This window comes from Gopherus evgoodei, chromosome 1 (genome assembly GCF_007399415.2).
Source record: "Gopherus evgoodei ecotype Sinaloan lineage chromosome 1, rGopEvg1_v1.p, whole genome shotgun sequence".
NCBI classification, from domain to species: Eukaryota; Metazoa; Chordata; order Testudines; family Testudinidae; genus Gopherus; species Gopherus evgoodei.
In genome coordinates, this window is record NC_044322.1 from 19,255,854 (window position 1) to 19,327,942 (window position 72,089).

The window sequence follows — 72,089 nt, forward strand, 5'->3', positions numbered from 1 at the left end:
CCTGAATGCTTGAGCAATATTTTTATACTCCTCTCTAGTCATCTGTCCACGTTTCCACTTCTTGTAAGCTTCCTTTCTGTGTTTAAGCTCACTGAAGATTTTTCTATGAAGCCAAGCTGGTCACCTGCCATATTTGCTATTCTTTCTGCACATAGGGATGGTTTGTTCCTGCACCCTCAATAAAGCTTCTTTAGAATACAGTCAGGTCTCCTGGACTCCTTTTTCCCTCATATTAGCCTCCCGGGGGATCCTGCCCATCAGTTCCCTTAGGGAGTCAAAATCTGCTTTACTGAAGTCCAGGGTCTGTATTCTGCTGCTCTCCTTTCTTCCTTGTGTCAGGATCCTGAACTCGACCATCTCATGGTCGCGGCTGCCAATGTTGCCATCACTTCTACTTCCCCTACCAATTTTTCCCTGTTTATGAGCAGCAGGTCAAGAGGAGCATGGCCCCTAGTTGGTTCCTCCTGCACTTGCACCAGGAAGTTGTCCCCAACACTCTCCAATAACTTCATGGATTGTCTGTGCACTGCTGTATTACTCTCCCAGGAGATGTCAGGGTGATTGAAGTCCTCCATGAGAACCAGGGCCTGTGATCTGGAAACTTCTGTTAGTTGTCCAAAGAAAGCCTCATCTACCTCATCCTCTAGGTGTGGTGGTCTGTAGCAGATGTCCACCACAACATTATCCTTGTTGCTCTCACCTCTAAACTTAACCCAAAGACTCTCAACAGGCTTTTCTCCAGTTTCATATTGTATATTCATACAGTTTCATAAATTAAGGGGTTAAATAGGGATGTAGCTTAGACAAATGCAGCTCTCATAAATAGATACAGTAGGTCTCTGTTGCCACAACACAACAAATTAATAGTCTCCTAGGGCAATTTTATAAGCTTCCATAATTGGTTCTGCATGAATCAGCCATATCAAGTCTTTACTAGATGTCAATATACCACATTCATCCTTTTGTTTAATGAGTCCAAAATATTTTCTCTCTGTCACTTTAATACATACAGTGGCTGCCTTTAAAAAGTCAACATTTATCAATAATTACACACAGCAGTATTTGAAAATGATCAGTTGTCACAGCTTGAGTAATGAGAAAGAGTTGAATTTTCTTCAGGGCTTATTTGGGTTTTTATCTGCCAGGATCATACTTATATACCAATGGTTTCTTTACAAGACCAGCAATATGCTTAGATAATTTTAGATAGATTTTTTGTCATGCACAACATTTAAACTGTTTAAATGGTAAGAAAGCAATCATTTCTCTAGCTTTTGTGCTTTGTAGATTGGCATGTCATATATTTATACAAGTTAGTGAAACACACACTGTGAATACATTCCTACCTAGAAAAGCAATTCACTGTATCTGGCCAAGGGCTTAGAAGTAGACTCAGTGGCAGGGACTGATAATAATTAAACATGACAGCTACCCAATAGGTAGGCTCAATGCAGAGTCTGCAAGTGTCAAGAGCATGATCCTCTAGCCTTGAGAACAGTGAGTGATGAATGCTAATCAAGCACGTTTAAAAAGTGTTTGCAATATTCATTTCTAAAAACTGACATGAGAAGAACCATCTCATTAAAAGAGCGGGACTTTTTAATTGTTTCTTGTATTTCGAATGTGATAAATAGCACATATCTTCCTACAGCACAGCAAAAGCACAGAGTGGTGATGCAAAAGTGATAAATGTCTTGGGCTCTGAGAAGCTGTCACACAGCTAGCTATGGAATAAGGACAAATCTAGCCAGATGAAGAACTTTTTGTATCAGCAGGTGTGGAGGGAATGTAGCACCTTATAAGAGGCACTGAGCACCTACTACATCTGATCCCACAGCCCCCAATTCAGCAAAGCCCTGACGCATGGGCTTATGTAACCCTTCTGCCAGGTGGAGTCAGAAGCAACAAGGACTGGGTTCAATACCTAGGGGTTCCTTTTAACAATACTAAACAGAACTGTCTCAAGCCCCCACCCAGTAACCTGGCAAAACTTAACCCCATCCCTGGGTGCCTCTTTGAGACAATACTTCCCCTCTCGCAAGTGCTGAGTCAGAGTAGAACAAAGGAGAACTTTTATTAGAAGGGAAAGAGAATTAAGCATTAATTTGGAAAAACATCACAACCATATTCTAAAGCATTCAACCATAAGCAAACCCAACCCCACAATGCACTGGGCCGTGTACTTTGCCTCAGTTTCCCATCTTGCAGTGGGAAAGTCAACAAACGAATATCCCTTTAACACAGCGGTTCTCAAACGGTTGTACTGGTGACCCCTTTCACATACCAAGCCCCTGTGTGAAACCCCCATTATAAATGAAAAACACTTTTTAATATATTTAACGCCATTATAAATGCTGGAGGCAAAGCGGGGTTTGGGTGAGGGCTGATAGCTTGTGATCCTCCTTGTAATAACCTCACAGCCCCCTCAGGGGTCCCAACCCCCAGTTTGAGAACCCCTGCTTTAATATGTCACTCTCCTTTGCAGTTGGCTGTCCTTGGTTAGAGCTCAGAGGTGTGTTTGCAGGAGGTCACCTCTCACCCCAGAAAGCAATGCCTCGATGGTTGCTGAATATCTCTGCAACTGACTGTTTGCCAACACTGTCTGCTGGTAAGTCCAAGAGTGTGCAGGGGCTGGTGGATTCTGAAGATGAGAGAGGATGTTGCATGAAGTTAATTTGTTTTATTTTGGGGTAAATCAAGTTGGGAATTTTGTTCTTTTTCAGTGAAAAATATCGATGAAAATGAATTTATTTTCTGTTACATTACCATTTTTATTGAAAATTAGAGCTGGTTGAAACATCTCTGTTGAAATGCATTTCTGGTGGCTAATGGCTTTTTTGTGAAAAAAAAAATGTTTTCACTGATTTTTTTCCCCACAGAATAAGCCTTTTCCCATCAAAAATACAGTTACATGGAAAAGTTTTGATTGCTCTAATTTTGAGTGACAAAGTGGTTGTCATCTGCAATGTCAGGCTTGGCCACGATTCAGGAAAAGCAGTGACGGTTCTGCACATGCATCAGTCCATGGGATGCATGCATGTGTTAAATGGGAAAACACACCCTTAAAGTTAAACCTGTACTTCAAATGCTTTCCTGAAACGGGGCCGTGGATGGTGAAGTAGAAAGGGAATTTCTGTTATTTACCTTTGTAGCCTTAGTCATGGACCAGGACTCCTTTGCACAAAAGATGGTCCCTACTTCAAAGACCTTACAATAGAAATCTGTTTTGAATATATATAGTCTTCAATCAGCGGGCCTGAACAGCCATCTTACTTGAAGAATACATAATGCAGATGGAATAGAAAGGTCATGTTTATAATGTTTACACATGCTGTTTTGTACTGCACACATGAGGTCAATATTCACTGATGTTCTACACCAGAAAAGATAATTGCGATAAATTCTATCAAAACATTGAATTGTAACAAAAGATAGTTTTGATGAGGATGTTGCTTATTTTGGTACAATGCTCAGGTGAGATGGTGCCTCAACTCATGCAGGAGAGGAATGCAGCCAAGAAAAATGTATTTTATTTTTTTAGAAGTCACCTTTCCTAGGAAAAATAAATAGATGGGATGAGTTATATGTGCACTTGATAAAAAATTTCCATATCATGTAACCTTTCTTCCTAACCTCTATTTTAATTTTTGTTCCAATATTTTTTATTGGGATAAGAAGTGACATATCCACCAAAATATGCAAAGAGGCAACAATTTTTATAGACAGGATTTAGAGTTCACTCTCCAAATGGAAAATGGTGCAACACCAAGCATAGTGAATTAAGTCACCTAAGTCAAAACTTTCAGATGTCTAAAGCTGGACACAATCCATATTTAGATTCCTGAATAAAAATGATTTCCAGAGGTGCTGAGCAATGTAACCTTTATGTTGCCCTTTCATAAGACACCGCATCCACTAGAGCTCACATCCATTCTTATTAGTGTGAGGGAGTTTTAAAAGTATAAGAATTGTGGAATTGCAACCCTGATTAATTAACAAGCAAAACAAATGCACCTCCACCATAGGAGGCATAAATTTTTCCAGTATGTGAGGATTGTTTTCTTACTCCCCGGAAATGTTCACTGGTTCATTAGACACACAGGGATAAATCCACAAAGAAACTTAGGGGAGGTGAGGTGTAGCATAACTTTTAACAGGTAACGGGCAGAATGAACTTTCCATCCTGTGTTGAGCCCCATCACAGAGGAAGTGGAAGGTTTCTTCCCACTAGACAGGTTGTGGAGTCTCCACACCAGCGCCTAGCCCTGCACTGCAACTCCGGCACCTAGCCCAGCTGGCATCCCCACACCTTTCCAGATGAGCTCCTCCCTTTTTAGACTCATAATTCACTCAGTGGTGACCCCTCCAAAGCCTGGACACAGTAGAGTTGGAGTAGTGGCTTCCTGGGCACAATGCTGATGTAGTCAGGTGGATCACTGCACTTGTGGTCAAAGCCCTGGTGCTGGCAGGCTCAGCTCGAAGTTGCAGCTATAATCTTACCCACACCAGGCAGGCAAGTGCTTCGCTGGTAGCCTGTTCCTTGGAGCCCAGGCTAGCAGCTGCCCAACCAGCCTTATCCCCCATCACCACCAACCTGCCACTTTAGGCAGCTGCCTGTCTGCCTACAGCTAGAGCAGCCTCTGCCTGCACTGTTTGTGCAAGAGGCTGGGTGTGGAGCATGACCTCCCTCACAACTTTAATGATCTATGAGGTGTGGCTGAGGTTAGTTTAAATAAGGATTCACACAGTACCACCTACTGGCTGAAGTGTAATACAGTTTAGCATTCCTCTACAAGCCCTGTGATTACAATACTTACCTGGATCATGGAAGATCTCCAGTTCAAGTCCCTCCTTCACTTGACAGGGAGACGTGATGTGAAGATGGATGAGGGCCCTAGCCATTGGCTATGGTATACACTCATGTGGGGCTCCCTCAACCTCTCCTGATGAATCTGATGACCCAGGAGGTTCCAACCTGTCCTCCTATGGTTTGATACATCAACATTCTTGGTCAACAAACAAGACTGTATCAAAGATCTACCTGTCTCAAAGATCTACCTGTCCATTTCTCCTCCCACAAAGCCCTGAGTATTGGTTAACTGGTCAGACTGAAAAGCGGTAACATTACTGCCAGTCTCACAATTCCTGAAATCATGAGTCAGGCTCCCAAAAAATCAGAGATTGGCTTAAAACTAGTAGCTTGTTTTAAATAATGAACTTTGAAATCTCTTTATTTGCCTTCCAGTTTCTGAGCCTTTTCGGATTCACTTGCTTCAGATTTTCAAGTTTGAAGGAGGGTTGCAGAGGCACAAGACACCCCCAATTCCCACTGACCCTGGGAGCCCTAGATCTGAGAAGCACAGCACCAAAATAGAACAGTGCCGGTGCGGCCAGAATGAACAAGCTATGTGCTGATCTCTCACAATCCTGATGGAGTGTCCATAGGCTGGGCTGCCATTGAGATTCCTGGGCAGTCTAAGCTTTCCACAATGGGACAATCCTTTGAGATGATGTAGAGCTGCTTAGAGTCTGAAACTAGAACATTACCGGCTTTGTAATCTCTCTAGGAACTTGCTTCCAGGGAGTGGAGAGTGGATTTGTTCCCATAGTTTCCTTGGAATGAGGGATAATTTGTGTAAAGGCAAATTCTTTCCGTATCCTCATTGCTCAGCCTTCCCCCACAACTAAATTCAATTAAGAGGTCCTTCGGTGCTATTGTCTAGTCCTCCAGGCTAGAAGCAAATACCTTTTGTCACGGGAAAGTATGCACAGTAAAAGATCCTTTGTGTAGATACACTGTGTTGTCCAGCCTGCCCCTGCCATCCTCATTCCAAAATTGCAACACTGGAGCAAATCAAAGTGGTTAAACTCTATTTCATCGTGGCCTGTTTTCAGGCCCGTGTCTGCTTTTCAGCATCCCTTGCAGTTGCTCCAAAATGAGCTGAACAGATACAGCAAGAAGAGAGGATGAGGGAGGAAAACAGGGATGGGAGGAGGTGAGAGTTGTCAGCGGTGATTGTCACACAGAAGCATGTTTACAACATCCCACTGATTAGCCATACCATGTCTATGAATTATTCAGGCCTAATTTTCCACCAGCTTGATGGTTTGAAAAGAGGCATGCAGGTAAATAAACTTTGATATATAAAATTGCATGGCTGCCCAGGAACCTTTGGAAAGTTAGGCCTATGAGATTTGTCCCATGAGTCAGTGGCAGGACCAGGAATAGAACCCAGGAGTTCTATTTCTCTCAGTCTCTATTCAAGTTAATGGGGAGTTTGCCCATTGACTTCAATAGGTACAAGATTTCATCCTCAGTCATCTGCTATAACCATGAGAAAATGCACTTGATGCTTAAACCTCTCTCAATTATACCAAACATTGTCTAAATCCAACAAAGGAAACCTATTCTTACTGCTTAGAACTCGAAACAACCTGTTTATAGAGAATGAGAGAACACCTCCATTCACAGTTTAATGTGGACAGAGAGGAAAACTTGTTAGAGTAATTTGATGGATACTCTAATGAGAAGGTTTGTAAAGACTCCCGTTACATTTCCTGCCAGGAAGACACTGTGGGATTTAAACCATCATGATTCTAATGTAACTTTTAACTGTCAATATTTCTTTGTATGCACTTAGCACCAAACCACTTCTGCTAACATGAGTTTCATCTTATTGAGTGAAGAATCTACCAAATTTTACAACAGTAGGTTAGATTGTAGGCTTACTCAAGTGTAGAAATGTTGCCATTCAGATGTTTCCTAATTCTTCTTGGTTCATCATACACAAGACACGCACAGAGCAATTTTATTAGTAAAAAATACACTTGAACTAACATTTCAATGCCATTTTTAAGATTTCCTAGGAAGAATAGAGCAGCTGAATAATTTGTCTAGGGAGTTATCCACAGTAACTTCAAAAGCATCCTCTCCCTGAAGGAAGAATCAAAAACTCTTTTCAGGTAACGGATATTGAATAATTTGCCTGTTCTCTCAGATCCCGCCTTAAGAATTACTGCTTCCATGATACCCGTAAGAAACAAAGCAACAATAATAATTATTTTAAAGAAGCTTTCTTAGAAGTGAGACATGCAGGTAATTCACATGCCTATGATAAGAAACCATGTGATCCTAATGCTGCAACATTTGTCCTTCCCCAGACTCTGTTACTCTCATTCATAATGCCACATCTATAATTAGATTGTAAGCTCCTGGAGGCAGGGCCCATAACTGTTCATTCATTTTGAAGTTACTTTCATTGCATGTATTTAGCATAAGAACATAGAATTTACCATACAGGAACAGACCATTGGTCCACCTAGTACAGCACTGTGCCTCTGACAAAAGGCCATACCTAATGGATTGGCTAATGCTGTGTCATCAGTGCTAGAACTACTGACTTCTCACCATGCTTGAGCAGTGATTCATTTAAATCTTTCTCCAGCCAGATCCTTTAAAACATTTACTGTTAAATAACCCATCACTTTGTCTATCTGCTTCCTGTCTCAGTCAGAATACTTGATGCTTACACGGTGTCTTCTATCCAAAGTACCATGTGGCTTATACACAGAAAGCTCCATTGAAAGGCAGGCATCTCTGAGGTCAAGTGCAAAAAAACAACAACAATCCATGTTCAATAGTCCAGGAAGGAAGAAGAGTTTTGATAATGGATACCTACCTAAACACCAACTTTTACCAAACATGTTATGGCAAAATTAGGGACTGATTTGTTTCTAATTTGTGCATTTAGAGGCAGATTCATTCATATGCAACTAGACAGAATAAGACTTATGAGCCAATTAAGCACTTAAGGGGTGCAGAGACCGGCCCTCTGGGAGGTGATGAGTTTCACCCCTGTTTTGCATATACAGTTACCACAATCATCTATGCCAGCAGTTCTCAAACTGGGGTCCGGGGACTCCAGGGGGTCTGCGAGTCATGTCTGGGGCTGCCAGCCCCACTGATCAACTCCTCCCACTCCCTCCCAGTGCCTCCTGCAGAAGGTGCTGGGAGGGAGGGGAGGAGCAGGGACAGGGGGTGCTTGGGAGAGGGTGTGGAAAAAAGCAGGGAAGAGGAGGGGCAGGGGTGAAGTGGGTTGGGAAGAGGTGGGGCAGGAGTGGGCCTTGGGGGAAGAGGTCGAGTGAGGGTGGGGTCTAGAGCTGAGCAGGACTGAGCACCCCCAGGAAAATTAGAAGCCGGCGTTGGGTGTCCTTGGAAATTTTTAAATAAAAATTGGAGTCCTCGGGTTGCTACAGTTTGAGAACCACTGATCTATGCAAATCTAGTATTTGCACACACATTTGTGCATCTAACTGGTCATCTATCTGCACAAATGCACAATATATATACAGAACTGCAGTAACTCTACCTGCAAATTAGGTGTAAGTGTTTACAAAGTGAGACCTTTGAAATTCCTTGTAAAAGGCACTAGAAACAATAAACCAGGTAACCTGACCTGCTTTGTCCTCACTCAGGCTATTGGTATTACATCTAAAACACATGAGCTTATGAGAGGGAAAGATTTCCTGGAGAAGATGAAGAGTGAGCACCTTTGTTTCATCTTGATGATTATCAGTATTGCAGTTCATTATTGGAGAAGATTAAGGATGAGAATGCTCTTTGAACTTGAATGCTGTAGGTAAATTCATTAGCTTCTGAAAGCTTACATTTCACATTCATTAAGGATACGATGCCTATCCTATCCCCCCGCCTTAAATGAGTGTTGTTTGGATATGAATTAGGTGTATAATTTGGCTTTCACTTGAGGAAGAAAAAAGGTTATGTCATTTTAAATTAGGAAGCTGATTTATAAGAAAATGCATTGATTTTAGTGCCTGAGGCTTTAAATGAACTGATTATTCAAAGGAGATTAACATGTGGACATAATTTGCTAGAGGATTTCCCTGAGGGCTAATATGAGAAAATGAGTCAGATGGGTTACGTTGATTAATTCAGCTGTTGGGTCATCATAATTCAGGATATCAATTAAATCAATGTAAATGGGTCAATAGTAACTGTCCAAACTGTACAGAATATAAAGGGAAAAGTAAGACAGGAAGGAATAAATAAAATGCATTCACAGGAGGAACACATGCAAAGGTTGTGTCACTGATTGGACCAGTAGCTTCTATTTTTATTTTAGACTGACTAGCCGAACAACCACTGATATATTATCACAGACTTAACACACGTAAGGTTGTTCAGAAGTGCTTATACTTCAAAATGTGTGTCCTGGCCTGCAGAGGAATATTCATTGCAGTGTGTGATTATTGGCTATAACCTTTCTTCTTAGACTGAAAAAAGAAAGAAAGAAAGAAAGAAAGAAAGAAAGAAAGAAAGAAAGAAAGAAAGAAAGAAAGAAAAAGAAAGGTTCTTAGCCATCAGCCATGATTGATTTTATACAAGATGAAAGACATTATGGTAAATGACATATAATCACCTATTACACACGCACACACACACACACACACATTCTAAAGGCAACAACTTGATGGCTGTCTTCAGTTTGTAAAAGGGCCTCAAACCAGATACAATGGCAGAGTAAATTAAGAACAAACCAACATGGAAATGGAAAACAGCACTAATTTATTTGGGGGGGGGGAAATGTAGTTCTCAGAGATTAAAGATAAGTTTTCAAGATAAAAAATCATATTGAAAAACACCCTTAAAACAGTTACTATTAACTTTTTAGATTATTAAAACTGAAAAGATCTCCCATATCGAATCTACTTTTCTACATTTACACAAGGATATTTGGTATTTTACTCACTGTGGACTATGGAACTAGACTGGGGAGTTTCAGCTTGATTTGTAGAGAGTGTCTCTTCACATCAGCCGGGCACACCAGGTCAGACACTTAGGTGTCCTCATCCTTCCCATCTCCTTGGCATTTCATTCCTGGCTAGTTTAGGTGGCTTCCCAATGAACTTCCTGGCTTCTGAGGATCCCTTTTCTAGGCACCTAACTCTCTCCATGCATTGTATGGGAAGCCTGGATGCCTAACTTGAAGCTGAGTATTCTAGTAGTTGGCAGATGGCCTGGTAGGCAGGTGTCACAGTAGCAAGGGGAACAACGATAAGTACATGTGAGGATCTGGGCCCAAGTGTCTAAGTCACTTTTGAAAATTAGCTGTCCAAATCCTTTAGGCCTTGCAATACAGAGCCAGAGCTACATCAAAGTGCTTCTAAAAATCTGGCCAAGGTGCCTCAAGTTTGGCACCCAAAATTTGTGTCTCTTAAAATCAGTAGCCACTATGAAAATGTCAGGCCTAAATTGCAATTTAAAACTTGTGATTTTTAGATTAATAGATTTTAAGGTCAGAAGGGACCACCATGATCGCTAGTCTGACCTCCTACACAACACAGGCATTGGAATTCCTCCAAGGGATTCCTGCATCTCAATTTGTGGTTGAACTAAAGTCTCTCTCTCTCAATGGGTGAGTCACTTCTCTGCATAATGTTTTTCTAGCTAAAGGGAAGTGTGTGCTTATAATTTGTGGCCAAATTTTCAATCCTAAATGCTTAATGTGAGGGATCAAAATCCCTGTTACACCTATGTGGAAGGCTGGATTTTCAGAAGGGCAGAGCTCCCATTGAGTTCAGTGGATGTCCTGCACTTTTGAAAATCAGTCTATTTTCATTTAAGTACCTAAATATGGATTTAGATCATTAACTCTAAGAAATGCTGGCCTATGTCTCTTCAAACAACCTGCACCAAGCATAGTGGTCTTAGGCCTGATCCAAAGCACAGTTATTTCAACTGAGTTTGGATCAGGCCTCTAGTTTCTCCTCTCACAAATACCACAAGTCTATATTAATCTACTTTTATTTTAGTACTGTTGATACGACTTTACTCATTGCCTTGGGGGAGGGATAGCTCTGTGATTTGAGCATTGGCCTGTGACTTCAATCCTTAAAGGGGCCACTTAGGGATCTGGGGCAAAAATCAATACTTGGTCCTGCTAGTGAAGCCCTGGGACTGGACTTGATGACTTTTCAAGGTCCCTTCCAGTTCTAGGAGATAGGTGTATCTCCAATTATATTAAAAAAAAAAAAAAAAAGCTCCAGTAACTTCTCTTTGTTTCCTTTATAATTATGCAGAGTGGTCTTTTTCCTATTTAAATAGAAATAATTTTTATCATGTCATTTTTCACTTTCCTCAAGGCTCTAGGCTTTTCTTTACTCATTGTGACACATAGCTCAACTATGCTCCTGCTGACAACCACATCTGTTTGACATATGCACATATTCACACTTGAAATTGTTTTCTTAATAAGATTAGCCATGTATGAATCTCCATTCTAAGATAAACTCTTATATGTTCCTTAACATCTGAGAGACATTTTGCAATGAATTTGTCCTCATTTGCCTTTTCTAATTTCCATTTTTTCAATCTTTTCCACCTCATTTGCCTTATTAGGTGCCAAATCATATCCCAAATAGATTTATTGTGAACAGAGCAGGAGGCCAGTATGTGGTATAGCCATGATAGACTTCACTGGTTTTGTGGTTGCAAAAATTGAGCAAAATTACACACCTGCAGTTACATGTGTGAGTGCAATTAGGGCTATTTACACACCAAGTATCTGATCTGAAGGTACAGTATGGTACCCAGGTGTCTGTAACTTAAGTGCAAATAATTGTGAGCAAAATTGCATCCATACATTGAATGCACACATAAATGTATAGCAAACATTAGTGCACTACCATATGTGTAAGTGTAAGTGTGTAAATATAGATCAAACATTAGTGCAATGTTGTGTGTATATGTGTATTTATATATAGCAAACATTATTAGATTAATGTAATATTAAATAAAACCTCAAAACACTCCTTGGCTTTCTCCTGTTATTTTAGTTTCTTCACTCCAATCTTTTACTGCACTTTTTTCCTGTGTCTTTTTTTCAACCTGATTTCCTCTCTCTCTCTCTCTCTCTCTTGCCATTCCTTCATTCTTTCTCTGTATGGGTTGTCTTTTTCCTTCTTCTATATTTTTGTGTTCCTCCTTCCTCTCCATCTGGATCCTATTTATATCACTCCTCAACAGGGCCGGTGCAAGGATACTTTGCGCCCTAGGCGAAACTTCCACCTTGCGCCCCCCACCCCTCAGAGCATCGATTATAAACTTTCAAAAATGAATGCTACATAATATGGCATTGTTCATTAGAATTAATACACGTGCGGCTTGAAAATTTATTAATTTCATTATTCAGTCTACATATTTAATGAAAATAAATGAATAACCTGACAGGGTGTGGGGCTGGCTGGCTTTGGGAAGGGGGGTGCGGCACGGGTTGGCTGGAGACAAGGGGGTGCGGGGCTGGCTGGAGGCAGGGGAGGGGTGTGGCAGGGGTTGGCTGGAGACAGGGGGTGCGGAGCTGGCTGCGGACAGGAGGTGTGGGGCTGGCTGTGGGCAGGGGGGTGTGGGGCTGGCTGCGGGCTGGAGGGTGCGGCAGGGGTTGGCTGGAGACAGGGGGTGTGGGGCTGGCTGCAGGCAGGGCGGGGCTGGCTGCAGGCAGGGCAGGGCAGGGCAGGGCAGGGGGGTGCAGCAGGGGTTGGCTGGAGACAGGGTGTGGGGCTGGCTGCGGGCACGGCAGGGGGTGTGGGGTTGGCTGGAGACAGGGCAGGGGGTGCAGCAGGGGTTGGCTGGAGACGGGGTGTGGGGCTGGCTGCGGGCAGGGCAGGGGGTGTGGGGTTGGCTGGAGACAGGGCAGGGGGTGTGGCAGGGGTTGGCTAGAGACAGGGTGTGGGGCTGGCTGTGGGCAGGGCAGGGGGTGTGGGGTTGGCTGGAGACAGGGCAGGGGGTGCAGCAGGAGTTGGCTGGAGACAGGGGGTGTGAGGCTGGCTGCGGGCAGAGTAGGGGGTGTGAGGTTGGCTGGAGACAGGGCAGGGGGTGTGGACGGGGTTGGCTGGAGACAGGGCAGAGGGTGCGGCAGGGGTTGGCTGGAGACGGGGGGTGGGGCTGGCTGCGGGCAGGGCAGGGGGGGTGGGGCTGGCTGGAGATGGCAGGGGGTGTGGACGGGGTTGGCTGGAGACAGGGAGTGTGGGACTGGCTGCGGGCAGGACAGGGGGATGCGACAGGAGTTGGCTGGAGACAGAGGGTGTGAGGCTGGCTGCGGGCAGGGCAGGGGGTGTGGGGTTGGCTGGAGACAGGGCAGGGGGTGCAGCAGGAGTTGGCTGGAGACAGGGGGTGTGAGGCTGGCTGCGGGCAGAGCAGGGGGTGTGAGGTTGGCTGGAGACAGGGCAGGGGGTGCGGCAGGGGTTGGCTGGAGACAGGGTGTGGGGCTGGCTGCGGGCAGGGCAGGGGGTGTGGGGTTGGCTGGAGACAGGGCAGGGGGTGCAGCAGGAGTTGGCTGGAGACAGGGGGTGTGAGGCTGGCTGCGGGCAGAGTAGGGGGTGTGAGGTTGGCTGGAGACAGGGCAGGGGGTGCGGCAGGGGTTGGCTGGAGACGAGGGGGTGTGGGGCTGGCTGCAGGCAGGGTGGGGGATACCAGGGCCATCTCTAGATATTCTGGGGCCCTATGCAGCCCCCCGTGGGGGGAGGGTCCTCGGATGGGGTGGGGGCGCCCCAGGCTTCAGGAGGTGCAGGCCCTGGGGGGGCAGGGCTGGCTTGGGGGGCAGGGGAACCCACCCCCCAGCACTCCCCGGCGGCGCAGCTGGGGCCGGGTCTCTGCCCTTCCCCCCACCGGTGAGTGCAGGCCCCATCCTGTTGCAAGGCTCAGGGGAGTGGGGGTGGGGCGGGGCTGAGCAGGGGTGGGGGGGCCCCGGGGCAGAGCCAGAGCAGCAGGGAGCAGCGCCGGAGCTGATCAAAGCCGCAGCGCCCCCTCGCACAGCTGCAGAAAGAGGGTTACACGTTTAGATGGCGCCGGGTGAGCATCCCAGAAATTTTGAGCACCACTTTTTGGTGCCCTCAAATCTTGGCGCCCTAGTCGGCTGCCTAGTTTGCCTAAGGTTGCACCGGCCCTGCTCCTCAATCTCTTCCTCCAGTATCTTTCAATACCCTTCTCTGAATCATCCCAGATCCCCAATTGTCTCTCTCCCCCACTCCTCCTAGTCACCCAACTCTCACATACCACATCAGAGTTGAGGAACCTTCCTCTCTCCCTAGGATAGGACTGGGCTGCCAGAAGAAACTTGATTTCTCTTCTCCCCAAAACTTCTAAATCAGCACAGTGTCCCCTAACACCAAGCTGTTCAGAGGAAAGTGTACCAGCTACTTTTTGCCCAATAGCACTATTCTGCAGCACCCTGGGCTTTTGTCTCCCATCCAAGTACTGTGCGGACCCAACAATACTTAGCGTATAGAATTGATGAGATCACATCACCAGGTGGCATGGCAACAGGCTACTTGATTGACTTATTTGTTTTTCACCTGTGAAACAAAGAGAAATGCATGCTACCTCCTCCTAGGGCATGGCACAGGGTTTGTACTCCCCAGGAGCTTCAGAAAGCCTCTTGGAGTGGCAATGCTTCATGGAACTCACCTTGAGATGATGCCCTTCTCCACTGCTCCAATTAAGCAGTGTGCCAATTAAGCCCTACTCAGGGCTTAATTGGCACAATCTGATCCCAAATGAACAACAAACCTCACAGTAATGTCAGCCTCCTAGGTCTGACAGGCAATGACTGGCTTCTGTGCCCTGTGTGCACATCAATTTTCTAACTGGATAAGCAGTGCCTGTAAATCAACCAACCTAACAAAACAATTTCATTTGATCTGTTAATTTCTCTCTTCCTCTTGGCATTCACTTCAATGTTTTATTTATTTGTATTCCCCCTTCATTCCGAACACAACGGATTCTGTTTACCTTTTATGTCTAAGTAGCTGCCCTCCAAAGGCACTTTGAGAAGTTGCATCATTTCAGATAGTCACTTAGGCCTAAATTTTTGTCTGCTTTGCCTCAGAATGACCTTAGCAAAGATCCTACTGAGAACCAAATGTCATGCTTTGTGCTATAATTTCTGAACTGTCCAAGTCTTAGGTCGATGGTCAATTACTATGATATAGTCATAGATTTTTCAGCTAGGAAAAGAAAAAACAGAACCATAGACATTCTTTAGAGTATATACATTTCCCCATACCCACTGGCAGTGTCCTGTGTTTTCATCCAATGCATCCCTCCCAGCCTACCCTATCCTGGTAGGCAATGGACACAATATTTCTAGCAAGACCTTAAATCCCATAATAAGAATACCATGTTCGCCAGTCTGAGGGATGTCTTACATCCCCCTTATCTTAATGTAACCAAGAGGCTACAGTAAGCAGTTGCCTTTGGGAAACATGTCTTTAGCTTCTTCTAGTTGTCCTGCTTTCTTAGTGTATTTTTATGGTAGGGCATTTCTTAGGGTTTGTCTACACTACCACGTGGGGTCGATCTAAGATACGCAACTTCAGCTACATAAATAGCGTAGCTGAAGTTGATGTGCTTAGATCTACTTGCCACGGTGTCTTCACTGTGGTAAGTCGACAGCTGACACTCTCCCATCGACTCCGCTAGCATTCTTCATTTTGGTGGAGTACAAGAGTCCACGAGAAAGTGCATTTATCATGCATTTAGTGTGTCTATACTAGATGCAATAAATCACACCCCGCCAGATTGATCACTGCCCACCGATCCAGTGGGTAGTGAGACAAGCCCTAATATTATGTTAGATTGGGCTTTGACATCAGCAGCCTTTTCTTGCAGACTGGTTGATGGACTGTCAAAATGAGGTTTTCCTATGTGCTTTGTAAATCCAGTGTGACAATGATGTTGATTGTCTTTGTAGAGCAGAAGGGCTAATGCAGAAGAGTAAGGTGAACTTGAAAGCAGAGGCCATAAACATACTGGATTAAAACACCCAATGCTAACAGGGATGATAAAACTTCTTCACTGAATGGATGAGAGACGGAGATGAAAAAGTAAGGCTGATAGAAGGCTAAAATATGTATTCATTGGAACTGCAAGCTGTTCTGAGAAATCCTGAATAAAATAGCAGGTTTATTCAAGGTAGCCAACAGTGAACAAAGTCCCTATGGAAATGGGATAAAATGTAGTTCTTTATGCCCTGGATGAATCATATATTATAAAGCCAGGATGATTGTTATTGTTTAGTCTGACCCACTACACAACATAGGTCAGAGGATTTCATCCAGTGATTCTTGCATCTTGTGTTTGAGCTACAGCATCTTTTTAAGGCTACATCTACACTACTAGCTAGAGCTCATGTTCACATACTCATGCTAGCTTGACAAGAACCAGTGGTAATATAAATAGTAGTGTAGCCTGGGCAGTGTTACAACGGGCTAGCCGTGCCAATTACACACCTGCCAGAAACTGGTGAGTACATACTCAGCGCGGCTAAGTCATGCGTTGACTGTTGCTGCTTATGTTACTGCAGCTATATTGCTATTTATCTTCGCACTAGAGCAATGAGAGCTAGAGCAAGTCTGGGTACACAATTTCAGACTCGCACCTGAAACTGGTCGTGTAGATGTAGCATTGGAAGTCATTTAAACCCAGCACTACTTTATTGCCCTTCTACTGTATTTTTAAGGCACCCTGTCATTGCAGATTATGTTTCCAGAGGTTTCGATGTCTTCCGTTGTTTCCTGAGTTGGCATTTGAGGTTGCCACAATGCTGCTTAACAGCAAGCCATAGTTCATAGATACTGTATACAGAGCTAGTTTCTCAGCCCAGTGAATCACCTGAGAGCACTTTGGAGCAGCCTCCTAGTAAGAGAAAACTCCATGGGAAAAAACATTTTAAGATTACAACTGATAGCTCTTTTCCCTCCTCAGGTATTGCTCCTCACATTGGTCTTCTTGGAACTCCTGCAGACTTCTTCCCATCCTGACAGTACTTCTATACTACTAGTGATACTTCCTCCCCAATCTGTAGGTTTATCTGCTATTTGAGGATTTTTGTAATTCTAACTTCTCTTTTGTACACACTCGCTGGACCTATTATCTGTCTTCTTTGTGCGCAATCCATGGCTTAGGCCTCATTCCCAAAGAAATGCCTCCCGGTGGTCATTAACATTTGTGATGCCAGTGCAAGCCCAAAGAATAGATGCACAAGTTAATAGGAAGATGTTTCTTTTAAATGCAGATGTGAGATATCCTGGCCTGAAAGATTTAGATCCTCCAGCTTTCTGCAGATGAGGTAGAGTACAGGCGGGGCACAGTGCAAGCTCCACCATAGCCAGGGCCAGCTTTACACCAATACCCCCGATTCCCCAGAATCAGGCCCCGCACCCACACCTAAGGGGGCCCCGCTCTGGGGGTCTTCAGCGGCATTTTGGCTGCAGGGGCTCTGCTCCGGGGGTCTGTGGTGGCATTTCAGCAGTGAGGGGGTCCTCTCTGGGGGTCTTCAGTGGCATTTCAGTGGCGGGGGGTCCTTCAGTGCTGCAGAAGACCCAGAGTGGACCCTCCACTGCCAAAGTGCCACTAAAGCCCCGGACTGCTGCTAAGTATTCCAGTTGGGCCTTGAGGGTTATAAAGCCGGCCTCGCCCACAGCAACCTTCCTGTGAGCCTATAATTGAGGTTCCATTTCTAGGGGAAGTGTAGCTCATACTCTATGTCAGGGGTTCTCAAACTGAATTTCAGGACCCTTCAGGGGGTTGTGAGGTTATTACATTGGGGGGAATCACAAGCTGTCAACCTCCAACCCAAACCCCGCTTTGCCTCCAGCATTTATAATGGTGTTAAATATATAAAAAAAGTTTTTAATTTATAAGGGTGGGGTCACACTCAGAGGCTTGCTATGTGAAAGAGGTCACCAGTACAAAAGTTTGAGAGCCACAGTTCAATGTCCATTTAATCCTTGGCCAACCAGAGTGATCACAATATTTTTTGTTGGTGTGAAAACCAGCCCTCTGAGAATTGGACTGAGATATATCCCTCTTCCCTCACTCCCCCATTTCCGCCCCCAGCTCATCTCTGTAGGGAAACACACAACTGTTGGCAAATAACTTTGTCACTGTTGAACTGCAGACAAGTCTACAGGGCATGTTCATCAGATTATCTTTGACTCTGGGTAGTAGGTTGCTGTAGTTCTGCTAGGATTAGCTCCTTTTTGTAAACTGATATTCCTAAATTCAAATAATAAAAAAAGAATATGGACTTCAGTCCAGTAGTTAGGTGCTTTATGTGCTGCAGTTGCAAATCAATTGATTGTTGCTTTCATCAGATTAATATTCCCAAATTATTTGATGGGGCTAAGGCCTGATTTTGAGACTCACTTGGTTTTTATCATAAGTCTCACAATATTTACTGTTTTACTTAAAGCCCCAGCTTCTGGAGTCTCAGTTTTCATTTTTTTTTTAATAAAATCTCTAGCCCTCATGGCTGCAAAAAGCTTGAAAATACAAACCCTAAAGGATTCAAAACCCAAGGGCACCCTACCTTAAATGTATTATTTTTGTTTAAAAAACTCACGATTTTTTAGCCAATCTCATATTTGGAGAGAGTCAACACATTGGCTGACTCAGTTTTATATGGTTGGGATGGGCAATAGTGCTGCAAGTCAGAGTTATTGATGTGTCCAGTTAAGAGGTACCTGATTTGTAAGCACAGGCAGTGTTTTACCCAGCTGAGTTCCATGACTGCATGCTCCATTCAGACAGGCTCATGAAACTGCAGGTGCATTTATTTGTGGATGCAAAAATATGCCTGTAGAATCAGAAGCTGAATTGAGGCCATTTCAGAAATCGGGGACTTAAACTGCCTCTTTAAAATGGAAAAGATTAAATGGGGCAGGAGGGAGAGGGAAAGGGAAGGAAAAGCTTCTTTCTCCAGTATATAATACTTTTATTAATGCCAAACATTTATCTTAAAAGATTAAGGGACAGGTTATATATAGCGCGTTAAAACAAGTGAACAGTCAAAAGGAAACAATTCTAAAAAGAAAATCATGAAGCAGAGAGTAGTTGAATTTGCATATAGTTAAACAAGGATTCATATACATTAGTTTGTTTGATTAATTTTATAGAACATACATACTCTGTGTTCTGCCAGAAATAGTTTTTATTATTATTATTACCATAAGAACCTTCTGTCATATGCTTAAATGCAGGTGCACTACATGTATTTGCATTAACTGTTTCCCAGCAATTGACATAAATTGCATTTCCCTGCATTAAAATATATTTGCTATTTCCATTTAATTCAGATGGACAAGTTTCTTTATAGACCTGTGGGCAACCAAGCTACAGCAAAAAAAAAGAGGTCTAATTATCTGTAGATTTAAACCAAAACCGATGGGCTCCAGAAACAAAATATCAGCTGTTTAGTCAATTGAGGATATGTACATGAAGGCCAAACCATGTATTGCTGAGGATAAGCTGATTTCTGATTGGCCAAAGTTAAGGCCAACTTTGTTCTATGGAATCATGATGTATAAAAAGAATGAAGCTTGATTTTAAAAGGGGCCAAACACCTGATGCTCTTATGAGAGTTTACCCCACCAAATTCACTGGGGTCATACAGGTGTAAGAGAGCCAAACTTACCCCTCTGTGTGTAAATTTCCCCCTATGAAATGTGGTGTTAATGATACTTATGTGCTTCTCCAAGAGTGTGTAGGAATCAGTTAGATCCTGATTGTATGGAACTCTAAAGATATAAAGCAACGTAAAAATGCAAAATAACATTACCATGTTTGGCAGGGAGAAACTTGCAAAGTCTGGCACTAAAACATCAAAATGTTCCCAAAAGTCTGAATAAAGAAACATGTGTCCTTATCAGGAGATTTCAAGCCTGATTCTCCACTGCCTAGCAGCTTGTATGCTCATTTGTACCTGTGCTAAAATACTGTAAAAAGCTAACAGTGTGTGCGAGTGGTGTATTCTAATCTGTTATCATTTTAACCCCACTTTGCACAGATGCCAATAACTACACAATGTGCAAGGCAGTGGAGAATCATGCCCACCCTTCATTTCTTATAGCAGGGCAAGGGCATTCCAGAAGTCCAGAGCAAAAGCCTTTTTGCCTCACAATGCCCATGGAATTCAAAAGCTCATTCCCCAACGCTAGAAAGGACAAGATAATACAAAATGTATTAGTAACATGCAAGGAAATCCCATCCAGTCAGGGATCTAAACAATAAACTAAATTTCATACTCAGTCCTGAAAGGATCTAGGCACAACGTGATCACATTCATGCATTCTCTCTGGAGTGCTTACATCCTCTCAGCATGAGGCATCTCCATTTACCCTGGTGGTGGTTGTGTATTTCTTGTTTTATTGCAAGTGTCCTAGCAGTTACTCATCATCTAAGTAAAATAAAAACAGTGCACAGCCGTCAGGAAAAAAATCTGGAGTGATGTTTCCTTTACACACCTTAAAGGGGCCTGATTCTTCACTGCACTGCAGTGTTTTATTCAGCATAACAAAGAGAAACTACTTATGACCACAGCACTGATGTACGTGTCCTGTAATCCATAAAGAGTCAGGGCAGAATTCGATCCTGATAGATGAGGTAATGGATCTGTATCTGTCCTAAATGGAAAGTTGGGCCCCAATCTTTGACTGATCAGAAAGCACACAGCAAACTAAGGATGGGAGGTGTGGAACTTACTAGACATTAAGATAGTACATTAAGGGAAAGAAACTAGTTTTATTTTTGTTTCTTTTTAACAAGAAAATATGTCTAACTCTTTGGTCAGGCAAAGCTCTTCCACAGGCACGTCTGGGAGGAGGTTACATTTCTGTTTCAGGAACACTGATTGGAATCTGCTGTGGACAAGTAAAGATGAGGACAGCTAGAGCACATTGATACTTGGAGACCAAGTTACAACACAGTTTAGCTCCACAATCTCATACATATTAGTTTCTGGAAAAGCAAGACATCAGACGTCTCTGGTCCCATTGAGACATCTAGTTCCTTACCTAAAGCACTGAGGATCAAAAAGTATTTAGGCACCCTAGTCCCAGGGAGTCTGGATCTCACTGCACTAACTCAAGGTATAACTCGAGTGATGATGACCTAACTCCTGTCCACATACAGAAACCTCTAGCTGGAGTTTAGCAGTGCTTTAAATTCAAGCTAGCTGGCCTAGTAGAGATGTGGGTTGAAGCTTGAGTGCTGCTGATGCTCAAGCTAGTAATGCAGTGGGGGATGTAGCCACAGGCCAAAGCCAGAGGTAGCACAACTCATCAGCTGCTAATCCAATCAGTGTGTAGCTTGTTATTTTGCAGTGTGGCCTTTGTCACTCAAGCTAGACTAGCTGGAGCGGAGTAACTCGAGCCAGCTGTTGCAGTGAAAACAAAGCCTAGTTTTATTTACAGACATCAGAGAGCCATGTAGTCATGCAATAGCAAAGCAGCCATCATGCTTCACACTAATAATGCTTAGCCCTTATACAGCTGTTTTAATCATCAAAGCACTATGCAGATGATAACATGCACAAAAGCCCAGTGAGGTAGGCAAATTCTATTAACTCTGTTCTACAGATGGGGAAGCTGTGGCAGAAAGATTAAGTGATTGGACCGAGGTCACAGCAGGAGCCTATGTCGGAGGTTGGATTTGAAATCAGCAATTCCCTATGCATGACACCTGTCCCTAAATACAGACAGCACAGTCTGTTCTGCACTGGCATTTTTTTTTTTTGCTTTAAAAAGCTGTGACTCTAAAATACTTGACAGAAATATATTTACAATTTGAGTTTTTAAACCAAATACTAGCAAGCTGTGGTTGGTCACAGCTCCGTCCCTGGATCTACTCTGTAATGCATATATAATAATAAGAGATGGTTCAATCACAGACCAAAATTTAAGACCTGTTGACTCAATATTCTTTCATAATTTAAGGAAACTTTGTTTTGCTCCATACAAGACCTAAGCACTGGCCTCTATGTGTCCCCACCCATTTACCTCCACCTTGGCATTCAGTTAAATTATTCTTATTTATATTACAGTAGTGTCTAACTGCCTCTGGTGAGATTGGGACCCCATTGTGCAAGATACTGTGCAAACACAGTGGAAGAGACAGTCCTTGCCCCAAAGAGCTGAGTACCCCAAAAGATAAGATAGGCAAAGAGTTGGATGGGAAACAGACATGACTTCCCCAAAGATGCACAGAAGGTCAGTGGCAGGGCTGGAATAGAATTCAGGTGCTATGTACCGGACCACGCTGCCACAATTCAGTTTTCATGTGTTATTGTGGTGTTCATAATAGGTACCTGTGGCAGGGCAGGGGTAAAACCCCTTGAATGCCCTGCTAAAAATACTGGCTACGCCCTGCTTTCGGGCAGAGAGGCCAAGGGTCGAGGCTCAAAGCAGCCAGCAGGGAGCCCAGCTGCAGGCCCTAACGAGGGCTGGCTCACTGCAATAGACTGAGCTAAGCAGTGATAGCTGGGCTGAAGGCTGGGAGGGCTATAAAAGCCCTGAACCAAACTCAGTCAAGAGGCTAGCCTGGGAGGGGACAGGAGGCTTCAGCTTTGTCTCCTCACACTAGAAAGGGCTCCTCAAGGGCCAAGAGACCCTGGAATGCGTTAGAAAGGGGATAAGGGGACAACACGGTGGCACTGTACAATAAAGCATAAGGGTGAAACACCAGAAGGCGGCGTGAGAACTCTTATTTTACCAGACTGGGTGGGCACAGGGAGAGAAGGAGGAAGCCTGTGCGGACCCTGTGACAGTACCCAAGAGAGCTAGGTAAATACTGAAAAAAACATCCTATGAATATTCATTCCAGCCCCATTTGTTTTTATTTTCTGTCAACATTCATGCATTTAAGTTTTACTAGAAAAATATGGTTAGAAAGCAAATTTTCAAGTTGTATGAGTAAGTACCTGCAATAACCAAGTAGTGATTAAAAAGACTAGGACTGTTCAGCTTAGAAAAAAGACAACTATGGGGGGATATGATGGAGGTCTATAAAATCATGAATGGTGTGGAGAAAGTGAACAGGGAAGTGTGATTTATCCCCTCACATAGCACAAGAACTAGGGTCACCCAATAAAACTAATAGGCAGCAGATTTTAAACAAAGAAGTACTTCTTCACACAGTGCACAGTCAACCCGTGGAACTCATTTCCAGGGAAATTTGTGATGGCCAAAATTATAACTGGGTTCAGTAAAGAATTAGGTAAGTTCATGGAGTGTAAGTCCATTAGTGGCTGTTAGTAAAGATGGTCAAGGATGCAACCCCCTGGGTATCCATCAGCCTCTGACTGCCAGAAGCTGGGAGTAGATGACAGGGGATTGATCACTTGCAATTTCCCTGTTCTGTTGATTTTCTTTGAAGCATCTGGCACTGCCCATGGTCAGAAGACAGGATACTAGGCTAGATGGACCATTGGTCTCACCCAGTATAGCCATTTTTATGTCCTAACCAAATTTTAAGATCACTTGCCTGAGCATTTCTTGCTCACTCATTTAATCAGGGAGTAGGAACACATCATGTGACTTATCTGACCAATCACAACTAACCAAAACTATTTGAATAGTTACTATTAAAGTGAACAGTTCACAATCAATCCAAAGAGTCAAAAAATCGTTGAATATTTTAAATAAGACATACATTTGAGAAAATTGCACTCTGCTCATGGATATTCTGTGAGCAGAAAAACAGGTTGTGTGTTTTGGATAAATTATTCATTGTTAACTATTTGCTCAGCTCTAGTATCCAAGAATAGTCTGGGAGGACCTTAGGATTTAAAGCAAGCTGAACAACTGACAATATTAGAAGAATTCAGGTGTGGTTTTATAATATCCGGTTCAATGGGCTGCATTAGATCACTTTCACTAGCAATTATGTGTTTCACAAGGCATCTGGAAGCTTCGTCTATATTTATGTTTTCCTGCAGGTGAAAGAGAGAGAGAAATTAATTAGCCAAACAGTAGACACACCATGTCGGATATCTTCTATTTTCTAAGGCCAATTCTGGGCAACATCTAATGTTTACTTTCCCATAAAAGCAGACTTCAAAAATTGACAGCATGTAATAATGTTTTGTACAGATTACATTAATTAGGCATTATATACATCATCATTCAAATATCTATTAAATAACACACAGCAATACCATTTAGCCTATGGAAACCACTGGTCATCTGTATTGCTTTATAAAAGATAACACACCAGTAGAGAGTTTCAAAAATGGTTACACCTGAATAAATAGCTTTATATTTGCACCAGCATAAGTAGCCTGATTTTCAAAAGTCTTGAGTACTCAGCAGTCATTACTGTCTTCTATCGCATTTGTGTTTTAAAATCTTGTCCGTTTTTTCAGTTGATTTTTCTGCCCAGTGCACAAAACAATACGTGATGAACAAGATCTCTGAATACACAGATACAGAATTGAGTTTCTCCTAATACAAGCAAGCTCTAATGCAATATTTGGTTCATTGTTTTGTCTGTTATAGATACAGAGTTAGCACCTATTTAATTCTCAGAAAGCAATATCACTCTTAGTCTAGCTTCAGAGATAGAGATCCTGAGGAGTGAGGCTCAGAAGCCAAGCATATCTTTATACATTTGCCTTCCCGTCTTTAGTTCTCCTGCTTCCCTTGTAGCCAACAGCAACACTCCATAGATGCAATGGAACTGGGTCTCATCCCTTTATACTATAATAAAGAGCTGAAATCTAGGGAGCTGATCAGTCTTTTAATTGGTTCCCAGGTTTTAAAGGATTTCTCTCTCTCTCTCTCACACACACACACACACACACACACACGCACACACACACACACACGACTGTGCTTAAATACTTAAACTTTGAGCTCTAAATAATATCCCTCGATTGTAAACAAACAAATCATAACACAAGGCATTTATAAATCTAACAGCTAGTGTAGAACTGGGAATCAATATACACCACCTGCAACCTCAGAACTACAGTGTATCACATGATTTTTCTGAGACCAGAGTCCCAAATTCCTCAGCCATGCAACAAGTCATTTTCAGGGCACTGTGAAATTTAATTAGAAGACATAGCTAACAGGAAAATGATCTCGAAGCACTGGTTTAGAAAAAAGAAGATGAAATAGAATGTCTCTCTCACACACACACACTTCTGCCACATTGTATTTGATGTCCTTAATAATGTGACAAACATTCCATCTACCCCCAGGGTGCCTCCCTTCTGGAGAGGCAGGATGGAGTTCTAAGGAATACTTCATCGACTATCTGAAAATTACCTAAACTCTAGTAATATTTAAAAAACAGCAAACAAAATGCCTCGTTGTTAGCGGCTTGAAATAAACTTCCTAAGGGGATGATAGAAGGGAAGGAAGGGAATGCTGGAAATGAACAAGAGGGAGGAGTGAACTGCAATTTAAAGCTTAGAACTATATGAGCCAGGCCTTGCCTTCATTTAAACATTTTGCCAGCATAGCTCCATCAGTTAGGAGTGTGTGTGTCTGTGGGGGGAAATCGTACCCCAGCAGACAAATCTTGGCAAAAATCCTGGTACAGATGCAATTAGACTGGTAGAAAAGGCCTTTTGCCTTTACCTTGTTTATTTTCTGGGAATATGGCATAAGCTATACCAGAAAAAGAACTCCATTGCTGGCATAAGATGCATCTCCACTATGAGTAGACAAGGTCAACAAAATCTGCCTGTGGTCTCAACCTTTCATGGATTCCTTCTGTGGCCTTAGGCAAATTATTTAAAGGGAGTAACCTCCTTACCTCAGTTTCCTGTTCTGTAAAAACAGCTGAAGATGTGTTTTTTGCTACCACAGGCATGAAATGAGGGTGCAATAAGCAGGGAGAGGGATAGCTCAGGGGTTTGAGCATTGGCTTGCTAAATCTAGGGTTATGAGCTCAATGCTTGAGGGGGACTATTTAAGGATTGGTTCTACTCTGAGCAGGGGGTTAGACGAGATGACCTTCCAACCCTGATATTCTACGATATTTGTCTGCTCTTTGAGGATGAGCCTATTCCTGTGCTGCCTCCTGGACTCAAATGCTTAGTGAGTATGTTTCTGGATGAATGAGGGATTGATTGCACCATCACTGGCTTTACAGAGGTGATATATAGGTTTGTCTACTGTCCCTGCCTGCAGGTATATGGGATCTTGGGAGCAATTACCACACAGGTGGGGTGCCAATTAATTTCTTTATAAAAGGAAGTGGTGGGAATTTAACAATGAAATGTGATGGGATGGGGTGTATAAGGTGTTTACAATATACAATGATAAGAGGAGGGGGTTCTTATTGAACAGTGTAGGGAGTTTTAACAGTGGGGTACAGTAAGTGGGGTTCAGCACAATGGGATACAGTACAGTCAATAAGCAACTCAACTTTATATAGGAACAACTCTAGATACAGTGTGGAATGAAAAATAAAATGGTAGCTTCTATATAAAAATGGTATACAAAGTATATTAGAAAAATGGAGGCAACTAATGGGGTGTTATAACCACAAGTAAAATGTGAGTCACAGTGCAATAATACAATATGGGTGATAAGTAAAATTATGCAATGTAGAAAATTACTGACTTAATTTGTGAGGCTGTGATACCAAAAGTGTACCTAAAAGCTGGGTCAAGAAGCTGGAGGGGGGAGGGGAGTGAGAGATTAGTGGTAACTAACGAGAGAAGAGTGCAGCTGCAAGCAGCCAGAGACTCTGAAGCCCTGTGGGGTGAAGCTCAGAGCAGCAGTCTTCAGGAGCCTGCGGGCTGGAGGTACGGGAGACAAGAGCAGCTGGAGCGCACTTAAAGGGAGTCTGGGAGCAGCAAGAGGGGAGGGCGCTGAACTTGTAAGCGATAGGAAGGCACGTGGAGAATGGGGGAGACGGCTGAGGGAAGAAGCAGGTTGCAGCAGCGGAGAGCACTTCAGGGAAGTTGCGGAGCAGCGGGGTAAAGACAAACGGAGCAGTGTGATGGTGATCTTCGGTAGGGGAGGGGCAGCAGAGGAGCGGGGGCACGAACACAGGGGATACAGGGAGAGGCAGCAGAGAGGTGTAAAGAAGGGCTAGAGGGACACCCCCAAAAAAGGGAAAGAAGCGGCAAAGGGTTTGGGAAGTTACACTGGGGGGGAGCAGCAAGGGGTTACCACAGGGAGACACGGAGAAGTACACAGAGGGGGAGATTGGAGCGGTGGAAAAACAGACATGGGAAAGTTCAGGGAGAGATTGGGACAGCGGAAAGACGAATTCAAGCAGTAAAAACCTTATCTATCCTTTAACTTAATTAAACTTATATAAATTACAAGCAGCTTATGCAAAGTAATAAAACAGATACAGAATACAACCAGGCAATGGCTTTTTTAAATCTATCTTAATCAACGACTAGGCAAAACAACAAATATCACAATTCTAAGCAAACTATAACAAGCAACTATACAGAGCAACAAAACAGCAAACTATAACAAGGCAGGTGAAACTTACAAGCTCTACAATCTTAGCAAACTATGACTTATTAAACTAAAAAGCAAAACCTACGGTGCACCTTATGCTATGGGGAAGTCACAGAGGGCAGAGTGGTATGTGCCCAGGATACAGCTCCCAAAGCAGGCCCCAAGGAAGCCAAGGGATGGTGGCTGCAGCAGTGGATACAGCTGAAAGCAGGGAGCAGAGCTTAGCAGCGGCACAAGCTTATTTTTAGCAGCAAAGCGCCGTGGAGTTTAAGAGAGGTTTTAAGACACAGACCAAGGTTTAGCTTGAGTCTGTGTGCTGGGGAAACAGAGCCAGCAGCTAAAGTAATAAAATAAAAGTATGGAAAGTTTTACAGAGGGATTCTTACCAGTCCCCAAGGCAGCAGCAAAGGCAGAAGCAGCAGTAACATCAGAAGAAGCCAGGAGGGCTCGGTTTGGTCTTGATAATCAGGAGATCTCTCAGGCAGCAATTCGTTCTTCGTGGGGGGTGGGTTTAAAAACCGGGGGTATGCTCAAAAATAAAACGAGAGCGGAGAAAGGACCCCCCAAAACCCCTGGCTGATCAGACCGGGCAGCAATGCAGGAACCTTTCTGATGTTTGTTTCAAAAATGTCTGTTTTTAAAGGCAAACTTAGGCAGTTTCCTGCCAGTGATCCTGATAGGCTCCCTCTGTCACAGGGGAGGAGGCACAGGGAAAAACTGCAGGTGAGCACAGAGACATGCCTGGGCAGAATCCTGTGCAATAGGTGACTCAAAAGCACATGAGGCCTATGACTCATGCCCAGGATCTTAAAAACACAATAGGTCTTGCAGCTCTGGACATTGCCTGCCCTAAACCAAGCCCATTCACCTCCACATTGTGGAGGTGAATGCCTGGCTGCGAGGATGGTGTCGCCAGGAGGGCTTTGGCTTCCTCGACCACGGGATGCTATTCGAGGAAGGACTGCTAGGCACAGATGGCGTTCACCTTTTGAGGAGGGGAAAGGCCTTATTTGCGCACAGACTGGCTAACCTAGTAAGGAGGGCTTTAAACTAGGTTCGACGGGGACAGGTGAGCAAACCCCACAGGTAAGTGGGGAACAAGACCTGGGAGATGGGTCGGAAACAGGAGGAAGCACGGGCTATAATGGCAGAGAGAAAGGAGGGTCAGGGCAAAGCTGGGAGGCAAGATCAAACCAGTATCTTAGATGCCTATATACAAATGCAAGAAGTATGGGTAATAAGCAGGAAGAACTGGAAGTGCTAATAAATAAATACAACTATGACATTGTTGGCATTACTGAAACTTGGTGGGATAATACACACGACTGGAATGTTGATGTGGATGAGTATAGTTTGCTCAGGAAGGATAGACAGGGGAAAAAGGGAGGAGGTGTTGCCTTATATATTAAAAATGTACACACTTGGACTGAGGTGCAGATGGACATAGGAGATGGAAGTGTTGAGAGTCTCTGGGTTAGGCTAAAAGGGGTAAAAAACATGGGTGAGGTCGTGCTGGGAGTCTACTACAGGCCACCTAATCAGGTGGAAGAGGTGGATGAGGCTTTTTTCAAACAACTAACAAAATCATCCAAAGCCCAAAGCTATCCAGATATATGTTGGGAAAATAACACCGCGGGGCACAGACTATCCAGTAAGTTCCTGGACTGCATTGCAAACAACTTTTTATTTCAGAAGGTTGAAAAAGCTACTAGGGGGGAAGCTGTTCTAGACTTGATTTTAACAAATAGGGAGGAACTCGTTGAGAATTTGAAAGTAGAAGGAAACTTGGGTGAAAGTGATCATGAAATCATAGAGTTTGCAGAAGGGAGTACAGCAAAATAGAGACAATGGATTTCAGGAAGGTGGATTTTGGTAAGCTCAGAGAGCTGATAGGTAAGGTCCCATGGGAATCAAGACTGAAGGGAAAAACAACTGAGGAGAGTTGGCAGTTTTTCAAAGGGACACTATTAAGGGCCCAAAAGCAAGCTATTCCAGTGGTTAGGAAAGATAGAAAATGTGGCAAAAGGCCACCTTGGCTTAACCACGAGATCTAGCGTGACCTACAAAATAGAAAGGTGTCATATAAAAAATGGAAACTAGGTCAGATTACAAAGGATGAATATAGGCAAATAACACAGGAATGCAGAGGCAAGATTAGAAAGGCAAAGGCACAAAATGAGCTCAAACTAGCTATGGGAATAAAGGGAAACAAGAAGACTTTTTATCAATACATTAGAAGCAAGAGGAAGACCAAGGACAGGGTAGGCCCACTGCTCAATGAGGAGGGGGAAACAGTAACAGGAGATTTGGAAATGGCAGAGATGCTTAATGACTTCTTTGTTTCGGTCTTCACTGAGAAGTCTGAAGGAATGTCTAATATAGTGAATGCTTACGGGAAGAGGGTAGGTTTAGAAGAGAAAATAAAAAAAGAGCAAGTAAAAAATCACTTAGAAAAGTTAGATGCCTGCAAGTCACCAGGGCCTGATGAAATGCATCCTAGAATACTTAAGGAGTTAATAGAGGAGGTATCTGAGCCTCTAGCTATGATCTTTGGGAAATCATGGGAGACGGGGGAGATTCCAGAAGACTGGAAAAGGGCAAATATAGTGCCCACCTATAAAAAGGGAAATAAAGACAACCCAGGAAACTACAGACCAGTTAGTTTAACTTCTGTGCCAGGGAAGATAATGGAGCAAGTAATTAAGGAAATCATCTGCAAACACTTGGAAGGTGGGTAAGGTGATAGGGAATAGCCAGCATGGATTTGTAAAGAACAAATCGTGTCAAACTAATCTGATAGCTTTCTTTGATAGGATAACGAGCCTTGTGGATAAGGGAGAAGCGGTGGATGTGATATACCTAGACTTAGTAAGGCATTTGATACGGTCTCGCATGATATTCTTATAGATAAACTAGGAAAGTACACTTTAGATGGGGCTACAAAATGGAATAGTAGATGGAATAGGGGGATAGCTGTAACAGACATCTACATTTAGATGGGTGCATAACTGGCTGGATAACCGTACTCAGAGAGTAGTTATTAATGGCTCCCAATCCTGCTGGAAAGGTATAACAAGTGGGGTTCCGCAAGGGTCTGTTTTGGGACCAGCTCTGTTCAATATCTTCATCAACGATTTAGATGTTGGCATAGAAAGTACGCTTATTAAGTTTGCGGACGATACCAAACTGGGAGGGATTGCAACTGCTTTGGATGACAGGGTCAAAATTCAAAATGATCTGGACAAATTGGAGAAATGGTCTGAGATAAACAGGATGAAGTTCAATAAAGATAAATGCAAAGTGCTCCACTTAGGAAGGAACAATCAGTTTCACACATACAGAATGGGAAGAGACTGTCTAGGAAGGAGTATGGCAGAAAGAGATCTAGGGGTCATAGTAGACCACAAGCTTAATATGAGTCAACAGTGTGATACTGTTGCAAAAAAAGCAAATGTGATTCTGGGATGCATTAACAGGTGTGTTGTAAACAAGACACGAGAAGTCATTCTTCCGCTTTACTCTGAGCTGGTTAGGCCTCAACTGGAGTATTGTGTCCAGTTCTGGGCACCGCATTTCAAGAAAGATGTGGAAAAATTGGAGAGGGTCCAGAGAAGAGCAACAAGAATGATTAAAAGTCTTGAGAACATGACCTATGAAGGAAGGCTGAAACAATTGGGTTTGTTTAGTTTAGAAAAGAGAAGACTGAGAGGGGACATGATAGCAGTTTTCAGGTATCTAAAAGGGTGTCATCAGGGGAGGGAGAAAACTTGTTCACCTTAGCCTCCAATGATAGAACAAGAAGCAATGGGCTTAAACTGCAGCAAGGGAGATTTAGGTTGGACATTAGGAAAAAGTTCCTAACTGTCAGGGTAGTTAAACACTGGAATAGATTGCCTAGGGAAGTTGTGGAATCTCCATCTCTGGAGATATTTAAGAGTAGGTTAGATAAATATCTATTAGGGATGGTCTAGACAGTATTTGGTCCTGCCATGAGGGCAGAGGACTGGACTCGATGACCTCTCCAGGTCCCTTCCAGTCCTAGAGTCTATGAGTCTATAAGCCCAGGTTCAACAAGGTGATAACAGGACTAACCCTTTGAACAGGGCAGTGGTCCCACTTAGCACGCAGCACAAGTGGCCATCCCTTTGAGAAGGGCAATGGCTCTTGGTAAACAACTTAAGGGGCCCTCCCTTTGAGAAGGGCAGTGGCCCTGGTAAACAACTTAACAGCCAGGGAAGGGCGGCCACAGGAGGAGAACAAAAACAAAATGGAGTCTGGGGACAGCTGTAAGAAACAAAATGAAATAGGGGGGTAGCTGTAAGAGACATCTACATGCAGCATTCCACTGTTGTAACTCAAGCTTTTATTTTAAACCCAATTTGATAGATTGGTGTAACAGACGCTTGTGTAACAGCAACATAATCCATTTGTCAACAGGTGGGATCAAACATGGGACCTGTGGAGCTTAGGGCATGAGCTAAAAGCCAACTGCCGGTTAGCTAAGGCTGTAGAGCAGACTCATTATTTGCTTTTTCTCTCTCTAAGTGGTCTCATTGCCATTACATGGGACACAACACCACATGCAGAAGGTATGTGGGTTACACAGGGACACTGGTTTCAGTTTAAATCAGTTATTCCACTTAGATGAAGTCAGTTAGGAACACATTTAAGCTAAATTGAAATATGTCGCTCTTAGGGTATGTCTACATTTTGAGCTGCAGAGGGAGTGTGACTCCCTGCTCAAGGAGACATACTGGCACTAGCTCTTATTGAGCTAGCATGCTAAAAATAGAGTGTCACCACAGCGATGGAGCAGTGGGAGGGGCTAGCTGCCTCAAGTATGTGCCTAGCGTCTCAGACATTGACGTCTTTGGAAAAACTCCCATGGACTTCATGGATCAGATCCTAAGCTGGAGGATAAACAAACCTGCAAATCTTGGTATAATACAGCTGGTGGCCTCTTATTTTATACCTTGCACATATGCTCCAGACAGGTGGTGTATATTTGAGAGTGGTTTCATTATAACAATATGTGCCTAATTTCATTTCAAATATACCATTCACACACCATCTGCCCCCATACAGCCTTTGGTCTTTTGTATCTCTGAGTTCAACCAAGGCATAAATAAATACCCTGCTACTAAATTCAGTGGCCTGATGAACAGGATCAGTTCTTGGTTTTTAATCATTTAATTTTTCAAATATAATTTTCTAAATATATTTATTAACATTTTAGTTACCACAAAATCTCTCTTAAACCACTCACTTTAATTAACCACCAAGTATATCTGTGGCCCAATCTGAGAATTTCATAAACATTAATGAATTTATCCTCATGTCATCTCTGTGAAGTAGGGAGGTATTACCTATCCTCATTGTACAGGTGAGAACTGCAGCACAAAGAGGTTAAGTGACATGCCCAAGGTCACACAAGAAGTCTGTAGCAATGCCAGGAAGTGAATCCAGTGTTCCCAAGTCCCAGTTCAGTTCCTTAGCCACTTGCTACCTTATGTTTATATCACCCTTTGTTGTGCCCCTAATCTCATGGTGTCTGACCCAGCATCTTAGGGTCGTGGACTGATCTCTTCTGTATTACTGCTGCTGCTCTGGTCTGCTTAATGAAATATTGATTTCCACCCCCACCCTCAATGAGTTCTTCAGCTAAATCAATAGCCCACTAGACTGCAAAGAAGGTGATCTGCTATCCCAACACGGGCACCCACAGGTTCATGGATTTTAGAGTCGGATGTGCTGAAAAATCAGGGGAAGAGTGTGTTCAAGGAAGCAAAAGAAAAGATAACTAACAAAGACAACAACACATAATAAGATGGTGGTGATGGATAGGTTAAAATAATCAAATATGCCCCAGTCCTGGTACTGAAACAGCATAGTACTGTCACAGTATAACAAAAAATAACATTCATCGTCTTCTAAAATAGACAAAAAACATAGGAGGAGCAACTGACAGACCGAAATGGTGTCTTTCCATTCTCCTCCTTTTCCATTCTCTTACTGATTGCCTTTGTTCTGTACAATACAGGCCATGGGAATCCCATTGCTGAATGCATTTCAAACAAAGAAATGTTGAAACACTGAGTCCACCCTCAGCTTTTCCTTGTGTTTTAATCACCTTATATTTGCATGTTGAGTAGGTGCTTCCCTTCATTCGAAAGGATGCAATACAGAGCCCATCTCTGGGATAGTGTCACTTCAGATCATCACGGACCTGGCCCCACAGATACTGTTGGAGATGCTACTCCCCACCTGCAATTGCCTCCTGCGAAGTCATTTTTATGGATGTCCAAACAATATGGAAGTTCTAGCTAGCTAAGATACTTATATGGCCCCATCACCATAGCAGAATCTCACAACCCCCCAGTGGGCAAGGGGAGTGCTATTATCTCCATTGACCAGGTGAGCGACTTAAGTGATTTGTCTACAGTGTAAGGTCACACAAGAACTCATTGGCAGAACAGAACTGACTGCAGGTTTTCCAAGTCCCAGACTAGCACTCTACATAGTCCATTCTTCTCTACTTTTCCAGGAATATAACAGTAAAGATTAGTACCTGATAGTCCCCACCCTAGCTCACCTCTCCTCCGCCTCCTCTCCGAGCACACTGCCCCTGCTTTAATTCTCCTCCCCTCCCAGGCTTGTGGCGCCAAACAGCTGAATGGTGCTTCAAGCCTAGGAGGCAGGAGAAGCGCAGCAGCAACGGTGTGTTCGGGGAGGGGGCGTAGCAGAGGTGAGCTGGAGTGGGGAGACCTGTGGCAGCTCCTTCCCCTCCACCCTGAGGCACTCCTGTGGCAGCCCCCCGCCCCCTGCCCAGGGAGCCTTGCAGCACCTCCCTACCCCAGCTCACCTCTGCTCTACCTCCTCTGCAAGCACACCCCCCCTGCTCTAATTCTCCTCCCAGGTTTGCAGCGCCAAACAGCTGATTGGCACTGCAAGCCTAAGAGGCAGGAGAAGTGGAGTGGCGACCGCATGCTTGGGGAGGAACTGCTGTAAAAAAAAATTGGGGGCACCGATTTTTGGCACCCCCAAATCTTGGCGTCCTAGGTAACCACCTAGTTTGTCTTAATGGTAGCACTGGCCCTGCTTGCAACTTTTTAGCCAATTGCTATGGGAAATAATATCCCTGTCTAGAAATGTTACATTAAACAAATGAGAAAATAAACACTTTATTGAAAGGGCCTCCAAGCACGGCACAGTGTGTGTGCTATTTAGTATTCCTGACTGGGCCCTCCCCCTTATCTCTCATCTCATTCCAACACAAATGCAAACCATTAACATCAAGAGCATTCAGTTTTAATATCTGAAATAAATCCCCTTGGACTAGACTGGCTTTTATTTCTTTGCTGATGAAAAAGGACCTTTGTTAGTTTTATGGGCCTTTCACACTTCCAGTGAAACATTTTATTCTTTGCAATGTGGAGAGCCTGGATTTATTGCCCGGGTTGCTCTTGGGTGCAAAATTACTCCTAGATTTCTATTGTCAAGTAGCTTCTTTCTATGACTGCAAATGCGTTGCTTCTGAAATCGGCAGGGATCTATAAATGAGGGATAGACACATGCAGGTGTAGTTGACCCCACTTGGGTTTGGCCTTTGGGCTTCCAGATGTAAGAGTACAAACCTGTATCCCTTGAACTAAAGGGAACTGATAGGAAAATACCTCCCTGGAACTGCAAGCAGTAGCAGATGCATAAACCTCCAGCCACTAGATGGGGGCACAGACCCACATTCAGGGGGGGACTAATCAACTTCATTATAATCCCAGCTTTGTCACTACATGAATTTAGTAAAGTTACTTAACCTCAAATTACCTATGTGTAACCTCAATGGAATGAATATGCACCTACTAAAAGTTTGTAAAGTTCTTTGGATGAAAGTAACTATAGATATGCAAAGCATTGTTAACAGACTTACTGGACAACTTAGGACAAAAATTATTTCCCTTTCTCCTGCATAAATTAGTAATGCCAGCTGGATATTATGTATATATTGGCGGCGGGGTGGGGGGGTAATCAAACTAGAACTAGAGTAATTCTGTGCAAAACAGCACACTCAAAACTTTAGCAACTTTCAATACATTTTCAAGTGCTTTCCGAGCCAAGACTTAAAAATATATCTAGTTTTGCCTGACCTGGCTTGTTTCCGTATACAAATCACGTCCATTTTCATTGGGAAGTGACAATGAGGCTGAAATTATTGCCCTTGCAGGCACAGTTTAAAGCCCATCTATTTGAACAGGCAATAGTGGTGATGCGTAGGTGTGTGCTGAAAGTCATGGATCTCTGTCTGATAGCAAAGCATGGAGGAAGTTTTTCAGCTTTATTGGTCTTACAAGGGCTATTTAAATGGTATGTGGTAGGAAGGAGAAGTCTTGCTGCTTTGGACAATGCATCTTTTGCAACTGCTATGATATTGTGGCTTTAAATTTATGATGAAATTGCCTAAAAAAATGCAAGGGTTTTTAGACTGAAATCTATACAGCTAAATAAAGTATTGGGTGATAAGCATACGTCAAAGAGAGACCAGGCCCTCAAGTGAGAATGTAGCAATAAGTATCAATTATGACTGTTTCACACTGTGTTCTTACATAGCAAGGCAACCTGTCAGAGTGAATCCCCAAGTCCTTTCAGTACCCTGAAGACTGAAACTGATTAAATATTTCCCTTAGAAATATCAAAGAACCAAAACAATGAGTACATTGTGTCCCCAAATGTTTTGTTTTTAAGATTATTCAGTTAAGAAAAAATAGAACTAAGGAATGATACAACAATATCCTACGGTATAATTCTCCAACAGTTTCATACGGAATTTTAAACTCCCTGATAGCCTGAAAGATGATTGGTATGTATATAACACACAGCCTTCAGCAATGTATCCAGGACTAAAGGGGGCATTTTTATAAATAATCACCTTTTTTTCCCCAAAAGGCATGAATCATATTCACTCTGCTCTGAAAGCTATAACAATTCCAAGCATGTTTCCAAAAAACCTCTGGAGAGCTAATTACACCAGAATTGAGCAAAAAAGAGTCATTACCTGTTTGAACTGCTAGCTGCTGTATGATGGAGTCTCAGTCAGTAGCATTCTACTTTAGAAAATAATTTCTATTCTCTTTGTAGAATGTAGGTGGATTTTTATTTTCCCTACCCCTAAGTTCAATGATTTAAATTGCCCCTTGCTGAAAATGACTAGAGCCTTTCCTGGTTTTAAGGAAATTGTAATCATAACTTAAAAAAAAAAAAGTTACACTGGGGCCTTAAATTCAGAACTAAGACCAAACTGGGAAGCAATTCTGATCTCACTTACACCAGTTATACACTGGTGTGACTCCCCTAATTTCAGTGAAGTCACTCCTGATTTGCAACTTTCTAAGGTACTGACCCTGTAAACATGTGAGTCATTTTACTCATGTGAATAGTCTCATTGGATTTAATGGGACCACTTACATGAGAGAGTGTTTGCAAGATGAGGTCCTAAGATGAATCAATTAGGTTCACAAAGTTCAGATACAAATCTAAAGTTTATCTGAATTATTTCTATCAGCTAAGCCTGAAAAATTGGAAATTTACAAAGAACAGCTTCTCAGGATAATTGTGGCACTTGTGTCCAATCACAGTTGGAAGTCAAGGAAATATCTGAACATTTCAAGACATCAGATCTTCATCCATTAGCGTACAGGTGCAAAAGAGAGGGGATGACGACCATTAAATAATAATTGGTTGTCCACTTTACCATGGCTACAGGATTCAAAACTCAGTCATACTTGATTTCTTCCCCACCTCTACATGGTTCGAACTATGCTTTGGGAACTGTTTGACTATTAGAGATGTGGGGACTAAGTAATATAAGATCTGAACCACAGCTTTCCCTAATTTAGAATTAGCTAAAAATCCAACCTCTTTTGGTTCAAAAGAGTTTGGATTAATGCTCCGCCCATGGTATTCTTCCATTTTCATTGTCCTCTGCTCTTCTGGGTTCCAGCCAGAATAACTTCCTGACATCACCGGGGCAAAATAGCTCAACTTTGCCACAGATGAACAATCCTTGAGCTCAACAGTACATTCACGCTCCATCAACATGACTGAATGCTGAGTTCAGAGGGCTTGCTTGGCTTCTCTGAACAGACTGCCAACAATTGGGTGACAACCACCGTATTCATTTTTACCATGGGGACACCTAACTTCTAGGAACCAGATTAACACCACAAACTCATTTCTCACAGGTCAAACACCCATGATCAAATGAATGACTTTGTTAATCTGAACTGGTAACCTAGAGGTTTGTACCTAAGAAAGGCAGAATAGTCTAAAAAATAATGACTTGGCTCATCCCGTTCCCACTGATATTCATTTGTAAGTCCCTTTTAGGTCAGGGAACTTAAATTTAGCCGCTTTTCATACTTGATCACAGACTTTGAGTCTCTCTTGTCTTCAGACATTAACTTAAACTTACATTTGTCCTTTCCCTAGCATGCAAATGATACGAACTTATATTCCCAGGCACATCAATAAGAAGGTGGAAGCAGATGTAAGACAATTTGAGTCTATAGAAGTCTAGCATACCTCACCTTACACATCACCTTTGAGTTGGGCCCTAAACACCAAGGTATTTGGGTGCCTAAAGATGCAGATCTGTACCTAGTGGTATCTTCAGAAGTGTCTACTGCCTAATTCCCCTTGAGTTAAAATCCCTAACTCCTCCACCCCTCCTGGTTTCAGCTGCTGTTCTTAATGCCTTTTTTGTCTTTGTTTTTTGAATGCACGAGACGTGTTGTCTGGCCTCTCTTGTTTTGCCAATGTTATTCTGCAGAAGCCTGTGTAAGACATCTTCACCCATCTCTTGAATCTAACCCAAACAATTTTTATTGTTAACGCTTAGATAACACTTCTTTTTCATGTTTTTTGTCTCTTGGTTTCCAGTCTGGCCTGGAAGTGGATGTATCAAAATACCATAAAAAACTAGATGCTATTGAACGACTGCCACCACCAGCAGGAGTGAAACACTGGACTCTAGTGGCCAGATCCTCAGCTAGAGTAAGCTGGCAGAGGTCCACTAACTTCAATGGAGCTACACAAACTTAGACCAGCTGAGTATCTAGTCCTAAGTAAGCAAGAAATTTTAGCACTGGAAAAATACTTCTAACAAGTAAGAAGTCAAGCTACAGACTTTGGCCAAATGGATTCCCTTAAAGCAGTGGTTCTCAATCAGGAGCACACATACCCCTAGGGGTATGCAAAGGTCTTCCAGGGGCTACATCAGCTCATCTAGATATTTGCCTAGTTTTACAACAGGCTACATAAAAATTCAGTACAAACTAAAATTTCATACAGGCAATGACTTGTTTATACTGCTCTACATACTATACATTGAACTGTAAGTACAATATTTATATTCCAATTGATTTATTTTATAATTACATTGTAAAAATGAGAAAGTAATTAAATTTTTCATTAATAGTGTGCCGTGACACTTTTTTATATATATGTCTGATTTTGTAAGCAAATAGTTTTTAAGTAATGTGAAACTTGGGGACTCAGGACAAATTAGACTCCTGAAAGGGGTACAGTCGTCTGGAAAGGTTGAGAGCCACTGCCTTAAAGCAGCCTACTGGAACTAGTTTTATGATCTACTTATTAACAAGATAAAGACTATGGAGTACTGAATACACATACAGCCCAAGACGCATATGGTGCTCCATGCCTTTCAAACAGTTCATGCCTTTACCACAAGACCAAACTCTCTCTATATGTGAGGACCTGACAGCTCAGATCTTTCAGACTGAATACTTACAATGATGGACATATTAGAACTGCCATAGCTTACAGAAAGGCTACCTCTTCTCTGTGTGGGAATGAACAAGCTGACGGCATCTTTCATAAGAGGAGCTCTGGTGTCCATTGCCAATACACCTTCTTCCTCACACTGTTGTGCATATGCTGTGCATCAGATACACACCTTAGCAATGGCTGCATTTCAGAGTGCCGCATGTAGCTTGTAAAGTGCTTTGAGATCCTTTGAGATGAAAGGTTCAATATAGATATACATTCTCTTCCAAAGGTGTTACTGTTTTTTAAAAAACAGAGTACTTGTGGCACCTTAGAGACTAACACATTTATTTGAGCATGAGTTTTCGTGGACTACAGCCCGCGTCTTTGGATGTATAGAATGGAACACAGCTGCTACTCTGAAACCTGTTTTTTAAAAGTGCATCTGTTTACCCTTCATTAATCCAGCAGAGATAAGAGCTTTGCAAGGAACACATTGTGACTGAGTAACCCATTTTAGTAGTTAATGTCTCTGCATTTGGGGAATGCTTCTCACACATTTGGTTTATTAAAAAGGAAGTGTAATTACCTTAGCCGATGTTTCAAACCATCCCACAAACCCATTCTCCTTGCAGAACTGGTCCATCTTGAGACCGTTGTTCGTAAGCACATCTTTTCCCTGGTCGCATTTGTTTGCTAGGAGAACTGTTGCCACGGGTTTGCCATTCGGGAGAATCAACTTAGAGTCCAGATCCTCTTTCCATTTTGTCACCGCTTCAAACGTTGCTGGTCTTGTAACATCAAAGACAATAAACGCTCCCATGGCTTCTCTGTAATACACCCGTGTCATGTTTCCAAATCTTTCCTGACCTGTGATGAAGATGGGAAAAAGTCATTTGAATCATCACTTCCAGGCTGAGTCAATATTTCACATGCCTGTGTGTTATCTGGCAGAACATTATCTAGCCTGGAGTTTAATGCTGTAAAGCTGGAAAGCTACAATTCTTCTAAACAATAATACAGAGTGATAGACTCATTTGTGTGAAAATGCCAGTGAGTGTAGAGAGCAGAAAGCATTTAATAGGGCTAGAGTCTAAGGAAATGTAATAACTTTATCATAAGCTCAAATATTAGTAGTGCTAGAGTCCTATTAAGCCAGTAGGTTTCCAGGCCTATGGGAAAGTATCAAGGATCTTAGCAGGCTTTACAGATATTAATACATCTCACAAGGCATATAAATGTTATCCCATTTTACAGATGGGAAAACAAAAGTACTAGAGAAACTAAGGGCAAAATTGCAGCCTTACTAGTATAAAATGCCCTGTGGGAAGTAGAGCAGCCGTGGTTAACCAAAAAGCTGCATGGTTCACATGCACCCTCAGAGCAACTTGTGCCATAGTAAAGCCCCTGATTACTGCTCCATATGACAGTAGGACCATATGTGCTCATGACAATAGGAGCATATGTGCAAGACTAATGCCTGGCCATGCTGCCAAATTGTTTGTTAACGTGCATTTGGAGCTCTGGAGTGCTACTGTTATAATAGCCAAGTGTTGTGGGTCCACAGTATCTGTGCTGTGCTTTTAGACAGTCTCTTGGAAGAACCAAAGAGGATTCACTCTTCCTTCAGGGTAGGCCATACAACCTCACTGCCTCCTAGACTGAGATACTGGGCTCCCGCATTCCTTGTTCACACAGTGAGCTCTGTCCTGTGAGCCCATCTGAGAAAAACTCCTGGTAGAGACTTGTACCTTCTTTGCCTGCACTCCAGGCAGTGTTTACAGTGACACCCCAAACAGTGTTTTCAAAACAGTAGGGTTTCCTAGTCAGGTGCAACACAGCATTGCATGTGCCTAGGTTAGCAGAAAGAAATAAAGATTCAAGTATAGTCCATTTTGGTCAGCTCATAACAACTCACCATCCAGGATGTGGTAAACTCCATTTGCAGACTCTGAGGTTCTCTAGTTGGCATAGGTAATCCATCTCATCAAGAGGCGGTCACTAGAATTCTTCCATAGACCTAGCACTGTCTACACTAGGAATTAGGCTGGCTCAACTATGCTGCTCAGGAGATGTGGATTTTTCACGCCCTTGAGTGACAGTAAAACTGACAATGTTCTAGTGTAGACTAGACCTTAGTCACTTCCAAAGTCAGAGAGCCCAAGCTTCTTCCAGAGCTCGCACTTATTCTGCCTCATTCCACCCAGTCCTCTGTTCTAGAGCTGGGATCTGTATTTAGCTTCCCTGATGAAAGGTGGAGAAATCTTTCTCTCTCTGGGTTGTTGGTTAGTTGCTCCCATTGTCTTCTCAGATTTTCCATTGATATGGGTTGGCCTCAGACAGCATCTTCAATCACATTCAATCCACTCAGACAGCTAGGTGGCACACACACACCCCTCCTCTCCTGGCAGAATGAACTTTGTGTTCAGGGCACGCTACTACCCTATCCCTGGGTAGGAATGCAAAGTATGGGGGGGAAAATGAAGCACAAAAAGGCTTCATCAAAATATTACAAAAAAGCCCTGCTTTGTCACACCAGAGCCTGAGGAATGCTCAATCTAATCTGCCCTGCCCCTGTTGCATGTGTCTGAGGGTAGCATGGAGGGCATGGAGCCTCCATAGCTCTTTGTATTATGTAGGAGCAAGGCAGAATTTTGCATGAAGGGATTTTGTGAGGTCACACAGCACGGTCGGGTGCAGAGTATGGCTCCACTGCAGCAGGAGGTGTGATTTCCAGCTCACGTAGATGCACACGCACGAGGTTTGATCGAGCTAGAACACTAAAAATAGCAGGATAGCCATGGCGGTATGAGCACCAGCTCAGCCTCGCCACCCAAGTATGCACCAAATATCTTGGACAGGATTGTACTTTGGTGCCTACCCCAAGCCGCTGCCTGTGCTTCTGCAACTGCACTGCTGTCATAAACAGATAGTTAAGGGTTAATGTCTCTTTTACCTGTAAAGGGTTAACAAACAGTAAACCAAAAACACCTGACCAGAGGACCAATCAGGAAACAAGATACTTTAAAATCTCGGTGGAGGGAAGCCTTTGTTTGTGTTTTTTGGGTTTTGCTTTGTTCTCTCTGGATTCTGAGAGGGACCAGACATGTAAGCAGATTCCTCCAATCTTTCTGAAAAAAAATCTCTTCTGTTCTAATTTTAGTAAGTACCAGGAAAAGGCAAGTTTAGTCTTTTGATTGTTTTCTGTATTTGCAAATGTGTACTTTGCTGGGAGTATTTTAAATTGTATTTTGCTGGGGGGAGGCTTCTCTCTAGTGTCTATAAGCTGAAAGACCCTGCAACTTTTACCATCTAAATTACAGAGACAACTTCTACTTTTTTTCTTTCTTTTTATTAAAAGTTTTGCTTTTTAAGACCTGTTTGATTTTTTCTCCTTGTTGAGGCTCACGGGAATTGAGTCTGTATTTACCAGGAAATTGGTGAGAGACAGGGAGAGAGAAGGGAGGGGGGAAAGGTGGAATCCTTTCGTTTAGATTCATGGAGCTTGAATCTGTCTCTCTCTCCAGGATAGCCCAGGGAGGGAACGCCTGGGAGGGGGAGAGAAGGGGGGGAAAAAAACCTGATTTCTCTGTGTTGTGATTCAAGGAGTTTGAATCACGGTGATCTCCTAGTGTACCCAGGGCGGGAAACATCTGGGAGGAAGAAAGGAGAAGGAGGGGAAATGGTTCATTCCCCTTTGTTGTAAGACTCAAGGAATTTGGGTCTTGGGGTCCCCAGGGAAGGTTTTTGGGGGGACCAGAGTGCCCCAAAACACTATATATTTTTGGGTGGTGGCAGCTTATCACATCTAAGCTAGTAATTAAGCTTAGAGGAATTCATGCTGGTACCCCATTTTTTGGACTCTAAGGTTCAGATTGGGGACTTATACCATGACAGCTGCTCTTTTTTAGCACACTAGAGCAATCAAAGGTTGAATAGTTACTTTTACCTGAGCTGGAAATGACACCACCAGCTGCAGAGGAAACATAACCTGAACCTGAACCACAGAGTTGGAAATAGAACCCAGGACTCCTGGCTTCTGGAACGCGTACTGTCATCATTAGGCCCCATTGCCTTTCCATGCTATCTTCCAGTTCTTAGAAGTCACACTGAGCAAGCACACCCAGCACTAGCACGTGGAATTCTGAGAATGTGTATTACGCAGATAGTACTGCAGATCTGGGATATTTAGCTTTTGTTTTCTAGGTTAACATTCAGGCTAACAAGGAGATATTCATTCACATGATACAGAAGCCAAGAGTGAACTTCCATCTTTTCTAAATTAGTCTTGGTTTCATATACCTTAAACAAACACTGCTCTGCATTGATGAAAGAAAACTCGGACATGTCATTGCTGGAAAACATAAGGTCATGTTGAACTATTATTACGGACATGTTTTATAATAGTGTCTTATGATCTCTCTCAATGGGCTAATCAGATGAGTGGCTAAGTCATGTGTTATTCAATAATCTACTTGTTGGGAAGATTTTTTTTTCAGACAGAAGTTAATTTCTGTCCAACAGCTTAGGATTGACAACAGGAACAGATATAAATAATGTTCGTGTATCATGGTTCAGGAATACTTCCTATTTTTCATGGAAGGCTCTCAAGGGATTGACACTGGTGATAAGCATGAAATAAAAACTAGATCAGTAAACTTGTGCCTCAGTGTCATTTTGATGGGAGTAACGATTGTATCCATTTTACAGATGGGTAAACTGAGGCCCAGCTACCTTCAGACGCTTGCTAATGGTCACACTACAAGTCAATGGCAGAGCTTGGAATAGACCGCACCCATACACAAGGCTTATGGTCTCTTGCTCGCCAAGAGCTAGTTCTTGCTTTCCTTCACATGGAAGTAGTCTCCCTGCCTTCTATGCTCTCTAATTGGCTGAGTAAAGACTGCTCAGACTGCAGTTCTTGTCATGAGGGTCCGTGTCAGATAATGCTCCTTGGCACTAAGTTAGCAGGGATGAGACAGAGAGGAGAATGATATAGAGCAGGGGTAGGCAACCTATGACACGCTGCCAAAGGTGGCACCCAAGCTGATTTTCAATGGCACTCACACTGCCCGGGTCCTGACCACTGGTTTGGCAGGCTCTGCAATTTAATTTAATTTTAAATGAAGCTTCTTAAACATTTTAAAAACTCTCTTTACTTTACATACAACAATAGTTTAGTTATATATTATAGACTTATAGAAAGAGACCTTCTAAAAATGTAAAAATGTGTTACTGGCACATGAAACCTTAAATTAAAGTGAATAAATGAAGACTCAGCACAGCACTTCTGAAAGGCTGTCACCCCCTGATTTAAAGGACCCCTGGTTCCACCCTGCTTCTTGAGCTCACCAGCCAGAGTAATTAGCTGGGAGCACAGGGGGGCAGTAACTTCCTTCCTCCCCAAGCAAGGGGGGTGGGAAGGGACTGTGATTCCAAGGCACATTTCCTTCCCAAGTCTCCTCCTGGGGCGGTGCAGCTACCTCCTCACTTCTTACTCTGGGCTGAGCCTAACAGTTCAGTCTAGCCCTGATCAGTGCAGTATATAAATAACATGCCTCCAGTCCCAGCAGGACCTTGCAAATCCACTAACGTGCTTACTGCAGATTGCACTCACCCCCAGTGCTGGCCTCTCTCCACCTTCCAGTGAGGATTTCACAGCAAGGTGCTGCAAGGAGGGAAGTCCCGCGTTACTAAATTACATTTGCAAAATATACTGCAGAACCTTGACTTGTTTACCAGGAAAAAACTAGTAATGCAAACTGGACCACACTGGCCAAAGTGAATGAATGTTCACTGATGCATCAAAGGTTAAACAAGGCCTCATTAATCTAACACTGGAGTGTTTACTGTGCCCTTCACAATGAACCTCTCTGGCCTTTGCATTGGGAGGCTCACCACGATGAGCCATAGTGGTGAGCTGTAGGGCCTTCTCTGGCTAGCTCAGTCAATGCCCACCATCATGGCCATTTGCAAAGAGGAGCCTTTCCTCTTCTCTGGTACAGCCTTCTGTGTGGCATTCCTCTCTCATTCCACCAGCCTCACTACCCTGGCTGGACAAAGAATCTACGTTGGCAGAGAGCCTCTCACTAGCTTCCTGAGCCAGGGTCAGAAATGGAAAACTAAAAAGTTGTCCTGCAGGGAGGGTGGGACAAAAAAACCTGGACTTGAGATGGCTTTTTCTGCTTCTTTTTGCAGGATAAAGAAAGCCTGAAAAGTTTTTGGTTTTGTTTCAATGTTTTATTTTCTGCATGTGTTTTAACATTAAACATTTCTGGGAAACTCTCTGATTGCAGACCAAGTGGAAGGATAATGTCACAGTAACCTAGCATGGGAAAGCTGAGCAAATGAGAGGGAGAAGGAACTTTAGTCAAGGCTGCTTAAAATGTTGGTTAATGAACATTTTGAAGATATGGCGACCTTGTTAAAAATTCAGCACCCTCTCACCTCTTCAAACCAGGGGTGAGAGAGAACAATTTACATCCACTGAGATCGTCTCCAACAAGTCAACCAGCAAAACTAGGGGAGACCAGAGTTGAGCTTCCTGATATTTCTAAGATAGAAACATGGTTGTCAGGCCTTCATTAAACATCATGAGCATAAAGAGGGTAAGAGATCAATTTTAAACAATCCTTCACAGGTTACCTTTAATAAACTGAGGTCATCTCCACCAGATCTGATTTCAAGTCATTGGCTACCACTTCAGAAGCACATTAGGAGACTTACTGTGGATAGGACATGGACCACAACCTGAGGCAGGCATTCCCCCTGTTCACATTGCAGGGATGTGGCCCTTTGGCAAATGGAAGGCGGATGGGGGGCAGCCAATGTTCTAAAATGTGGCCAACGTTCTAAAAAAATGTGAGAATCCTGGACCAAGAGATTTACTCACTGGTGTGCTAATTTTGATGGAATAAAAGAGTCTAAGCTGTTAACATGATCCTTTCACCATAGAACAATAAAAAAGTTAGCCCTGCTTCAGGGTTTTGAGTACAGAGGTCTTCGCCTACTGGGTCCCCTGGCAAACTAAACAAAGCATTCTGAAATTGAAACTGAGTGTCTATGCAAAACAAACAAACAATCAAAATTTATCAAAGTCTTTTTTTCAGACTGAGCCTGTCAGTTACAGGTCTCTTACTCTGTCAAGCAATCCTTCTTAGGGGGCAAGAAAGCAGAGGTGTAGCGAGCGCCCTCCGTACCCTCCGACTGGAGGGGGCCCTGCAGGGAAGGGGGCCCCTAAAAGTGGCAAAAAAAATGTAAGGTATAACTAGGTAAGTGACATTTATTGATGCTATTGCACAATCTATGTCAGTTTTACTGACAAAACCGAGAAGTCATTATGATACATCATAATGCTATTGGCTACATCAGTTGTCTGTCGGTCAGTTTCGAATTTTAGTTGGACCCATTCAAAGAATGTGTATTTGCATTCATAGTGGCGGTCAGCGGATAAATGTTATTAATTTAGTTGTTTAGTTTTTTATTGTTTCCAACGCAGAAGTGCACTTTGTGATGTCTAAGAGAATGTATAAGAGCGGAGCTAGTAAACGAAAGGCAGCAAAAGATGCCGAGAAGGAATTTGAGAAAATTCCAAAGTTGTCAACGTATTTTGCGCTGCAATCCAATGTACAGGCACAGGCACAGGCACATGAAATGGACAGCGCTAGCAGCGACGAATCATATCCAGAAGTATCCAGAAGTGCTTCAAGTGAGGTCAAAGGTGAAGGCAGTTGTTCTACCAAACAAACTGTGACAGATATTCCAGCTGCTGCCGGGAAAGAAGTATCTGAATCTGAACCACTGACTGATGATCCAGGAGATTGGCCATCTATAATATCGGACAGGCAAGTGTGTGACATTGTTGCACATGGCCCACCGCAGCAGAATGAAAGTTACAAATTTCCATTTAACGAGGAAAGACGGAGGTTCACAAGTACTCATTTCTATCGAACCATGACAAATGGCGAGAAAATAAGATGTTTATGGTTAATGTACTCAGTTCAGAAAGATGCCATTTTTTGTTTTTGTTATAAATTATTTGGCACTGGCGACATACCGCTACGTCATGGAACATCTGCCTGGAAAGCACTGTCAAAAAGACTTCAGCACCATGAAACAGGCAAAGGTCATCAAGACTGTATGGTGAAATGGTTTGACCTTCGGTCAAGATAGTAAACCATACATCTATTGACCAACTCGAATTGCAGGCTTTTCTGAAAGAAAGAGATTTCTGGAGAAATGTTGTCAAACGCATGGTTGATGTCGTTATTTTCTTGTCCAAAAGAAACTTGGCATTTCGAGGAAGTAATGAAAAGCTTGGCGATCCTTCTAATGGCAACTTTTGGGGACTGTTTGAATTGCTTGCAAAGTATGATACTGTCCTCAGCAAACTTTTACAGAGGATTAAGAAGGCAGAGACACATGTTCAGTACCTCAGTCCACAGATTCAAAACGAGCTGATTCAACTTGTTGCCAGTAACATTCAAGAGGCCAACATAGCACAGCTTAAAAAAGCAAAATATTATTCAGTTATTTTGGACTGTACTCCCGACGTGTCACATGAAGAACAGATGTCTGTGGTGTTACGCTTTGTTGAATGCAACGGTGAAGATGGTGTTAATATTCGTGAAGCGTTTGTTGGTTTTCTTAATGTTCATGATACAACTGGCGAGGGCTTATTGGAAGCGTTTCTTGAAAAGGCAAACAATTTAGGAATAGACATTGCTGACATGAGAGGCCAAGCTTATGATAAAGGCGCAAATATGAGAGGAAAGAATAAAGGAGTTCAAGCCCGCATGCTAGAAATAAATGACCGTGCCTTGTATGTACCATGTGGAGCTCACACTTGGAATCTTGTGATCTCAGATGAGGCAAAGTCATCGAAATATGCCGTTGACTTTTTCGGTCTGATTAACAGAATATACGTTATCTTTTCTTCTTCATTTTCACGTTGGGATATACTTCAAGAACATATGCCAATATCTGTTAAAGGGTTATCGGACACTCATTGGGAGTCGAAAATTGATGCTGTGAAGCCATTGCGTTATCACCTGGAAGAATTGTGAAATGCTTTGTCATCTTTGCGAGAATATGCGCTCGAAAAGAAAGATGGCAATACAGCAACAGAAGCTGGTGCGCTTTTAGACCATGTTACTACGTGGCCTTTTGTTCTAACTGTGTACACATGGTACGATATACTATTTCACGTCAATAAAACCAGCAAATTAATTCAGTCACCAGATGTGTCAATTGACGTACTGCAGGCAGAAGTCGGTGCTACAATGAAGATTTTGGAAGATTATCGAAATACAGGCTATAACTCTGACGTCACAAATGCACGTGACATAGAGCATGTGGGTATTGAGCAGGTGTTTCCAGAAACCAGGGTGTGACATAAGAAGAGAATGTTTGATTACGAATGTGCTGATGATTCGAGTCGTCTTTCTGCCGAAGAAAAATTCAAATTGCAGTTCTTGTTCTCACTGATCAGGCCATATCTTCTGTTTCGTCGTGATTTGACCAACTCGTGGAGTGGTATAAGTTGTTTGGATTTCTGTACAACGCTAACAGCCTGAAGCAGTGTCACAGAGAAAATGAACTGGAGAATCACAGCAAAAATTTTGAAAGAAAAATGGGAGACATTGATGCCAACGAACTCATAATGGAATTGAATCGTTTTATTTATGTCATCGAGAAAGAGAGAGGACTTGTCACGGCAAACAATTTTTTAACGTACATATACAAGAACAGCCTTCAGGAGATATATCCGAATATTTGCATTTGCATCAGAATTCTTCTGACCACACCAGTTACTGTCGCTGGTGCTGAAAGGAGCTTCAGCAGAATGAAACTGATCAAGAATATCCTGCGCTCAACCATGACAGATGACAGGCTTTCTGCGCTTGCAGTTATCTCAGTCGAAAACAAGATTGCCAGATCTCTGGACTATGACGCATTGATTAACCAATTTGCAGAGAACAAGGCTCGAAAGAAGCGCTTTGTGTAAATACGGAATACATGTACACTGTAGGCCTATGTATACATATGTAAGCAGAGTCAGGATAAGCTCTACCCTGACATCTGGTGGAAAGAATTTCAGAGAGTGTATTTGCATAGGCACGCCTACCCTATCCCAGACTGCCGAGCTGTGGGACTGCTTGGTGACAAATGACTCACCCTCAGTTGGGTGGTACTTGCTAGACAAGGGACATGGGTTCCAAAACCCAGTGAATTGAGAGAGGCTGGGGATAGGTATCTGTGCCTGGTGGTGTAGTCTCCTTGTGGAGCCAGAAGCACCAGTTCCACCTCCTCCTCTCTCCACTGTGAAATGTCAGAGTTGATTTTTTTTATTCCCTCAAAAATCTAAATACAGGTTACTGAGCTGAACTCACTTTGGGCTAATGCTGCACTAGCACTGGGGTTCACCTACTAAGAGCTGAGATCACTAAGAGTTGAAATCACTAAAGAGCTGAAATAACTGAGCTGAGAGCACTGAGTATTGTGCTAACTAGTGGGGGAGCCTGAAGTTATACTGTGGAACAGAGCAGCTGGTGGAGTGGAGCAGTTACGGGGACAGCTGGAGCGGATCACGGGACAGCTGGTGGCAGCAGAGTGGCTGGCAGAGCAGAGTAGCTGTGGGACGGGTGGAGCAGCCCACAGAGCGAGCAGAGCCGAGCAGTTTGCAGAGCAGCTCATGGAGCAGAGCAGCTGGTGGAGTGGAGCAGTTTCTGAGGACAGCTGGAGGAGCAGAGTGGAGCAGCTGGTAAAGCGGAGCAGTTCGTGGAGAAGGCAGAAGCAGAACCCACGGAGAGGCAGGGCAGTTGGCCCCGGACCACGTAAGGTGCCCCTTTCTACCCAGGCTGGGGGGAGGGACCTCTACAGATAAACTCTCGAACTCTGGGGTGGCATTGACCAGAGACTTTTGGGTTGTTGGACTTTGGGGTGATTGGACTTAAAACCCTAAGGGGAAAAAGGACAGTGCCAAACGTACTTGGAGGTGGGTTTTTGTTTATGGTTTGTGTTATAACCCTGTTTGTGGTGTTTCTCCAATGGGAGGCCGCATTGATTCCTTCCTTTATTAAAAAGATTTTGCTACACTCAGAGTCCGTGCTTGCGAGAGGGGAAGTATTGCCTCCTAGAGGCTCCCAGGGGGGTGTGGTATGTGAGTGTCCCAGGTCACTGGGTAGGGGCTCGAGCCGGTTATGCATTGTGTTACTGAAACGGAACCCCTGGATACTGAACCCGGCCCTTGTTGCTGCCAACTCAGAGGGGCAGAAGGGTTACACATAATATGAACCCTGTATATTGTATAAAATAAATATTGCATTCCAGTTTCTGCATTGTAAGGGGCCCCGAACACATGTTCGGAGGGGGCCACGTTCTTTGTTGCTACGGCCCTGGAAAAAAGGGTTAGTTTCCGTTGTTTTTTGAGATGACTGCTGTGAATAGTGGTTATTTTTCCTGCTTTTGACAAAACAGACACAAAACAAGAGATAGTCTGGTGAAGGTGGGAAAATAGGGCTCTACAAAGTGGCTGGTCAGTCATGGATGGTAAGTGGCCATGACAGCTTTTGCTCTAGACGCTGCCTGATGGCCCCAGTCTGGGATGCCATATGGCTGGCCTAACCGGGTTCCTCTCCTTCATGGTCCTTCCCAGACTGGGCAGACCCATCCCATTGTGCCATTGCTGTGCAGCATAGGCGGTCTCAGGATCAGGTGAAAAGCCAAGAGAGGGGACTAGAGGAAGTTGGGGGATAGAAAGGAACATGAGGGATGGGAAGACATAGCAGGGTTTTACATGTATGAGGCTGGGGTCTTTCATGATCCAGTGGTGATGGTCAAGCATCCTCACTAGCATAATGATGGTCTGGGCATCCCAAAGAGGCTTACTAAAGAAGGACAGAGTCTCTGGTGCGAGGCAGAGGCCTGGCAGCCTTTCTGCAGGGAATTCCTCATGAATCTGCTCTTCCATTTCCTTGAAGGCAAATGAAGACAAACACGCAAAAGGGGAGCAGCAAAGACAGAAAATGCAGCTTCTATCTGGTGCTGACTCTAACTTACAACCTCATTGCTGGAGAAACACAGGCACAGCATATGGTCTGGTCAGACACGCCAAGACCTTCCAAACTTGTACGAGCACTGAGCTGCTTTGGGCATTATTTTGAGCTGCCTGTCTAGTCACAGGCTCACAGCAGTGTTGCAAAAGGTGCAGTCTTGGCCAGCTAAGCCCGGTGTTCATTAAACAAAAGGCAAAAAGAGAGTTAGAGGAAAGAGAAGAAATAAAGTGAGGAAGGAAAATGACACATGAGGAAGGAAGTGGAAGAAGGAAAACCAAGGCTTACATTCTAAGTGTTCGGGATTTAGCTGATTTAGCTGGTGGAGGTGGCAATGTCATCTAGGTCCCTCTCTCTGGCCCAGTCTGGTCAGGAAAATGAAGGCCCAACAGTGTCATGGTGGATCCTTGGGTCCCAGGAGATGGTTAGCGTGGCAATCATGATGGTAGAGCTCACTGGTTTTCGTTCCACCTGTCTTCCACATTTTGTTCCCCCACCTCCAAAAATCTCTTTTTTAAAGACTTCAGAAAGGGACGATGGGTAGAATGGTCCCTGCTCTAATTTTGTTCACCAATTAGGCCTAATTTCTGACGTGCCATTTTGGGCCATTAATTTCCAGTTCCAGACTGTCGTTTACTGGTGATGTTCTTAACACCAGACAGACATTTTTGTTCAGACAAATCTAGTCTGTCTTTTAACTTTTGGACCTTTTTCTAAACAATGTCATATAACAATGTGAGCTGGACTTTTGTTACCTTGGACAAATGAGAGCACAGGTCTGTGCACAATAGCTCACTCAGTCTTTTTGAAGCAGCTACTCTGCAGCCACTAGCCAAAGTCCTTTTCCTAGCAGACAAGTCCCTCCTGGCAAAAGCATGTAAGGTAGTAGGCATTTTTGTGTCATAAAAAAAGAGGATTGTCCTTCATCTTTCCTACAATCAGATTATTTCTTTGAAACATAGGTGGTCACCAGCCCATGAACCAATGGGCAAGAATTGTGTCCTAGGTATCCAAACAGTTTTATCATATACACACACAATAAACCACTTTCACTAAACTCCAATTATTTTAGAAGGAAACTATGAGTTAAATATTCTGTACCCTGTAAAGTACTGCACCATAACTGTATCAAGTCACTGTACCAGTAAATTGACAAATGTAACACTAATGACTGGTAAATTGGCACAAAATATACTCTGTTAGCGTAACTAACTGCCTCATTATTCAGTCCAGATGTTGCATGTATTTCAAAAACTTTGTTGGGATAAATCACTGACGTTATGGGCTAAATCTGAAGACTTTATCGTAGTTAATCCATTATGATGCTTCCTGGGGCTAACCAGGGTTGTGAGGCATGTGCCTACCCTTGCCCTTAGTATGAGGAAGCCAAATCTCTCAGCTCCCCAATTCCACTGTCTGCAGGCAACACAAGCATTCCCCACTAGGCCTGGCAGTCCCACCTTCACTCTGCAGGTTAGCAATTGCCACATTCCAACCTTCGATTCCGCCGAGCATCTCTTTGGAGTGTCTAGCCCTGGACACTCGATCCACTTCTTCCAAAGAATCAATACACCACCGCTTACCAGTTCCAACTCAGATCTCTGCTCCGCTTAACACACAGGACTTAGATATGTTAATGGTGAAATAAAGTATATGATTATTTAACAAAGCACAGACATTTAATTGCTATAGCAGCAAGAAGTAGAAATATTGGAAATAAATGGTGATATACAAAGTAACACACATTCTAGAGCCTAGACTTAATTAAGAAGATACTCTCATGTCTAAGAAAGTATTGCTCACCCCAAACCCTTACAGCGCTTTACAGCTAAACAGGCTGTGACCCTTCTTTCCTGTGGTATGCACATTGTCAGTTCTCTTCTTAGGTGAAGGTATGTCTTTTTGCACTCCAAGATATATCACCTCATCCTTTGTCTTTATTCATAAATGGGATACTCCTCTGCAGTTTGTTTCATCCTGTAGATTTCCTTCCTTGTAGAATTCACAGTATCTCAGTTTGTACCTGGCTTAGCATGCAAATAGTCATACAATACACAAGTGGTCAGAGAGGGAGATAGGTGTCAGTTACCTCTGAAATTTCTTTTCATTCTAGCAGGTATGTCAGCTCCTGTTGACCTGCCTTATCTCCAAGACCTTAAGAGCAAAATTTTCAGTATGGATACATAACTCCTTAAATATTATCTATACATACTGTGACCAAGTTCCTCCTTTGCCTTGGTGGGTCCTGCACTTATTGGCAGATTTGCTCGCCTCACAGATTCACGGCAGTTTGGCCACATTTGCTAGTGACTCAAACCTGCCGTTCACTCAGCTAACCTCTCCACTGGCCAGCATGGGGAAAGGGAGAACAATCCCAGCAGTCTCTGCTGATCCACCTAGTGTGTCAGGAGACAGGCCAGGGACCTTCCCCTCTGGTGAAACTCACAGTCCAGTCAATTCCTCCTGTATCCAATTGGGAGTTGGAGGGGATGGAGGGAACCCAGGCCTCCCTCTACTCCAGGTTCCAGCCCAGGGCCCTGTGGATCACAGCTGTCTACAGTGTTTCATGTAACACCTGTGTGACTCACTGGGCTACTTCCCCATGGCCTCCTCCCAACACCTTCTGTATCCTCACCCCAGGACCTTCCTCCTGAGGCCAGATAGCATTTGTACTCCTCAGTCCTCCAGCAGCATACCCTCTCACTTTCAACTCCTTGCACACCCCTCACTAACTGAAGTGAGGTCCTTTTTAAACCAGGTGCTCTGATTAGCCTGCCTGTCTTAATTGATTCTAGCAGCTTCTTAATTGGCTCCAGGTGTCCTAATTAGCCTGTCTGTCTTAATTGGTTCCAGCAAGTTCCTGATTATTCTGGAACTTCCCTTGTTACCTTACCCAGGGAAAAGGGACCTGCTTAACCTGGGGTTAATATATCTGCCTTCTATCAGTCTCCTGTAGCCATCTGGCCCGACCCTGTCACAATATATTTTGCAATGATTATGATGACCATTTGGCTATGGACTTTTGGTAGAGACCTCACATGCCACCCTTCAGTGAGCTATTATGCAGATATCTGACCCAGGGGATCCCTGTAAAACCCTATGCACCTCCCTGTATCTGCTGCTGGTTGGCATCAAGGGATCCCTGATTCAAAGTCACTAATAATCAAAACAATTACTTAATGCAGAGGCTCACAGAGTGTGCTTGCTGGCTACTGGTGGTCCCTGAAGAGCTGGCAAGTGCCACAGTGTTGACCCTGCCTCCTGTTTCCAGCTTCTTTAACAGATGTCCAAGTTCTTCATTACAAAGAAGAGCCTGGATGCATTTGAAAGCAGCTATTCACAAAGCAGAGACCATATTAGCAACCTCATAACATTAGGAGGAGGAAAAAAGAAGATGTGCAGAGAGTGAAGCCAAATGTTAAGCAAAGTAACCAAGACCCAGATCCTCAAAGGTATTTAAGCAACTAGCTCCCACTGAATGCAATGGGGGTTAGGTGACTGAATACCTGTGAGGGTCTGGGCCTAAATTCTTTCCTGGTGTTCTTTTTCCAATTACATTAGCTGCCATAAGGATTTTGTATAATTATACATGGGAAAGGAGGTTCTCCACAAACTACACATGTGTTTTATTAAGATGTGATCCTCATTAAGGAAAAGTGATCCCTTGCATTAATGTTTGAATGGTGCTTTGAAGTGGTGTTATAGCTAGAGTGGGGATGTCATAAACAGATAAGTAAGAGTTAATAGAACAGAAGTGCTTTATATCTCTTTGCCTGGAAAGGGTTAACAAGAACAGTGAGCCTGGCTGTCACCTGACCAGAGGACCAATCAGGAGACAGGATACTTTCAAATCTTGAGGGAGGGGAGTTTCTGTGTGTGCTGTTAGATTTTGGTTGTTGTTCACTCTGGGGGCTGAGAGGGACCAGATGTGCAACCAGGTTTCTCTCCAATCTCCCTGATACAGGTTCTTATAGATTCAAAATAATAAGTACTAGGTGGTAAGGCGAGTTAGGCTTATGTTTGTTTTCTTTATTTGCAAATGTGTATTTGGTTGGAAGGAGTTCAAATGTGCATTTGGCTGAAAGGAGTTCAAATTGGTATTTTGCTGAAAAGATTTTAATTTGTACTTGTATACTTAGGCTGGGAGGGTATTCCCAGTGTCTATAGCTGAAAAACCCTGTAACATATTCCATCTTAAATTTACAAGATCATTTTTACTGTTTTTCTCTCTTTAATTAAAAGTTTCTTGTTTAAGAACCTGATTGTTTTTTTTATTCCAGTGAGACCCCAGGGGACTGGGTCTGGATTCACCAGGGAATTGGTGGGGAGAAAGGAGGGAAGGGAGAGAGAGGCTAAATTCTCTCTCTGTTAGGATTACTGTCTCTCTCAGGGAGAATCTGGGAGGGGAAGAGAGAAGGAGGGGGGAAGGTGCATTTTCCTCTCTGTTTTGTGATTCAAGGAGTTTGAATCACACAGTGATCTTCCAGGGTAACCCAGGGAGGGGAAGTCTGGGAGAGGCAACGGTGGGGGAAAGGGTTTGCTTTCCTTGTGTTAAGATCCAGAGGGTCTGGGTCTTGGGGGTCTCCGGGCAAGGTTTTGGGGGGACCAGAGTGTACCAAGCACTGGAATTCCTGGTTGGTGGCAGCGCTACAAATACTAAGCTGGTAATTGAGCTTAGAGGAATTCATGCTGGTACCCCATCTTTTGGACGCTAAGGTTCAGAGTGGGGAATTGTACCATGACAGGGGAGTTAGACACAGACAGTGCAGGAACTGAGTTAGAAAACAGACCAGTCATTATGCACTCAGCAGTATCTCAAACACAGCCTTGAACATTAGAACCTGTTTTACTGCAAGAGGGAGTGTTGATCAAGACACCAGGATTATCTCCTGCTCCTCACGGGGTCTTTGGTTTCCTCCTTTACAGGGATGGGCAGAAGAGGGCTGGGCTGTAACTTGTCATGAGAAGCAGCAGAAATTTAAGGAATAGTTGTTTTGTTTGGCTCATGGGTACAACAGTGCATCTCTTTCCAGATCACACAATTTATTTATTTATGGCCAGATTCAGAGTACCTTCACTCATGTTTTCCACACCAGCCAGCTGCCTTACTCATGGTAGCTTTAACACCAGAATTGTGCTGGTCTGAATTTAAAGTGTAGCTTACAGAAGTTATTTTCTAGTTTACATTGGTCAGCAACTAAAACTCCTTAGAAGCCAGACACTAGAACTCAGATGGTAACTTCTGTTTGTTATTGAGCACCGTGCTGACCTTCATTGAGATTTTTGGAGTTTAGCAATCCAGTTTAAGTACTGTCATTCTCTCTGTCATGTGTGATCACTCAGAGATTGTGCTAGCCACTGAATACTACTGCTTGGTGTAATTGCATTCAAACCTGCTGCTGCCTGACTGAAAGCTACATCATATGATCCAACAGCACATGATTAGCAGTTTAATATAGTCTCTGGAACAAGGCATGCAAAAGAAGTTTTTAAAAACTGTGAGTACATGTCTCATTAGAGATGCTGCATCTGTGTTTGAATAGTTTTAAGATTGTTCATAAACCATCTTCTGTGGTGTTGGTAGTTTTGATAGTACAGTGCCAAATTCAGAGCTCAGATATGAGCTAGCTCATCTCTCTGTGCCAAATACACAAGTATATGAAATCCCCTTATTCAAAAAGAATGCTAAGAATTTTCTTATTTCACTGGCCTCAGTAGGTGTAATTCTAGAGTAAGTCAATAAACCTAAAATACATGTCAGAAGTCAGAATGTAAATAGAGAAGATAAAATTTTCTCTGCAGTTCCTTACTTGTAAAGATAACTTCTTAATTCATTTGAATGAAAAAGGCCTTGCTTTGTGTTATAGTAGTATAAAAAATTCTGTGTTATAGCGGTAGTATTTACGATTCCTCTCTCTTATATAGATTAAATGAAAAATTGGTACGGACATGCTAAATATGCTGTTGAGTCATATTTACATTTTGCTCACTGAAACCCAATTAAAGGTTATAAAGAGAGACTGTGAAAATGAAAATTCATGATTTTAATTAGAAGCAAAATATAGGCCAATGCAAAAAAAAAATCTTTCCCAAAATATCTATTGCAATGATGTGGCCTTATTCTATTTTAAAAATGGAAATAAAACAGGCATGATAGAATGTTGTTCCTTTTTTATTCTTTTTCTCATGATGCAGAATAATTTACCAAATTTTGCTTTATATTACTATAAAATGTCTAGGAAATATTAGTAAACCATTTATTGACAAGTGAGATTATTCCTCAAACAGAAACACTGATTTTTTAAAAAGCAGTGTGAATAGCTCTATTGGATTGCACCGGGGGGGGGAGGAACAGAAAGGAAAAAAAATCGAAGAAATTTGCTAAACTAACCCCAAAATAGCCTTTCCTCGGGTAATAACTGTAAAAATCACATTAACAATCCTGATGAGCCTTTTCTTCCTCCAGAAAACATACAATGAGGAGACCATTTTTCCTACTCCCACCAAAAAAAAAACAAAAACAAAAACAACCCAACCCCAACCCCAAAACCTCTTAAGATTGTCAGGTAAGGTGGGTGAGAATAGTTTGAATGAGAGGGAAAAAAATCATAAAAGTGATAAGAGACTCTGTCAATGTACCCCTGTCACAGTGTGCATGTACATGGGTGGGGAAGAAGATGAGCGGGACTAGGCAGAACTGCCTTAGCACTGAATCCCCAAGGGGAGGGCATACCCTCCCTCCTCCACCCTTGTGGGGAGCGCTGAAGTTTTGATCTAACCTGAGGTGTTCTCTCCTAGGTCTCCTCCATTGTTTTTAAAGCATCAGGAGTTCCCAGTTCAAGGCTTGATGCTGTTTTGGGTTAATACTTTGTGTAATACTAGACAGATGTGGGGGCAAGGGAATTGGACCCCTCCCTCTGTCACTTCCCTTCCCCTCTGTACTAACCAGCAATATCCCAGAGCTGCAGCCGTACCACCGTCTCAGCATCCCAGTTGAGCACCTTCAAGGCAAAGTCCACCCCAATGGTGGCCCGGTAGTGAGGGGAGAAGTTCTGGTGGACGTAGCGCTTGATGATGCTGGTTTTGCCCACACCCAGGTCCCCAATCACCAGTAGCTTGTAGAGATGCTCTTTCTGACTAGGCTTCTGCATCTTCCCTGCTGCTGCTGCTCCCTGATTGCATGCTCTGCTGGTAGGATCCTGCCAGGGTGAGCGGGAGAGAGGGAGTGAGGAACCAGAGAGGGAAGAAGTGAAGGGAGGTGGAGGCTCTCTCCCCTATCACAGAAGCAGCAACGCCCAGATCCAGCAGCCAGCAGAGCTGGAGGATGAAAGAAACATGAGAGCAAATCAAGCAGGAAAAGTCTTCCAACAAAGTTTTTGTGTTTTTTTTTTTTTTTTTTTTTTTTTTTGGCAGAATTCAGTGTGAGATGTGTCTGTGGGATAAGTAATACCATGGGGACTAAAGGGTTTGCATGGAAGACAATGCAATAGACAGACCTGGCCATGTTTCACTGCTTGTTGCACTGAGAGTCCCTCATGTGTGACTTAGATTTAAGGCAGTTTTTAAGAACACTCATCCTTTAATAATGGATATTTTCCCCTCTGTGTGTTTCAACAAGCATACAAGATACCAGGCATTACAGAAAAAGAAGTTTCCTTTCAGATCACCACAGCTTGGCTAAGACCTGGTATACACTTAAAAGTTTTACTGATATACCTATGGTTAGGGATGCAAGGTTTTTTTAGCCACTAAAAGCCTTCATGTGGATGAAGTTATTCCAGTGCAAAAGTGACTTATTCCCTTTCCTGCATAGGAATAGTTATGCCAATGTAAAGTATGTTTATATCAATATTACTGCTTCCACATTAGAGGATTTGTACCACTTTAACTATACTGGAATAGTTAAGATTGTATACCATTTAATGGTAGACAAGCTTATAGCCACTCCACACAACTGATTTAGTGTTGCTCTTCCTGTTCATAAAACTGGAATCTAAAATGAAACGTGATGCACACCAGTTCCAGCAGCGTTTTCCTGGAATGCTGATAAACTTCACTCATGACAAACAGGACAGTATTTCAGAATATGGATGTGGGTGGTCATTGCTCTGTTTGCCAAAATCAAAAGCTCCAACCCTGCAAAAACATATATGTATGCTTAACTTTACACAGTGTGAGTGGTCCCATTTTTCCTAAGCTAGGAGACTGAGGCTTTCATTTTGAGAGCTATCATGGTAATCAGAAGTTAGGAATTGTAGAAAATTGATAAGGGAAGCCAAAGGACACAAGAAGACCTCTATGGCCAGCAGTGTTAAGGACAATTAAAAAGAGTTTTTTAAATATATTAAGAGCAAAAAGAATCCTGGTCCATTAGTAGATGAAAAGGGTAGAATTATCAGCAATAATGCAGAAAATTCAGAAGTGTTCTCTAAATATTTTTGTTCTATGTTTGAGGAAAAACAGATGATACAGTCTGATTATATGGTGATTATAAAACTCTTTCCATTTCACTAGTATCTCTGGAGGATGTTAAATAGAAACTACTGTAGTCAGACATTTTTAAATTAGCAGGTCCAGATAACTTAGATCTAAGAGTTTTATAAGTTGCTGAGGCATTCACTAGACTCTTAATACTGATTTTCAATAAGTCTGTGAGCACTGGGAAAGTTCTAGAAGACTACAAGAAACCTAATGTTGTACCAATATTTTAAAAGGGCAAATGGGATGTCAGCCAGACATGGATCCCAGGCAAGATAATGGAGCAGCTGATATGTGACTCAATTAACAAAGAATGAAACGAGGGTAATGTAATTAATGCAAATCAACATGGTCTTATGGAAAATACATCTTGTTGAAGTAATTGATATTTTTTGATGAGATTATAAGATTAGTTAATAAAGGTAATAGTGTTGATATAATATACTTAGACTTTTGTAAGGCATTTGACTTGGTACCACTCAACATTTTGATTAAAAAACTAGAATGATATAAAATTAATATTGCACAGACTGTAAGTACCTACACAGAGAGCAACTATTTAATAATGGGCTCTTCAGTCTTGCAGAGAAGGGCAGAAAATAATCCAATGGCTGGAAGTTGAAGCTAGACAAACTCAGAGTGGAAATAAGGTGTAAATTTTTAACAATGAGAGTAATTAATGAATGCAACAATTTGCCAACAATCATGGTGGATTTTCCATCACTGATGATTTTTAAATATGGTAATGGATGTGGTAAGAGAACTTAAAAAGGAAGCAGATTGATAGAGAATATTTATAAATATTTAAACGGAAAATTTTTTTGAAGTTATTTCCATTTTGCCAAGTTTGAACTAATCCATTTATTCTTTTCTCAATTTTTTTACATTTTTTCATAGAAATTTTATCCAAATGTTTATTTAAATGATTAGTGAAATTTTCATTTATTAAAATACAGGTTTTCAGTAAACAAAACATTCCAATAACCATTTCAATAAGATTTTTCATAAAAACTTCAGTACAAATTGATTTTAAAAGTTTTGCAAAAAAATTTGAAATTCTTTTGTTTTTAAAGTTAAAATAAACCCTTTCTTTCAAAAAATTTCAATCCACTCTTGTTTGCAGCCCTCCTATGACACTGATAGGCTACGGCTTTGTCACACAGGTCGCGGAAGGCATGAAATCTGTGACTTCCAAAGACCTCTGTGACTTCAGCCCTAGCCACTGGGAGCTGTGAGATACCCTTGCTGCCTGAGGCAGAGGGCCGCCAAGTTTTCAGCTGCCAGGGGCTGTGGGGGTACTCCACAGGCATGGGAGGGATCCCCACAGCTCCCCACCAGCCATGCCAGCAGGGGCACCCCAGCAGCTCCCCAGCCCGGGGCAGGAGGACCCCCAGAGCACCCCACTGCAGCTTTGGGGTAGGGGAAACCCAGCAGCTCACCAGCCAGTGCCACAGGATCAGGGGATTCTCACAGCACCCTCCTGCCACCACGGGGCAGGAGGACCCCAGCTGCACTCCATTGCAGCAGTGGCAGGGGGATCCCTTCAGCTCCCCACCACCGCAGTGGGGCAGATGACCCCCACAGCTCCCCTGGTGCTGTGCAGAGACAGGGGGACCCTGCAGCTCCTGACTCACCCCGTGGCAGCAGGGGGACCCCTGCAGCTCCCCACTGCGGTGGTGGCAGGAGGATTTCCGCAGCTCCCCAGCTCTGGGGAAGGGGCAGGGGGATCCTGCAGCTTCCTTCCACCGCTGGTGGCAAGAGGGACCCTGGAGCTCTGAGCCCCCCAGAGCTCCCAGCCACCCCACAGCTGCCCAGCCCCTTCCCATTTTATCATAGATATTTTTGGAAATGTCAGGGAAATGTCACGGCTTCTGTGAATTTTTCTTTACTGCCCATGACCTGTCCGTGACTTTTACTTAATATATCCATGGCAAAATCTTAGCCTTACTGACAGGGCCTGCCTATACTGTATATTGGAGGTGTGATTGAGCACAAGTGACAGACCTCTCTTTAATTGGGCTAGCTTGCAAAACACAGCAGTGAAGCTCTAGCAGCATGGCATTAGCTGTACACACCCGCCTGGGGACGTCCAGCTGCCTTGGCTTCATTGCTTTTTTTTGTGAGCTGTCTCAATGACGGTTTGCTTGGGTCTGCCTTGATGTGCTGGGATCATACCTCCTCATTGTGTCTTGGACAAACCCACTCTAAATAGCTGCTATGTTGACTGTAGCCAGCCAGACTGAAATGACAACAATTCAGGGGAAAAGTCAACATACTCCATCCAAACAGTTGTTAACTTTGGCCCGATCCTGTGTTGTCAAACCACGCACTGAATTTGCATTGTTACCTTTGGGTATACAACATGTGACTCTTATTCCTGCATATCTCTGGAATACAAACAAATTGCACTTACACAGCATTTACCAGCCAAGGATCTCCAAATGCTCACTACACACCTGTGAGGAAGGGTGTTTTAGTGACCCTGTTTCACAGACTAGAAAAATGATGCAAAGAGTGGCTAGGAACATAGAAAATATAGGAATTTACATGTTGGAGGAGACCCAACATCCATTTAGTCAGTATCTTATCTCTGACAGTGGCCAATACTAATGGCTAAAGGTGCAAGAAACTCCACAGTAGGTAGGTGTAGGATAATTTGCCACATATTAATGTCTTATCCCAATCTCTAATAGTCAGAGTTTGGCTTAAACCCTGAAGCATGAGGTTTTATATCCCTTTCAAAATTCTTGTTGTATTAACTATTATAATGCTGGATATTCCTGTTAGTCATAAAAATGTCCAATCCCTCTTTGAATTTTGCTAAACTCATGCCATCAGAGACCTCTTAAAATAATAGACTCAAAAATGATAGAATCGTAGGACTGGAAGGGACCACGAGACAATCTTTTCTCTCTATTGTTGGTGCGTGACCTTATTCTGTACATCTTGACTAGTCCGTCAGTCTATTTCTATGAGATCCAGGGAATAAGCATACTGTAAACAAAATATCAAATTATTCAGTACTTTAATGTTCAACTTTTAATAATCTGTGTCTCCTCTAACAAACACATATAGACTAATTATTTTATTGTCAATACAAACTATTTTTAAAATGACAACGTATGTGACAATAATAGTTTCTCATATTATTTTACCTTTGTAATCCAAGTACTTGCATCCCCCAGATTTATTGTCATCTCTTGCTATGCTACTTCTGTTTCAGGTATAAAATCCTTGTGGAGGGAATTTGTCACTTTTAGTGGCCTGGTAGGTAGGTGTTTTGTACAAGCCAGGCATTCTATAAATAACAAAAACAGAAAGCTGCAACAAACTAAATGTAGTAGTTTGAGGGAAGATGTGTAACCCTGTCTACAGTAGTGTTTTTTAGGATTTCTCTCATTACAGCTCTGACATCAGTGCCAGAGATCAATCTTTTGGGCCAGTAGGGTGACCAGACAACAAGTGTGAAAAATCAGGACGGGGGTGGGGGGTAATAGACACCTATAGAAGAAAAAGCCCCAAATATCAGGACTGTCCCTATAAAATAGGGACATCTGGTCACCCTATGTGCCAGGGACCATGGATGAAGTTCTGATCTCATTGAAGTCAGCAGTAATTGGGGCCCAGGATTTCATCACGTCTTTGTACAGCACTTAGTACAGTAGGGCCTCAATCCTCACCGAGGTCTTTGGTTGCTGCTGCAATACAGGTAAATAATATTTTCCTGGGTGGTGCGATGGCTTTATGCAAAAGTAGTTGGGTTTCCAGAGCTTTAGTCAAAAAGGCTGACTGGGACTATGAGAAATGCATGTACTTAATTCATATGCACTTAATTATCTAGGTTTTTATACAACACCCATCAGTGCAGTTTCTGATTGCTTCACATGTCTTAAATGGCATGGACTGTGATCTCAGTCAAACAGTATACAACAGAATTTGCATTATATAGAGCAGAGAAGGAAGTAAAATAAAAAATAATTACACAAAACTCAAATGACACAGGACTATTTTGTACTTTAGATTTTTCTCTTTAAAAGTAATATGAATTAAAGAAAAGAAGTTTTAAGCCTAGGCTTCTGCCAAACTCTGAGATCATATATTATTTGAGTTCACCTTTCATTGACACATTATCTCCTTCATTTGTCATGGCACATTCACTGACTGTTGTGGGGGTACTAACACATAGCAGAAACATCCTTTTACCAAGAAATATACTGTTTTAGGGCAAGCTGTACATTTCCTTCCATTTTTCTCCTTAATACAAGAGAGATTGCATTAGTTTGGATTTCTCTCTGTTTCTAAAGTTCTTCTGATGAAGACATTCCTTGGGGTGAATTGACTGTTGACTCATCAAACACACCTGTAATAGAATGGCTGTTGACTTACCAAACACAGCTATAGAGCTCCATTGATTAAATTATTGTGTTTAAGTTATAATTAACTTGCAGACAGACATTTGATCAGAAAAAACATTTGCATTAATATGCAAACAATCTCTTGCACAATCTAAAGAAGCAGCTATTAATTTGTTCCTGTGGTCAAGTGTTAACGGTTATTATTCTGAAGCAGGTCAGAATTTCAACATTCATTGACACTAAGACATCGAAATCCCAGTCCATATGACAGTTGAAATTATGTTATCAGAGGTGTGGTTCGCATGGGTTTCCTCCCCTGAATTGTGTTCTGACTCTGTTACTAAAACAGGCTGCAGACAATTTTTCAGGGGGAGTCTATAGCAAGGTTTATTTAAGCTCAGAAACACCCCTATCCACAATGGTTGGGAACATTTTTCTGGCACAGCTATGTTACAGTATAGAGAAGGACTTAAAGTGACTTAATACTATAGGTCTTGATCCTGCAATGAAGGGCTTGTGGGTAAAATCCTGCCCCTGCATGGAACTAATTGACATCAGTGGGGCTCTTCCCACACAGAGCCAAAAATCAGGTGGAAATAGATTCCAAATTTTAAAATCCATTAGTGCATTAATAATCCTATTTTAAAAATGAGAATTAAAAGCTCCCTAACACAAACACCCATTTTGATGAGAGGACCTCACTTAGCTACTCAAATCATGCTGTAAAGCAAACACTTGTATGAAAGGCCATGATTCATTGTACTTTCTACATGAGTTTGAGGAGTACATCAGCAAGACGCTACTATTAAGTTAAAATCATGCTTTTTTTTCCTGAATACAAGATTATATCAGCATTAACCATCTTCTCTTTTCCTAATGCTGAATTATTTATCAAATTCATAGGTTGTTCCATGTCTGAAGGACATGGTCCTTTTTTAAAAAAATCACAGCGTTCATTTGCTTTTGAAAGAATTCCATGTAGTTGGCTTTTCTGAAATTAAATAGGTAGAATGAAGATGCTTCATTTTAGGCATTGGTCCGATAATATGGTGATGATTGCCATAGAAAAGCCAATCAATTAATCAATCAATAAAGTTAGTGAGTCGGTGTTACAAAAGGATTGGAAACTGCTCATCTGTACCAATATGCCCTACCAAAACTCCTCCAAAGCTACTATCTTCTTTCCTCCAGAATCTCAGCTTTCTTTCTTAAGGAAGTCTCTAGCTTTCATGGTTGCAAAGAAAACCGCAAGAATATGAACCGATTGTAACTGATGCAGAGATGTTCAGTGAGTCTGTACAAAGCTCTGAGCTGCCCCATTCTTCTCAGTGAGGAGTTAACACAGATGCCTAAGTGATGGCCATTTATATACCAACATTTTAGTTTTCCTCATATAAGAATGGAGAAGCAAGATCACAGATCTTCACAATTTAAGGTGAGTGATGACTAAGGCCATGTGGCTGTCATGGAGGTCATGGATTCCATGACTTTCCGTGACCTCTGTGACTTTTGCAGTGGCTGCTGCGGCTGACTCCGAGGCTGCCCAAGCAGCTCATGCAGCCCCAGGGCCAGCCACACTGGCTGCTACTGGGGCAGTCTCAGGACACTTTGTCCCCCCTCACACAGCAACAGCAGTAGTTTGGATGTGGGAGAGGCTCAGGGCTGGGGCAGGGAGTTGGAGTGGAGGTGCGGTGCTTACCTCAGGGGGGCTTCCCAGAAGCGGCTGACATGTTCCTGAAGCTCCTAGGTAGAGAGGTCAGGGGGCTCTATGCACTGCCTCTGCCTTCAGGCACCGCCTCTGCAGCTCCCATTGGCTGCAGTTCTCGGCCTCCCAGAGCATCCATGGCCCCCAGGCCCAAGTTTTAGTTAGAGGTATGTAGTACAAGTCACGGACAGGTCACAGGCCGTGAATTTTTGTTTTCTTCCTGTGACCTGTCCATGACTTTTACTAAAAATACCCTGACTAAAACGTAGCGTTAGTGATGACTCATTTTAGTGCCACAAGTGAGTGAGATATGCCGCCGCTTTTTACCCTCCCCACTCCCAACCACAAAGGAGCCAAGCCCACCAGAGCTCCTGGGCATAGTCAAACTCCAAGAAAGGGAAGTCAAGTTCAAGGAGCGCAGTGGAGCCCAGAGATCATGCAAAATCACATTTTGAACCTTTGCACAATATATTGTATGCAGTGTGTCATTCTGATGACTCATATAGGTGGAATTTATTTGGTGATTGCAGTTTGAAAGAGCACCACTCTTTTCCACCCCTTAACTCTAAGGCAGTCTAAGCTGCTGACTATCTAGTACCCAGTGCAGCAAAGTCCATCCTTATTCAGCAAAGCGCTTAACTTTAAGCATGTGCTTAAGTCCCATTAAAGTCAGTTGATTCTGATGCACGTGGGACTGACACACATGCTCAAGGTTAAGCTCATGCTTAAAAGCTTTGCTGTAAAGGAATGAACTGCTCAATCAGGGCCTTCTTGATTATTTTTTCTTTCATCCTCTCTGTATAGGAAGTGGTCTTTACTTTTGAGGAATGTTAACTCTTGGGTGAAATGATAGAAAAATAATAGCTGCTTTGGCAGAACTGATTCTTGTACAGCACCTGTCCACATCATGGTCTTCCTGCCATTGAAGTCAAAACTCCCACTTACTACAACAAAAGGAGGTGCATGCCCTAAATAATTTTTTCTCCAGTTAAATGATTTATTAGGATTTTAATACAAATGAAACATACACACAACTGGGTCAAATTCATCCCTCATGTAAGTCCATTGAATTCAGTCAAGTTGCACCAGGAATGAGTATAGCACATTATGTAGAAGGCATAAAATAAAGACATGCAAGCATGTAAAAGACAAAAATAAATATATGATCAAATGCATAGGCTGACGCATGCAAGGAAGAGCATAGTAAAATTATGACGAGAGTGCTGGAAGACACAATGCCAATGCTATGTATATTTCTTCTTCTTTACATAAGAACATAAAAATGGCCTTACTGGGTCAGACCAAAGGTCCAGCTAGCCCAGTATCTTGTCTTCTGACAGCGGTCAATGCCAGGTGCCCCAGAGAGAGTAAACAGGACAGGTAATCATCAAGTGATCCATCCCCTGTCACCCATTCCCAGATTCTGGCAAACAGAGGGTAGAGACAGCACCCCTGTCCATTCTGCTCATTGATGGACCTATCCTCCATCAACTTATCTAGTTCATTTTTGAACCCTGTTATAGTCTTGGCCTTCACAATATCCTCTGGCAAAGAGTTCCACCGGGTGACTGTGCATTGTGTGAAAAAATACTTCCTTTTGTTTGTTTTAAATCTTCTGACTATTAATTTCATTTGGTGACCCCTAGTTCTTGTGTTATGAGAAAGAGTATATGACACTGCACCCCATAATTCTTTATAGAAATATGCTTATAAGTGTAAAGATGACATAACTGGAATATGTTTTATGCTAGATATGGCGTGTAACATATATTTGCAAAAGTTATGTTCTACTAAATGTATTCATCCTATTTGTATGCATGTATCATTTTTATACCTAAAGTTATGAGCATTGGCTCTATGCTTGTATTTAAAGTGTTTGCTGTAGGAAGCACATAAAGCAGATTTGGTTAACATAGTAAGAAGGGGTTATTCAAGTAATTGGGAGTACTTAGGTAACAATGGACCTTAAGAGATGCCAATCCACATCTGAGCTTTCCCGGGAATGTTCAAACTAACATGTAAACAATAGCATCAGCCTGTAAAGAACTGAGTCATGCATGGACATGTGACTTGCCCATGTGACTCCAAAACTCCATATTGTAGCTGTGATTATGCACAGGAGAACACAAGGGGTTTCCACCCACAAAAGAAAGACTGGGAAACCCCTCCATTTTGTTTTCAGCTGCCTCTCCACCCCAAAGGATGCCTGAAAGGAATTGGAATAAAGGACTATAACTGCAGGGATGTGAGTGATTGCTGGACCCAGTCTAGGAGGAAGCCTGGTCTGTAAAAGAAGCTTATTGGAGCATCTCTGAGGGTGAGATTTACCTGCCTTTAGTTTCTTACTGTATTAGGCTTAGACATGCATGCTTTTGTGGGTTTTTTTGCTTGGTAATTTACTTTGTTCTATCTATTATTACTTGGAACCACTTAAATCCTACTTTTTATATTTAATAAAATCACTTTTTACTTATTAATTAACCCAGAACAAGTATTAATACCTGGGGGAGCAAACAGCTGTGCATATCTCTCTATCAGCATTATAGAGGGTGAACAATTTATGAGTTTACCCTATATAGGCTTTATACAGAGTAAAACAGATTTATTTGGGGTTTGGATCCCATTGGGAACTGGGTATCTGGGTGTAGGAGACAGGAGCACTTCTTAAGCTATTTTCAGTTAAGCCTGCGGTATTTGGGGGATGTGGTTCAGACCTGGGTCTGTGTTTATAGCAGGCTAGGTGTCTGACACAACCAGGAAGTGTACTGTAGTCCCAAACTGCCAGGGAAAACAGACTTAGAGGTAATTTCAGCACATCAGGTGGCAGTCCCAAGGGGGTTTCTGTGATCCAATCCATCACAGAGTAAATAACACTTCCTTACTTACTTTCTCCAAACCAGTCATGATTTTATAGACCTCTATCATATCCCCCTTAACTGTCTCTTTTCCAAGCTGCAAAGTTCCAGTCTTAATAATCTCTCCTCATATGGAAGCCATTCCATACCCCTAATCATTTTTGTTGCCCTTTTCTGAACCTTTTCCAAGTCCAATATATCTTTTTTGAGATGGGGCAACCACATCTGCACGCAGTATTCAAGATGTGGGCATACCATGAATTTATATAGCAGCAATATGATATTTTATGTCTCATTGTCTATTCCTTTCTTAATGATTCCCAACATTCTGCTCGCTCTTTTGATTGCCGGTGCACATTGAGTGGATGTTTTCAGAGAACTATCCACAATGACTCCAAGATCTCTTTCTTGAGTGGTAACAGCTAGTTTAGACTCCATCATTTTATGTGTATAGTTGAGATTATGTTTTCCAATGTGCATTACTTTGCATTACTTTACAGAAACTTGGAGCAGTACAGCATCATCATTCATTCCTGTCCATAGCTTGCTCCTTCATTAAGCCCAGCCTTGTCATGTCTTTGTGTACAATGTTCTGCCATCTAGTCAGTGGTTCTCTTCTAGATCAGATGACCTCGGTAGTGTCTTCATTATTTTCTTTGCCATCCTATCATCTGTTTGTCTTCTGCTGTGTTCTCACCATTGAAATATTTTCGTATGTGGTCAGTCCTGAACCCTGATTTCACATCCTACTCTTCTTCTAACTTTGTCATTTGTCCTAACGTCTTTGCACTTTACACCAACCATTTTTTGAAGAACAGAAATAATTAAAGGTCTAGAAAACATGACCTATGAGGGAAGATTGAAAAATTTGGGTTTGTTTAGTCTGGAAAAGAGGAGACTAAGAGAGGTCATGATAACAGTTTTAAAATGCATAAAAGGTTGTTACAAGAAGGAGGGAGATTTTTTTTTTCTTAATCTCTGAGGATAGGGCAAGAAGCAATGGGCTTAAATTGCAGCAAGGGAGGTTTGGGTTGGACATTAGAAAAAATTCCTAACTGTCAGGGTGATTAAGCACTGGAATAAATTGCCTAGGGAGGTTGTGGAATCTCCATCATTGGAGATTTTTAAGAGCAGGTTACACGAGCACCTGTCAGGGATGGTCTAGATAATACTTAGTCCTGCCATGAGTGGAGGGGACTGGACTAGATGACTTCTCGAGGTCTCTTCCAGTCCTTTCATTCTATGATTCTATGTCATTCCTATGAGCAGGATAGGGTAGACAGGTCTAGCAAGCCGTCACATGCAAAACTAATTTATTATAGAAACAGTACAGCAAGCCAAACTGATTTATGTCCTAAAAACAGGCAAGTCCCCCCAAAAAAATTGAGGTTGCAAAGTCAAGCACTCCAAAGCTTGCATCACACGTTATGACACAATCTTTAAATACATGCTCACATTTTATTTTTTTCCACAGGACTCATGCCTCATTCAGTGAATGAGTATTCAATCTTCCTTTTGTTCCTCCTCATTCAGTGCGTGGCCCCAGGCTTTATTTAAATATAATAGGGAGACTGACTCTAGTGAAATCACAAGACTTGGTAACCGTAAATGAGATTTTTCAAGGGCTTAAAACACTGTCAAATGTGGGTAGTTTGGCAAAAGGTACATGCTTGACATAAAGGTCACACCTTTGTCAAATTCCAAGCTCCAGCTCCAAAGCTTAGATGTGCTAGCACATCTCAAGGAAAAGGTCACCAGAATTTTAACATTTGTTCTCTGAAATGACTGAACTGTTTTAGCTAAAACTTTTAAAAATAATTTTTTCTGAGGCAGACACCCAATTGATAACCCAAATTGATAAAGTTTGGCAAAACTATAAGCAACTGGTAACAGGGCCAAATAATGGGAACTGCTGGGCAACCTTAAGTACAGGTAGCACTACAGGCTCTGCTTACACTGCACAAAGAATCCTAAATTCCAAGTGCTATATAGCACATTGTAGCATGATACGGATGTCAAGCTAATGTTGTTATCAGTCTTCTTACTTTCATTAGTAATTGTCTTGCTGCCCAAAGGCCACAATCCCCGCTCTTCACACACACACACACACACACACTGCTCACTTATTCACATGTAATTTGTTTAAAACAGAGAACAATATCTTATAACCTGCAACTAAATCGGGTACCCTATCTAAGAGACTCACTACAAATGGCCAGTGACAGAGAACTTACATCCTATTAGAAAGATAATTAGACGGGAATGGTCAAACATAGTTAAAATGGGCCAAATTCTGAGAGATGCTGAGCACTGTGCATCACTCCTATCAGTGGAGGTTCCTGTATCATTGCCCATCACTGTAGTATGAATGTCTCCCAAGATGGAAAGAGACATTGCAATGACTTCTTTTTCCCTTTCTCCCTTGAATCCACTTATCAGGATTTGGGCCAGTATAAACCCCAGATCTGATCCACTTGTAAATGGAAAGAAAAGTTGTGGCTGGGCTGCACTGTAATTTAGAGCCAGTACATTTTAATGTACACCTAGCAAAGCATGGAAGTGGTCCAAGTGAAAAGTAATAAAGGGAAGGACATCTGTCATGGATAAATCTAATAACAAAGATGCAATATTACTGTGAGAAAAATGAAATGTCTTGTCCCGGGGGCTAGTACAGCAGTAAAACTATCCCATAGTGCACAGTTATTCTGAAAAGTACAGCTTCAGTGAAGGCAGATTCAATTAACTGGATGCAAGTGTAATTGCTGAAGAGAGTCTAGTGAACCAGTCAAGCTAGTTTCAGTCTCACTAATATGAAGCTACAAGCAAAAATTTGGACCAGACATCTAACAGTGTGTTCACAGAGAACATGAAAAAATAGGTGTTGCCATACCAACTATAACAAGAGTAATCAATTAATGTGGGTTATTATCACCAGGAGAAAAAGAACTTTTGTAGTGATAATCAGGATGACTCATTTCCAACAGTTGACAAGAAGGTGTGAGTAACAGTAGGGGGGAAAATTAGCATGGGGAAATATATCTTCCTACTGTATTTTCCACTGCATGCATCCAATGAAGTAGGATTTAGCCCATGAAAGCTTATGCCCAAATAAATTTGTTAGTCTCTAAGGTGCCACAAGTACTCCTTATTCTTTTTGCTGATACAGACTAACATGGCTACCACTCTGAAACCTAAAGAATTTAATAATTACTTTCCAGGATTGATTCACAGCATTCTAGAGTGGCCTGAAGATATGTGACTGCATAGGGCCGTACGCTTAGGTACAAACTACTGAGTTGAATTCTGTTGTACCTGGTGGTTTACCAGGGGCTACCTCTATTCTCTGTCCCCCTCCACCCTCCAAATGATAAATTGAACTTAGGGGCAAGTCTAATGTCGACTAAACTCCCGTTGGTTGACATTACTGGCATAAAAAATTCCTGGAGGCAGAAGTATTCACATTAGAGGGTGAGACATTCATAAATTCTTGAACAAGTCTGATTCCACAGTGATGCAAACACACAATCTCATCTCCTCAGTATCTGCTGGAGAGTCTCTTATCTATAACTCTTGATATCCA

At 42.6% G+C, this 72,089-nt stretch overlaps 1 protein-coding gene across 1 annotated transcript; it reads right to left on the bottom strand.

The window, feature by feature from the left end:
- Positions 1-23,630: 23,630 nt before the first annotated feature.
- RAB38 (RAB38, member RAS oncogene family) lies at positions 23,631-58,312 on the bottom strand. The gene is made up of 3 exons (XM_030550871.1): positions 58,063-58,312; positions 39,653-39,933; positions 23,631-23,783 (listed from the first exon to the last, which is right to left on the bottom strand). Exons 1-3 carry the CDS (start codon positions 58,265-58,267, stop codon positions 23,631-23,633), a joined length of 639 nt encoding a protein of 212 aa, XP_030406731.1. The 5' UTR covers positions 58,268-58,312.
- Between the last annotated feature and the right edge of the window lie 13,777 nt (positions 58,313-72,089).

Coding starts and splice junctions, on each gene's coding strand:
- RAB38 (XM_030550871.1), bottom strand. CDS start 58,267: ATGCAGAAGCCTAGTCAGAAAGAGCATCTCTACAAGCTACTGGTGATT. Junction 39,934..58,062: donor GCAGCTCTGGGATATTGCTG/GTTAGTACAGAG, acceptor TCTTCATCACAG/GTCAGGAAAGATTTGGAAAC. Junction 23,784..39,652: donor GGTTTGAAACATCGGCTAAG/GTAATTACACTT, acceptor TTTCACCTGCAG/GAAAACATAAATATAGACGA.